Consider the following 71,659-nt stretch of genomic DNA (forward strand, 5'->3'; position numbering starts at 1 on the left):
ATCAAATACTTTTTCAGAGCATCTTTGAATTACTTATTACTATCAAATGTCATAGACACAGTAAATATAGGTACAACACAATTAGGATTATGTCTTGGAAACCTACTTCTCCTCTAGTAAATGATCATCTTCTCGTCCTTCATCATAAGCCAAACTCTCATTTTCATCTATTTCATAGTACTCTATCTCATAACCAGTTTCAGAATCAATTACATTATCCACATCCAATCGTTGCTAATCCCACAAATGGTTCCACTGTAATCAAATCCTTCGTGGCCTCCCTCAAAACTCTGTCATGTTCTTCCTTGCTTCTGAAAGGTCCTTAGTTTCACGATCACCATCATCAATAGTCAAGAATCTTACATCGCCAAGGAAGTTTGTCTCATCGCCGTCGTTGTCATTCATAATATAATCATCTTTATCAACTAAGTTATTAGAATCTAAATCACCCTCATGCTCAAACATTGTCTCATTATCTAAACCAACATCAGCACACTGACCTCTTAACCAGCAGCACCCTCACTCTGACCAGCAACCACACCCACACTACCACCCTAACCATCATTGTCACCTGCCTCATCGACTACAAAATTTTCTTCATATACCTCAATTAACCCATAATACAAATAACTGAAAACTATATCAATAACACTTGTCTCATTCCATATGTATGTAGAGACTTTTTAGGAATCTTAAAATAAGCTTTTCAACCTTACTATTTACCTCATTCTTAGTGGCTTCATTCATAACTCCTTGAATTGATATCAACTTTAAACAAATCAAACTTTCCCCCAACGTATTCAAGCATTAGGCGACAGGAAAAATTTCCACCATGGAAAAGGCAAACCCATGTTGACTTATCGCTCATCTCGACCCTACACAAAAAACGCAAGGTTCATTGTATAATCATGCTCATTCATTGTATAATCGAGGTATATGACAGTGACTATCAATGCTCAAAAAGCTTGCAAGAATATTTCTCTTCTAACCAACAACAGTTTACATGAAAAAATCGAAAAATAAGGACAACACACTCAATTTGGGACCATGACAATATACATTTTGACCGTTCTTCGCTAAATTCAGGGCCACCATGTAGAATTGTCACTCAACACTATAGACAACACAATCAAACCGAGACCACAACACTTGCTTGTGTTCGTTGCGGATTGTGATAGACAAATCATGTCTAAACTAGGTTGTGGACGAATCAAGTCTTCGCCCACAAAGACAGGCGAGTCTGGGATTGCGACGGGCGAAGACGTCAGGTAAAAGGGGGCTCAATTAAGGAAGGAGACTAACGATTTGGGCAAAGATCAAACTAGGGTTTGGGCGAAGATCGATTTGCATCAGCCATTTTGAGTGAAGATTGATTTGGTGGAAGATCAATTTGGGCGAAAGGGAGCGATCGACTTGGGCGCAAAAGGGAGCTGTTTAGGTAAGTTTTTTTTTTACGAAATTTTTTTTAAGGGAAACGACACTATTTTGGGAGAAGGGAGAGAGAAACGGCATCTTTTTCCTCTCCAGCATCCATGTCCGCGCCGACAGCACCGGTTTGCGCTAACTTGGAATCCACATCAGACCTTTCCGATTAAAAATGGTTGGATGAACTAAATTGATATTAGTGTAAAAAGTTTAGGATTAAATTGATCCAATTGAAAGGTTTAGGACTGAATTGATTCAAATGTAATAGGTTTAAGACTTTTTGACACTTTTCCCAGGTGTTATACATGTTATACATTTTACATTCTCAAGGTTATCAACCATAAGCATTTATGCAATACTAAACTTTAATTTCAATTATTCAAGGTATTGAACTTTTCATTTTTTATTTTTTTTCTTTTGCAATCAATACACTCTGCCCAATTTCCAATAAGTTTTTATATGAAAGATTAACTTAGCATCTTCCGCAAAACTGAAAATGACATGGCAATGATACAATTTCAATTATACATCGCCTCAGCCTAGTCAAACAATGAGAAAAAAAGGAGAAGATTTTGACCCCGTGCCGTTTATTCGCCCCAGCTAAGGTTTGCAACCCTATTTCGTCAAGAAATGTCCCAGTCGATGAAATTTCTTTCACCAAAGGTAGATCTTCGGTTTTTACTAATTTTGGGTTCAGTGGCGATTCAGACAGGGTTATGATAAGTAACGAGTGTTTAAACTAACTAATTCTACAAGAAAGATAAGTGCAAATACATGAACTAATAAATTGATAAATTGAGAAGTGCATAATTATGTTCATGATTGTGAATCCTTTTTTACAATGATTCGATTTGGCTTATATAGGTGTAACCGTTCCTAAACGGTTAATATTCAAACTTGAAATTAATCACAATGTCCTTGATTTTCAGCTTCCTGATAATGCTTGGTAACTACATCGTATTATGAATAAGAGGCTATAACCCCGTAATTATCAATGGGCTCCCTTTGGGCTCCATGATCTGCTTTCTACAATTACATGACAGTTTCTTCGATGAACTATAAATGTCTTCTCAATCGACATCTTCTAGTGTTAAATCTTATCCTTGGCACTGAGTTAAATTTTCTTAGTATTAACTATCGACCGCTTGTCATCGTACGCCAGTAACAACATTCAGTCATCAATGTTCATAACCATCCGCAAACTTCTTAGCCTCTAATGTCCTAGCGATAACCCTATTGCTAGACATCCTATATATATTGATGTCATCGATAGTTAACACTTTGCCTCTATAGACAAGTTTTCTCCTCCTGCCTTATTGTCGATATTCGAGATAGCTAACCACAATTATCGTGTCGGCATCATGTCAATTACAAGGACTTGATCATTTTTTTTGGTGTCAACAGACCCTTTATCTACTTTGAGACAGGGTCCGTCCGTCAAGGTTGTGCGGCCCTAAGGTACAATAGTCGAATGTCAAGTAGGCCTCAATTGTGATGGGTGCGGCCCTTAGGTAGATGAATAGCAATGTCTGGCGATAGTGTTTTCGATTTTTCTGTTTTCTTGCTAATGTCGTGCATGCGTGCCACATCAAACATCTTGTATGCACCGTAATGCCCAAATTTATATTTGCTCAAAAATTTAATCGAATTTTGGTAAAAAGTGCATCAATCGCAAAAATCTAAAAACTTTAGCACATTTGATTATTGAAGTTAAATATGGTACTTGATTGCAAAGTTCGCTATAGTCCAATAACCCTACGCGAAATTTCCCATCATTTCCAAGGATAGTGCATGTTAAGGTGTCGAATTTGTGTTCGTCGGATACAACATTTGACACGTACATGTTTACTCCATATATATAATTGACCCCGCTCTACGCACGGGTAGAGTTATCCTAAGAAACAAATCCGTTATTTTACAGATAAGTATCCCCCAATTACTAATGATTGAGAGAACCACTTTCAATTTATGAAATTTGAAAGTTGGCTGAGAACACATATACTCCTCAACAAAGCAAATCCAATATTTATATGGGTACTGGCCTAAAATAATTAAGAACGTAAACCTTAATATTCTATTTTATATATTGACGCTGGACATAAGAATGGAAAAACAAAGGAGAACATTAAATTATCAAACTCAAGAAATTTAGAGCGGTCTAATTAATTAGTCAAAAAGGAATACGAATCTGTGGCAGTACAACAAATTCGGTCCAAGATTGTACTTCTGTACAAGAGTTGAAAAACCTAGGAGACATTTTTTCTTGGTTTCTCCAAATGCACTTGTTCGCCCCGAAGAAAAGGGTTTGTAAAACAATTAACAAAAAGGCAAGGGCTCGAAGAAAACTCTGTGTGGACTGATGTAATTTGGAAGATCTCTGATGGTACGAGACATTATGTCTTCTCTTGAACCCTTGGGGTCTCTTTGGGCCAATCTGTACCTTTCTTGGCCAAATGATCCTGTCAATGCTCCTTGGCTTGTATTAAGTTTTATCTGCAAGAAGAAAATAGAAAGTAAATTGGTCGATGACGGTAGAGATATAAAGGTCGACACCAGATGATGCTTGATTATCTCACAATTTGTCAAAAAGAGCGTGACATTCCCTGTAGTTTATGTGACCCTAATAACATTGCTGCGAGAGCTGCCTTTGCTTAACATGGATGTGTTGTTTATCAGTTATGGACAGAATGAAAATCAAAGTAACTCCCACACACTACCAGAGTCTAAATCCACGGGTCGTAGGTGCAGTGCATTTGTTTCATGCAGATTATTTTGCAGGGTTGAAATGGAGAGCAGTCATTTCTCAAAATTGCTCCAAGTCCAATTTAAGAAGTTCATGATTTGCTCGATCCTTCGATGCTGGGGATCAATGACTTCTGGGGTAACGTGAATGCTTAATCAGCTGACTGGAGGACCTAACAAGATCGAATAAAATCAGTAAACATTGGAATTAGGAGATGTTTCGAAAATCAAACAAAACAGTACTAGGACTACTTGCCTGCTTGTCTAGGATGAGACAATCTTTGTTCTGTGCGTCGTGCCCAGCTACGGCTTATGAGTTGTGTTATTTTTAGCCTACTATATTAGGACGAACTACGAACAACTTATAAATGCTTATAGGGATGTATTTATTTCTCATACATGGTGCAATTAATATATACTTTCACTTCGACAAATCTGTCTGTCGTCCCAGTGGAAATAGATTGTATAGAGACTCTACCACTGATCTGATATGCAGAACAATCACCATGCCAAATATGTCAAATGTGTGTTCAAATGGTATGTAATGCGTGAAACCCAGTGGCGGTCCCAGTAGTTCTTGTATTGTACTTAATCTGGTCTAGTATAACTACTCTAAACAATAATGACTCGCCATTATTCGAAAAAAATGGCTCAATTTCATTTGCACAAGACAGACACCATGGCAAACCCAGAGAGAGAGAGAGAGAGAGAGAGAGAGAGAGAGAGAGAGAGAGAGAGAGAGCAATCCAAGCAGACTTGTATACTACTTGCCAGTGCAGTAGTGTAGAAAGATGTCGAACCAACTCACAACCATGCCTCCCTCGATCTTACTCCATGCATGGTAGTAGGATTATCCGCACATCACGAGATGCTTTGATGACTCGTGACACCATGTACATATACATGGATTTCCTCCCTGTACCAGGCTTATGTCGTCTCAGGTGGTGAAGCAGAAACGAAGCTTCAAGAGACGTGAGCCGTGGATTAAGGTGGAAAGAGAGAACTAGACCTTGTTTGAACTCTCCCCCTCAAGCTCCCCTTTTCTTGTTCACTCTAAAATACGAGAAAATAATCCATAGATAACCTCCCTTTTTCATGAAAAAATATCTACAGAAAATTTACCAATCAAAATACCAAAAGACGCATAGCAATGCAGAAAGAAAAGACAATGCAGAAGAAGACACCGTTTATAGTGCAATTAATAGCAATTTTGGTTTGGCATTGTCTTTTTCAACTAATCAAGCCAACTGAAAAATATCAAGATGAAAAGAAAAAGAAGACAGCAGAGAATGTAATTTGGCTCGGTTTAACGCAGAATACCTCAGGTGGCTTTGGTTGAAAAGAATTTTTCAGTAGTCAGAAAACGCATAAGATGGCATACTTTAAATTTGTATTTTTATGGTAGTTCGCAACAGTATTTTTAGAAAACTGAAGAGCAAAAGGACAACAACATGCGCTTGGTGATTTATAATGTCTCAAACACAATTCGACAAAAGCATAAAACCAATCTTCTCCAAAAACAACTCTGCATTTCAATAACTCATGGATTTGTAAAAATTCAAGTCCTAGGAAGGACTTGCTTGGTTCTTCGAGCTAACATTTTTGAGGTATCAACCTCAGTAAGGAAGTAGAAAGGACGACAGCTAAGAGAACAAGGCAAGGATCCTTGAGGGAGAGAGTTCAGGCAAGGTCGAGTGCCCTTGGATTCTCGCTTCGTTCTTGATATGACGAGCTTTCTTGGCCAATATGGCAAAACTTGAGATGGAGAAGAGAGAAAAGGGGGACACTTGAAGCAATAAAAAGGAGTATATACAGTTGAGGGCTCGCGGCTTTCTACCTAAATAGAAGCCAAATAACATTGGATGCTCCACACATTTATGTGGGGGAAAAGAAAGAGAAACTTCAAGGGCTTTAAGTCAAGGTTATTGGAAAGAACGTAGCATTCCTAATACCTAGGAAATTGTTTGTGTGTGTATGTTTGCATTGTCAAAAGAATTTCCTTGAAGTTGAAGTTGCAATCTAGGTTTGAGTGCCCCTAGGCAGTTGAAGATAACAAAGAATAGCCAGGGTCAGGGGAATGACACTTGCAACCCAATTTACACTACATACCAAAGGTTGGGGAAATTTACACTGGAATCCTAAATCCTGTATGTTCTAAACATTTCCAATGGTTAAGTCATAAGTTTTTCACAAAAAGTGCAATCAAGTTCTTTTAATGAACATCATCTAAAATTGTTAACAGTCACTCAAAAAGTGCTTATGTGGAATCTTTAAATTGCAATTGTCAAGATAATTTGAGGACTATTTGCATTTTTTGACAGAGATTTAACCAAATCAATTGAAATGTTTAGAACTCAATTGCACTTTTGGTAAAGGTTTAGGATTTGATTAAATTAATTGAAAAATTTAGGACACAATTGTATTCCATACATAAGATTTAGGACTTGTGGTGAACTTTCTCCGGCGGGTTGTTATGTAAATAGGACAGCAATAATGTGCTCTCTTTTATCTCTGTGATGCAACTTTTGAGGAAATGTTTGACATCATGTTGACATTTGCGACCATCTCGGTCGGTTGATAAATATTTTTCTTGTTTGATTCCATTGCCTGACTGCCAGTCACATTGAAGTCTCAACCAATGTGCATCTCAGGGACAAAAGGAACCTTTACTACTTTGTTTCTTCCTTCCTTGTTCAGTTTGTCAAAATTAAATCGAAGCTAAGGAAGCTAGCGATTTGTCTAAAGGACAGACCCGGTGGTTTTCATTGCGCCGCACAGAGATTTTTTATCCCATTCAATTGGAACCATAATGCTTACAAGGGTGGCATGTTGCTTTGAGATCTCATTGGTAGCAAGAGCTCTCCTTGGTTAAGCAGAAAGGAGAAGGCTATCCAATGATTTTTCCGCCGAAATGCGCCGTTTTAACTAGACTGAACCATTGTTAAAAACAAGACCTTCAGAGAAAGGAAGAACGGAAGTGCAGAAGAAGAAAAGCTTGAAACTACGAACAATAAATGAGAGAGAGATAATGCAGAGGAAACAGAGATTTTAAATTGATCATGTTTATTGATTTATTCCGTTGATGATTTACAAAGAGATGATGGGTTAAAAATACACTTGTAAAGAATTTGTATAACAAAATTCAGTTTAAGTTTGAATGAAATTGAATGAGTTATAGATAATAATGTGGAGAGGAGTTGGAAATTTCTAGCTGAACCGATTCTGGTGGAGACGACTTTCACTTGTTCAACATCCCCCCCAAATTGACGGGGTGGCACGAATTGTCAACTTGGATCATAGAAGTCGAAAACGTGCAGAGGAGAGTCCTCTAGTGAAAATATCAGCAGGCTGATCTATGGATGAAATGAAGTGAAGATAAAACTACCGACGAGCTAGTCGTTCACGAATAAAATGATAGTCAATCTCCACACGCAGTTTGAGAGCATGGAAGACGAGGTTTGCAGTTAGGTACAATGCTAATAAATTATCACACCAAAGAGGTGGATGTGATGGAAGAGCATTTAGTTCTTTCAAGAGATATTCGATCCACGTAAGTTCTGCAGTCGTGTCAGCTAAACACTTGTATTTAGCTTTTGTATTGGAACGTGACATAGTTCGTTACTTGCGAGAGCTCCAAGAAATATGATTACGATCCAGGAAAATGCAATAACCTCCAACAGAGTGCCGATCATCACAATTACCAGCCCAACTTGCGTCTGAAAAGGCATGGAGAGTTGTAGATGAACCACGAGTAAACAGAATACCAAGTCAAGGAATGTTTGCAAGATAGCGTAGAATGCGCTTTACCGATTGCCAATGAGCTGTGGTAGGGGCATGGAGGAATTGACATGCCATATTGATGGACTAGGCAATAATTGATCGTGAGTGTTAAATATTGTAGAGCACCAGCAATACTTCGATAAAGTAGAGGGTCCAGGAGAGGGTCTTCTTGGTGGAGAGAGAGGAGCTCATCGGTGGTGCATGGTGTAGAAACAGCCCGAGCATCGATCGTCTTGGAGCTAGCTAGAATGTCGTGTAAACTTGGCTTGATGGAGGATGAGGCAATCGGAAGTGGACTGTACTTCAACACCGAGGAAGTAACAAAGAGGACCCAAATCTTTGATGGCAAAATTCGGCTTGGAGAGCAGTAAGGAGGTTTGCAAATAGAGCTTGAGGAGAATCTATGAGGATGATGTCATCCACATACACGAGGAGTGTCATGCTATAGTGGCGTGTATGTAGAACAAATAATGAAGAGTCCGCACTCAACATTCAAAATCCAAGAGCAATCAAATAGGAGCTAAGCCATTGGTACCAGGCTCGAGGAGCTTGTTTCAAGCCATAAAAAGAACGCCGAGACGACGAACATGATGTGGCCTTGTTGTATCTACAAATCCTTGGTGTTGCACTATATATACATCCTCATTGAGATATCCATGGAGGAAAGTGTTGTAAATTTGAATGGCTTTGAATCAAAGAGGAATCAAGTCGGATTTTGAGGCGTGATATCACTTTCCTTAAGGATTTATTTGCCCCGCAATTGTTGCTAATGGTCACCGGCAAAAATCCTCCAGGATACAACAAAGTCTCAAAATGAGAATACTAGATAGCAATTCTAGTATTTCTCCAGGGTCTCTCTATGAAACAAAAGAAATGATGACTGTAGTTTTCGAAAGAAGACTTGAAGAAATTGATCTCTATTTTCTTTCTTGCAAAAAACTGACATATATAGAAATCGGTCTTAAAGAACATTGGCAACTCTTCACGAAAGGTTGCAAAGCTAACAAAGATATTCTTTCGGAAGAAGTTGCAAACTGAATAGATGCAACCCTTCGGAAAAGATTGAAAACTGAATAAGTATAATCTCCAAAAGTTGTCTTGGAAAGACACATGTAAAATTCGGAATAAAATAAATATATATATATAATTCCGAATTTTCATAATTTCGAAAATTACTTAATAAAAAAAAACAACCTTTCAACTAATAAAAATTAATAAAATAACCTTACGAAATAAAATAAAAATATAAAGGGATTAGTGCTAATTAAACCGTGGCCGCGCAAGCGTGCTAAGTGCTAAGTGCTAAGTGCTAAGTGCTAAGTGCGCCTAATAATCGCGCAATTACTCGCGCACCCGCACGCGGGTATTGTGTGGACTAGCACACACCCCATTGTCTTCACTCTAAAGAGCAAGAAGATATTCACAGTTATAAAGTGGCCCACTTTCTCAAAACTTTCCTATGTGGGACAAAGGAAAATGCACTATTTTGTTTGTTTTACAAACAAACAACCAACAATCCCCCACTTTGTTTGTAAAACAAAATACCAACTAAGATTAAAAAAAAAAAATACAGCCATAATTTCCATGAGATTAATATACATACATAAAGGTCTCTTTCGAGTTAAACCTTTACTTAGTACAAGTACCTCAAGACTCTATCAAAGTGACAAGTAGCTCGGCTTTAAACTTGTACTTTTAAATAATAGAATCGGACATACCGCACATATACTAACCTCTTGTTTCAGCGAGAAGTTCTATATTACTCAGCACTATTATGGCCTTATGCTTGATCCTGTTTCATGAGAGCTCTAGAAAGCAACCCTAACTTTCGTAAGAAGCGGCACCACTTCTAAGCTCATATAGGTGAAGTATCTACCATGTGTTTCTGTTACTATTAACACATTACATATTTGTACAATACTTCATTAAGAATTCAATTCACCCTTGAAACCGTAACAGACGATACCGACTTCTCATATCAGGGCTAGCGTCGGTATCAAACAATCACTTTTTAGTAACTTGTTTTTACCCATTAAACCTTATAACTAGTGATGTTCTAGAAAAAGGTCGGATTACCATTACTGGTGATTTTAATTAAAGGGTTTCAGCCCCATTTCTTGTGAGGTCATTTTTACCATATCTCTTGGTAATGCCTTTGTCAAAGGATCAGCCAAATTATTACTTGACCTCACGTAGACAATTGTTATGGTACCATCTTTATTTAATTGTCTCACAAACTCATGCCGTAGGCTAATATGTCTAGACTTCCCATTATAGGTGCTATTATAAGCTCTTGCCAAAGTAGCTTGACTATCACAATGAATAGAGATAGGAGGCATAGGACTAGGCCATAATTTGATATCCAACAACAAATTCCTAATCCATTCAGCCTCTTTCCCAGTTGCCGCTAACGCAACGAATTCGGATTCCATTGTTGAGTGAGTTATACATGTTTGTTTCTTGCTCGCCCAAGAAACAGCACCTCTGCCAAGTGTGAAAATCCATCCAGAAGTGGAATGTTTATCACCCACGCTTGTAATCCAACTAGCGTCGGTGTATCCTTCTAATACAGCCGGATAATTATTAAAGAACAGACCTAAATTTTTAGTTCTCTTAAGATAACCAAAAATTCTGTTAATAGCCCTCCAATGTTCTATACTTGGATTACTAGTATACCTACTCAACTTGCACACAGAATGAGCAATATCAAGTCTAGTACAATGCATCGCATACATTAAAGACCCTATAGCACTCGCATATTCAAGTTGTGCTACCGCTCTACCAGTATTATAGTTTAACTTAATACTGAAATCAAATGGAATACTTATTTCCTTGAAACCAAGATGCTGAAATTTATTTAGCATTTTTTCAACATAATTACATTGGCTCAAAGAATAACCCCCACCATGCTTTTTAACTTTAATACCTAAGATAGTATCTACTTCACCTAAATCCTTCATTTTAAACATGGAGGTTAGATACTTCTTAGTCTCAACTATTCCAGTCATATTTGTTCCAAAGATAAGCATATCATCAACATACAAGCATACTAAGACACCATAGTCTTTAGTGAATTTAGAGTATATACACTTATCAGCACTATTGTAGATGAAACCATTAGACAATATGACCGAATCAAATTTTTCATGCCACTGCTTAGGAGCTTGCTTAAGCCCATAAAGAGACTTCGTCAATTTACATACTTTCCTTTCATTTCCAGGAAGAACGAAACCTTCTGGTTGTTCCATGTAAATTTCCTCATTTAAGTCTCCATTCAAGAAAGCAGTCTTCACATCCATTTGATGAACACAAAGATCATAAATGGAAGCTATAGCAAAAAGAATTCGAATAGAAGTTATACGTGCAACAGGAGCATACGTATCAAAATAATCTATTCCTTCCTTTTGTCTATATCCCTTTGCCACTAGTCTAACCTTAAAAGCTTGGATAGAACCATCAGAATGATATTTTCTTCTAAAAACCCATTTGCAACCAATAGGCTTGGATCCTTTAGGTAAATCTACTAATACCCAAGTATTATTTGACATAATTGAGTCCATTTCATCATTTACAGCTTCTTTCCAAAAAGAAGCATCTCTAGAAGACATAGCATCAACAAAGCTTTTAGGATCGTCTTCTAAATTTAATAATAAAGGGTATTTATTTACCACGTTATTATCTCTGTCTCCTTCAACAAGGAAAACGTGAGTAATATAATCTGGACCTAAATCCTTAGATTTTCTTGCTCTAGAGCTTCTCCTCAATTCAGTCATGTCTCTAGAATTATTTGTTCCTTTCTCTTGAGAATCTACATGAGTTTCTATAGGTCTTGAATTATTTTCAATAATTTCAGAACCTGTAGAACATTTGTTCTCAAAGAATTCAACATCTCTCGATTCTACAATGACATTGGATTCTAAGTCAAGAAGCTTATCAGCTTTACTGTTTTCAGCATATCCAATAAAGACACTTTTGATAGCTCTAGGACCAAGTTTAGTTCTTTTAGGGTCCGGTACTCGATAGTATGCCAAACACCCCCACACTTTAAGATATGACATGTTTGGTTTTCTACCTTTCCATAATTCATAAGGGCTCACGTTATTTCTCTTAGATGGTATTCTATTATGAATATAACATGCAGTAAGCAATGCTTCTCCCCAAATATTAATTGGTAGCTTTGAATTCGAAAGCATACAATTAACCATTTCTCCGAGAGATCGATTTTTCCTTTCAGCCATACCATTTTGTTGTGGAGTGTATGGTGCGGAAACTTGATGAATAATACCATGTTCTTCACAAAATGAAGAAAATTCATTTAAGAAATATTCTCCACCTCTATCTTAACGTAGAACTTTGATTTTCCTTTCCAATTGATTTTCTACTTCAGCTTTATATTTCTTGAACATGGTGAATGCTTCATCCTTCGACCTCATGAGATAAACATATAAATACTTACTGCAATCATCCACAAAGGTAATGAAATACCTTTTACCGCCACGAGTTATCATTCCATTGAATTCACATATATCAGTATGTACTAAATCCAATAAACTCGAATTTCTTTTCACACTTGGAAATGGTTTCTTAATTAATTTAGACTTAGCACATATTTCACATTTATCAAATTCGCCATTGAAATTTATCAAGCCTAACCTTTTCATATTCTTTAAATAACGAATATTGATATGTGCCAACCTACTATGCCATAAAGATAGAGACTCAACGATATAAATAGAAGTAGCGATATTATTATTGATACTCAATTGATACATGCCATCATTGGCATAGCCCTTTCCAACAAATAGCCCATTCTTCGACAGGATAACCTTGTCGGATTCAAACAAAACCCGAAACCCCCTTTTACAAAGTAAATCAATAAAAACTAGGTTTTCCTTAATTTCAGGTACAAACAACACATTAAGAATAGTTATCTTCTTTCCAGAAGTGAAATCTATCTCCACCGTGCCTTTGCCAGCAACCTTTGCAAGAGCATTATTCGCCATCAGGACCTCTTGAGCATTTGTGTCGACAGTCTCTTCAAATTACTTGAACAAATATTTGTCCTTGCACACATGAACTGTCGCTCCAGAATCTAACCACCAACCGGATTGGACAGTGGCAGAATTGATCTCAGAAATCATAGCCATCGAACCATTGATTTCAGCAATATTCATATTTGAAAACTTGGTTGAAATCATGGCCACATAGTTCCCTTCAACCAAATTTGCATCTGCCTTCACCGTTGGAATGTTCTTGTCCTTTGATATGCTCTTCCAATGAATGCAGTCCTTGGCATAGTGTCCCTGTTTACCACAAACAAAACAACAACCCTTCTTCTTCTTGTGTGTCTTCTTAAATGTATGCCCATTCTTTACTTTAAAGTTCTGGCCGAATTTTCTTTTTCTCTCCACAGCATTTACCTTGGAATTATACAAAACAGAATTATCACGTGTACGTGACTCTTCCTCAATACGAAGATGTTTCTGTATTTGCTCCAAGGTGAAGTCCTCCGACTTATGCATCAGCCTTTTTCCGTAGTCTTTCCAAGTTGAAGGCAATTTTGCAATAATTGCTCCAACTTGAAAGGTTTCTGGAATTTCAATTTTGAGGGCACGGATTTTGTTGACGAGCACTTGTAATTCGTGGACTTGTTCAAGGGCTTAGTATCAATAAACTTGAAATCGAAATACTTTGCGATTAAATACTTATTGGTACCTTGCTCCTCCGCTTTGTACTTGAATTCCAGTGCGTTCCAAATTTCTCTGGCCGACTTCATCTCAGTGAACAAGTCATACAATCTATCAGACAGTGTATTCAGAATGTGTCCACGACACAGCAATTCGTCCTCCTCACGTTTCCTCTTATCCTTGTTAACCCTTTTAACGGCTTCCGCACTTGGTTGTTCTCCCTCAACAGTAGGCTTCGGATCTTCAATAGGCGCCAATTTTGGATCCAGAATATAGGATATCTTCAGGGCAGTGAGTAGGAACATCATCTTGTCCCTCCAGCGAGCATAGTTGTTCCCATCGAACCGATCCAGTTTGACCATGTCTTGATTCATGATTTTGATTGTCTCCGACTCCATTGTTGAACAAAATAAATCCTTAAGATTGTTGTAAATTTGAATGGCTTCGAATCAAAGAGCAATCAAGTCGGACTTTGAGGCGTGATATCACTTTCCTTAAGGATTTATTTGCCCCACAATTGTTGCTAATGGTCACCGGCAAAAATCCTCCAGGATACAACAAAGTCTCAAAATGAGAATACTAGATAGCAATTCTAGTATTTCTCCAGGGTCTCTCTAGGAAACAAAAGAAATGATGACTGTAGTTTTCGAAAGAAGACTTGAAGAAATTGATCTCTATTTTCTTTCTTGCAAAAAACTGACATATATAGAAATCGGTCTTAAAGAACATTGGCAACTCTTCACGAAAGGTTGCAAAGCTAACAAAGATATTCCTTCGGAAGAAGTTGCAAACTGAATAGATGCAACCCTTCGGAAAAGATTGAAAACTGAACAAGTATAATCTCCAAAAGTTGTCTTGGAAAGACACATGTAAAATTCGGAATAAAATAAATATATATATAATTCCGAATTTTCATAATTTCGAAAATTACTTAATAAAAAAAACAACCTTTCAACTAATAAAAATTAATAAGATAACCTTACAAAATAAAATAAAAATATAAAGGGATTAGTGCTAATTAAATTGTGGCCGCGCAAGCGTGCAAAGTGCTAAGTGCGCCTAATAATCGCGCACCCGCACGCGGGTATTGTGTGGACTAGCACACACCCCATTGTCTTCACTCTAAAGAGCAAGAAGATATTCACAGTTATAAAGTGGCCCACTTTCTCAAAACTTTCCTATGTGGGACAAAGGAAAATGCACTATTTTGTTTGTTTTACAAACAAACAACCAACAGAAAGCATTTGAGACATCAAGTTGACGAAAGTTCCAACCCCAAGAATACGCAAGAGCAATGATAGTGCGAATTGTTACAGGTTTTGCGACAGGGCTGAAGGTTTCATTGTAGTCTCGTCCTGCCCGTTGATGATATCCCTTACCTACAAGACAAGCTTTATACCATTCAAGAGAACCATCGGCTCGAAGCTTGACTTTGAAGATCCATTTACATCCAATGAGACAAGCATGAGTAACGAGCTCCCAAGTTCTATTTTGTCTTAAGGCAATGTATTCGGCCACCATGGCTGCACACCATTGAGGATCACGAGATGCCTGAGTGAAGCATGTAGGTTCAATGTAAGGATGAGCCGACTGTCATTGCATATGTGTGCTAGTGGTTGATAGTCCTGCGCGAAATAGAACCATCTTTGAGACAGGTAACCATCGAATGAGTAGTTGCAGAAGGGCAGGTTTCTGGCAAAGATGGTGTAGCTATTGAGACAGGTGGTGATGTCAATGATTCAGGCGGAGACGTTGAAGGAGGTGGAGGAGGTGGAGGCGTTGGAGGCACGAGTTGTGGAGAAGTGTTTGAAGTTGGGACTGGAGGTGGAGGTAGTGGTAGCACTATGTCCGGAATGTGAGTTGGCGTTGATGTAGAAGATATGTTGCTAAATGGGAAGCTTGTTTCATCAAAAATAGTATCAGCAGTAATGTAGAACTTGCGGGTAAGTGGACAGTAATAGCGATACCCGTGATAGCCTGGAGGGTAGCCAAGAAAAATGCATGTCTTTGATCATGGGGCGAGCTTGTGAGGAGCATAGGGCTGCCAATAGGGGAATACTGCACACCCAAAGATGCTTAGATAAGAAATGTCAAGAGGTGTCCCAAATAAAGCTTGCCAAGGATTAATATTACCAATGACAGGCGAAGGGAGTCTGTTAATGAGAAAGGTGCAGTCTCAAATGCAAACTCCTAGAATTCATATGAAATACTAGCATATGTCAAGAGAGCAAGGCCTGTTTCAACAAGGTGACAATGCTTCCGCTCAGCAACGCCATTTTGAAAAGGAGAATACGGGCAAGAGACACTTTGGTGAAGGCCATTTTGAAAAAGGTTAGCTCGAAATGTCGATGAGAGAAATTTAAGTGCACCACCACATTGTATTGCTTGCAATCTACACTGAAGTTGAGTCTCCACAAGTTATGAATAGTAATAAATGTAGATAAAATTGTGCACAGGTCGTGAGAGGATAATACCAAGTAAAACAGGAGAAATCATCAATAAAGCAAACATAATATTTATAAGGGTTAATACCATGAAAAACCAAAACTGGCACATCCACGATAAATTTATCTCAAACTAATTTTTTTATCACCAAAAACCCCAAACAGTACATTTGTAACAAATTTATCCTCCGTTAAATTGAATTAATATTTCGAAAAACCACAAACTAGTACACTTGTAAAACCCTAAACCGGTACACCCATCAACTGTTACATGTCATTCAACTCAAAAATTTGACCGTAAAATTTAACGGAAACTAACGGAGGGTAAAATTGTCACAGGCGTACCAGCTTGAGATTTTTTGTGGTCAAAAAATTAGTTTGGAATAAAATTACAGTTTGGGGTTTTTCGTGATATTAACCTTATTTAGGGATAAGGACACTAGAAGTGTCATAACTATCGTACGGCGCTCACTTGAGTGTCATAACTTTTTTTCGCTCACGTAAGTGCAACTTCAGACAAAAAGTGATCACTTGAGTTCCATTTCCGGCAAAAATAGATCATTTGAGTGCCATTTCCGGCAAACCATAATATGTGGATTTTTTTATTAATTTTCCATCCGACGTGGATTTTTTAAATGTTGTTTATTTTATTTATTTGAATTTTTTGAATTTTTATTTTTTTTTCCTTTTTTTCAATGCCTGCGAGGGTCACCGGCGACCCTCGCCGGTTGTGAAGGCCTCACCCAAATTGGGCGACGGCCGCCTTACCCTCGGCCGTTAAGGCCCTAGGCGAGGCCGCAAAGGCCGTCTGCAGATCAGGGCGGCCACGAGCGAGGTGGCCTCGCCAGATCTAGCGAGAGACTTCGCCGCCTTGCTCGCGGCCGCGAAGGCCCTTAGCAAGGCCGTCACAGGCAAGGCGGCGAAGGCTCTCGCCAGATCTAGCGAAGCCACCTCGCTCGTGGCCGCCCAGATCTAGCGACAGCTTTCGCGGCCTCGCCCACCGCTAACAAGGCCGCGATGACCTCGCCGAGGGCCTTCGCGGCCGCGAGCGAGGCGGCGAAGGCTCTCGCCAGATCTGGAGAGGCCACCTCGCTCGCGGCCGCCCAGATCTGGCGACAGCCTTCACGGCCGAGGGCAAGGTGGCCCTCGCCCAATCTGGGCAAGGCCTTCGCATCTGATGAGGGTCGCCGATGACCCTCGTCGGCATTAAAAAAAAATTGCAAAAAAAAGGAAAAATAAATTCAAAAAAATATTAAAATATTGTCCACATCGGATTTTCTGACTGCCAAATGGCCGATGACACTCAAGTGATTACTTTTTGCCGGAAGTGATACTTAAGTAAGCCAAACAAAAGTTATGGTATTCAAGTGAGCGCCGTACGAAAGTTATGGCACTCCTAGTGTCTTTATCCCACCTTAGTTATAACCACTTAAAGACATTACAGGAGAACGCTTCCAATATCAAAATGTACCAGCTGTAAAGGAGAAGGGTGGGAATGGCAATGGCTTTTACTAAGATCACATGGCATACATTTAGTGGAGGGTGAGCTATTAAAACTAGTCCTGGTGGAACGTAGTAATTGAACTAAAGCATCGGAACGTGCATGGCCCAAGCGGTGATGCCACAAATTTATTGAACTAGAATGAGAGGCGGCAAAAACTGACGAACACACCATGGGCAGAAAGAGCAAGACGTGATAGAGGCCATTCATAAGTCTGCCTTGGAGTAGAATATGATTATTGCGATGAGAGATCGCAAGAAAATATGTGCCATAAAACAAGAAAACACAAGAAAATTGAGAGATTGATAATAAGTTTTTGGGTTATTATCACGAAAAACCCCAAACTGATATACTTATAACAAATTTACCGCAAACTAATTTTTTGACCACCAAAAGTCCCAAACTAGTACACCTGTGACAAATCTACCCTCCGTTAGTTTCCGTTAAATTTTACTGTCAAATTGCTTAGTTAAATGACACGTGACAATTGACGAATGTACCATTTTAGGGTTTTACCCTTCGTTTGTCCCATGTGTACTAGTTTGTGATTTTTTTGTATTAATTCAATTTAATGGAGAGTAAATTTGTTACAAATGTACCAGTTTGGGATTTTTTGTGGTAAAAAAATTAATTTTTGATAAATTTGTCATAGGTGTACCAATTTGAAATTTTTTGTGGTCAAAAAATTAGTTTTTGGTAAATTTATCGTAGAAGTATGGTATTAACCCTGAGTTTTTAGTGATAGATGGTACTAGGGGGTGACCAAGACAAACCGACCAAATCAGGAACTGCCCAGACCGGACCGGACCGGACCGGACCGGCCGGTTTGGTTCGATTTTCGGTTCTTAAAAATGGAATTGGTGTCTGGGCGGTTTGGTTTTCCAGACTGATTATTTTACAATAATTTTTTTATTTTTTAAATGTAAACCTCATAATCTAAAATCCATCACGCACGCCTCCTCTTGCTCTCCTCTTTTGATCTTTTCGAATTCGCCCACGATAATCATGCCTCCTCTTCAGTCTTTCCCTCTCCTCGCTTCTCTATTTCAGTTGAAACTAGATGTTCTTTACTTACATTTGTCTCATATCAAACACAGAATCAACTAGGTTTTTTCTATTCGATTTTTTTGAAGAGTTATCAATTTTGAACTTTGAGTTTAGCTCAATTGCCTCAAATGGTGACCATCTCGGTAGAATGGGAGCTTAGTTCGACTGTTTCTATCATCTATTCTAAATTTTGGGCAAAAGAACACTACAAGTGTCATAACTTGTGTACGGCGCTCATTTTAGTGCCATAACTTTTTTTTGGATCACTTTAGTTCTAAATTTTTTGAAAAACGATCACTTAAGTGCTAAAATTTTTGAAAAACGATCACTTAAGTGCCAACTCCGGTGCCGTACACAATTTTTCGCCGGAAATCTGACGTGGCATTTTTTTTATTAATTTCTGAAGCTGACGTGGCTCGCCGGAGTCTCGCCGGAGATTGGCACTTAAGTGATCGTTTTTCAAAAATTTTAGCACTTAAATGTTCGTTTTTCAAAAATTTTAGCACTTAAGTGATCGTTTTTAAAAAATTTTAGCACTAAAGTGATCCAAAAAAAAGTTATGACACTTAAGTGATCGTTTTTCCTCCGACTTGGCACCAAAGTGATCCGAAAAAAAGTTATGGCACCAAAGTGAGCGCCGTACACAAGTTATGGCACTTATAGTGTCCTTTTGCCCTAAATTTTGTAAAACAAAAACAGTAATATAGATATTTCATATTGATTGGTTTTTCCATCCTAATGCATGCTTGCCTTTTTTAATTTTTGTGTAGTGAAGCATTAGAGACCAACTAATATGTATGAAATCTTTCCGCTTGGCAACCGGAATCAAAGGTACTATTTTGATGACTCTGATTAAAATGAAGTGTTTGAAAATGATCAGTTCCACTAGACCACCCGGGAATCGGATCGGACCGGACGGTCCAATCCAGTCTGGTCCTGGTTTCAAAAACTGAGAATTGGTCCCTCTAGTTCGGTTCCTAGGTGGAATCGGACTGGACCGAGAGCCGATCACTCCTAGATGGTACAACTAAAACATTAGATAATCAAAAGAAGTCCAAAATGCGGGCTCGAGTGTACCTATGTAGATGATAGGAAGAGGAACTTCATCACCCATAGTGAGTTTTTTAGGCTACGAATGATAATCATTATGTTTCTATTTTTCTGTTCCAGAAACAGGTTTGGAACAGAAATCCGATTAGTAACGCAATTTCATTTTTCTATTTCTGGAACAAATTTTGATTTCAGAAATATGTTTGGAACAGAAATAAGAAGTTAAAATTTTATACTTTTCTATTTTTAAAACATAAATGAAAAGTTAAAATTCTTCTCATCGCTCGCTTTCGCTACTAGCCAGTCGCCTACACGCCGCCCATCGCCGGCAAGTTCGCCGTCTCCCGCCGCCGCCCGCCGTCCACCGGCCACTGTCTCCCATCACTGGCCGGCCTCCTCCAGCCGACGCCCGCCACCCATCACAGGTCACCTCCCACCGTCCACTGGCCGCCGTCTCCCGCCGCCGCCCACCTCCCCCTGCCGCTCGCCGTCCACCGGCCGTCGTCTCCCGCCGCCGGCCGCCCTCCTCCAGTCGCCTCCCACCATTCGCCGTCTCCCGGCGCCGACCGTCGTGGGCCGCCGCCCGCTGTCCACAGGCCATTGTCTCCTGCCGTCGGCCACCCTCCTCCCACCGCCGGCCATCATCTCTCGCCGCTCGCCTCCAACTGCCTGCCACCGTCTCCCACCGCCCACCTCCCATCGCCGTCCACCGGCCATCCTCCTCCCGCCGCTGCCCACCTCCCCCCACCGGCCGCCGTGGTCCGCGCCACCCGCCGTCCACCGGCCACCATCTCTCGCCACCGGCCGCCCTCCTCCCATCGCCGTCCACCGTCCTCCACACTGGCCGCGTCGCCGTCCGCCGCAACCTACCCCCACCACCCGCCGTTTGCTGCCACCGTCCGCCGCCCGCCGTCCACTCGTCGACCATCTGAGAGGGAGAAATTTTGTACCGTTATTAAACAAATTTTTGTTTCAGGAACAGAAATTTTGTGCCATTATCAAACGTATTTTTTTGCTCATAAACTCATCCAGAAACAGAAATAGAAAAATCAATTTCTAGACATAAATTAATTTCTGAAACAGAATGATTATCATTTACAGCCTTAGTGCCTAAGTACAGAGTAGCATTGGATAGCGCAACAGGACTATAGTAACAAGTTGAGACGCACCAGAATCCGGGCACCATGACTCAGCATCCAGAGTAGAAGGAGGAGAAGCAATAGGAGCATGGGACACGGATGGGGAAAGTGAACTGTAGTACGCGTGTGCTGGGGGTGGGCATGGTTTGGATTGTAAGTGCTTTGAATTTGATGGGCACAATGGATTTGTTGTGTTGGTGGGGGAAGGATAAAATGAGGATTGTATCTTTTTCGACATGTGGCAACTTTGTGACCCGCGTAACGACACAGCTGGCAATAGAACTCATTTCGACGATGGCCGCGGCTAGTCGAAGGTTGAAGGGGCGCTGGTTAGGTGGGTCCTGGATTGTACCCCAAGGAGGAGTTCGGGAAGATTGTAAAAACTGGTTCTGGCAGCTTTGGTTGCCCAAAGAATTGAAACTCTGTGTCGGCACCGGTGTAGGCGGCAAATGCTACGGGCGGTGGTTGGGTAATTTCAAATGCTGAAATTTCAAGACTACCTTCATGAGACAATAGTAGTCCGTGAATGTCTTCTCTACTCAAATGAGAAGCTCGGGTCTACACTGATATTGCTGTCGCCAGCTGATTAAATTCAGCACCAAGCCCACGGAACAAGTGGGTGTGATATTCGTTCTCAAAAATGGTTTCACCAATTATTAATAATTGATCTAAAATCTCTGTAGCCTGCTGAATATATTATGTTAGCGAGCGTGGGCCTTTCTTCATGGTTTAAAATGTGTGCAAAATGTTTAGAACTCAATTGCCCAAACAAAAAAGGTTTAGGATTGAATTGGTATAATAGCAATAGGTTTAGGACTTTTTTGCTAATTTTCCTGAATTAATTCCAATCCATGTGTTTCTCCGAGAAAGTACCCACAGCGAAATATAATACACCGAACGTCATTGTTCGGCTTTTTTATAAGAAAGGATCGGATTCAGTGGCAACTCCAGAGAGGAGATTTCCAGGCGAGAAAGAGGAACTCACTTGATTTTGATCGAACAAAATAAATTCAAGCCGTGACAATATTTGATCAATAGGAAACTTAGGCAACACAACCAGTTCTAACAAATCCAACTAGCCGCTGACTGACATCATCACACTTGAACTTCGTTGATGCCAAGTTACACTGACACTAGACTTAAAACATAAATAGCTACAACTAAGGAAACTTGAAGTACAGAGTAAAAACTTCAAAAATAAAAAGGCAGCAATTTGATTGCGGGTCGAGTGGTGGGGGGGGGGCGCTTTGGCTATCGGGTGGTATCTGTACTGTAAGTGTGATAACCATCCTCTAATGACATCTGTTAGTCCACGTCAAATAACTGACATTGATCTCGTCTTCATCCCTAATTCTTGCGACACTTGTTAATCTACGTCAAGTAACTGCCATCGATCTCATCTTCATCCTTCATTCTCGCGACATATGTCAATCTATGTCAAGTAATTGCTGTCGATCCTGTCCTCATCCTTATTCTTGCAACACCTGTCAATCTATGTCTAGTAACTGCCATCGATCTCATCCTCATCCTCATTCTTGCAACACCTGTTAATCTATGTTAAGTAACTGCCATTGATCGTGTATAATACCATGTGTTCTTGTTCTTATCGATAACTTACGTGACTCGGTCCTCATGCAGTAACGGTTTCGTCGATAATCTTTAGAACAAATCCCCAGGCGGTAATTGTTCCCTCTTTGATTTCAGTCTTTTCAAATTTCAAACACTCAAAACTTCCCGCCGACATATGACTTAGTGGCTGCCAAGTGTCTATCGTTGTACTTTCGACAACTAAACTTATGGCTTACATCATTTATCATCAATGGACCTATGTTTTACCAAATATTACACTCAATGTGCGTTTATCTCCGCTATTCTGAATATTCCCCGATAATAATCTATTTAGACAACCTAAGTAATTATTTGTGTCAACACCAAGAAATTCGAAAGTTGGGTGAGGAACGCAGATAATTCTTCAACAAAACAAATCGAATATTCATATGGATACTGGCCTAAAAAATGTCGATTCCTTAGTCGTTGACTTATTAAAATTCTATTTCTCAAATTGATATCGATCAAATGATTCAGTATGCGGTCTAAAGATGCTAAACTGGCATGGACGTGTTAAGTTAATCAAAAGAAAAGCAAAAAAATGGAAATGGTGAACATTAGAGTTTATTTAGTGATGTGGACATAAGGATGGAAAGACGAAGTGAGAACATGAATTGATTAAACTCAAGAAAATTAATGGGGTCTAATTGATTAGCCAGAAAGGAATAATAATCTACAGCAGTACAACATTCGGACCAAGTTTTTACTTCTCCACAGGGGTGGAAAGACCTAGAAGACATATTTCTTGGTTTCTTCGAGTGCACTTGTTCACACCAAGAAAAGGGTTTGTTAATCAATAAAAGAAAAGACAAAGGCTTGAAGAAAACTGTTTCTGGACTGATGTCGTTTGGAAGATCTCTGATGATCAGCTGTTTTTTGGGGATGGTAACTGGAAAACTCTGTCTCTTTGAGCAAATCTGTACCTTTCTTGACCAAATGATCCCGTCAATACTACTTTGGTTGTACACGTTTATCTGCAAGAAGCAAATGGAAATAATTTGGCCAATGACAACAGCAGATATACCAACGTCAAACACTAGATAATGCTTAAATTATCTTGCAACTAGTGAAAAAAGAATGTGAGATTCCCTGTAGCTTATGTTCAATTTTAATAACATTGCTCTGGCGAGAGAACTTAACATGAATGTGTAATATATGTATAGAATGAATGTTAAAGTAGCTGCCACAAACTACACGAGTCTAGATCCACGGTTCGTAGGTACAATGCAGTTTGTTTCATGCAGGTTATTTTGCAGGGTTGAAATGGAAGCAGATATTTCACCAAATTGCTCCAAGTCCAATGTAAGAGAAGTTCGCGGTTGGCTCAATCCTTCGATGCAGGGGATCGATGAGTTCTGGGGAATGCCCAAAGGCTTAATCAGCTGACTGTGAGGACCTAATGAGATCGAATAAAACCAGTGAACATTGTAATCAGGAGATGTTTCGAAAATCATATGAGATAGTACAATACTACTTCCCCGCTTATCTCGGATGAGGCGATCTTTGTTCTGTGCATCGTCTCCGGCTACAGCTTAGGAGCTGTGTTATCCAAGCCTACTATATTAGGACAAACTCCAAACATCTTGTAAACGCATATAGGGGTGTAATTATTTTTCACACATGGTGCGATTAACATACATTGTCACTTCAACAGTTCTGTCCGTCGGCATATTGAAAATATATCATATAGAGACTCCATGAATGATCCTGTATGAACAAAAATCGCAATGCAGAAGATGTCCTCAAATGTTTCTTTAGCTGGTCTCTAATGTGTGAAACCCAATGGAGGTCTCTTTTAATTGTACTTAGTCTGGTCTAGTAGAATTACTCTAAACAATGATGACTCGACATTGCGCAAAAAAATGGCTCAAATTCATTGGTACAAGACAGGCACAATGGCAAATAAAGACCACAAAGCATTACAAAGGCCGAGTCGAAGGCATATCAGCTTAACTGACAGTTCACTTGACACTGACAGGATTTGGCACCAAAGAGTGATGAGAGAGAGAGAGAGAGAGAGAGAGAGAGCAATCCAACCAGACTCATATACAGCTTGCAAGTATAGTAGTGTCTCGTTGATCTAAAATCCTGGTAGAAAGATGTCGGACCAACTCCTCACAACCGTGCCTCCCTCAATCTTACTCCATGCCTGGTAACAGTATTATCCACATATTGTGAGATGGTTTGACGACTTGCGAAACCATGCATATATATACATGGATTTCTTCCTGGTACGAGGCTAATATGTTGACTCCGATGGAGAAGCAGAAAGGAAGCTTCAAGAGACACGAACCGTGCATTGAGGTGGAAAGAGAGAACTAAATCTTGTATGAATCTCCCCCCCAAGTCTCCCCTTTCTTGTTTCACTCGAGAGTACAAGAAAATAATCCATGGATAGTCTCTCTTTTTCCTCAAAAACTTTACAGAACACTGACCAATCACAAACACCGAAAGACACTTAGCAACGCTTAAAGCAAAGGCAATACAGAAGAAAATCGAGATGAAGCCAGCTGAAAATATCAAGATGAAATGTAAAGGAAGACAGCAGAAAATGTAATTTGCCACAGTTTATCACACAAGACCTTAGGTGCCTTTGGTTGAAGAGAATTTTTCAGCAGTCAGAAAATGCATACAATGGCATCCTTTAAATTGTATTCTTTGGTAGTTGGCAACAGTTTTGTACAAAACTGAAGAGCAAAAGGTCAGCAACATGTGCACGGTGATTTATAATGTCTGGAACCCAATTCGGCAAAAGCATAAAACTAATGGAAAAACCAATCTTCTCCAGTACTGAAGGTGATGGGAAGTTTGAACTGTAAAGTAAATGGAAAAGCGTACATGAATCTTCCCACAATCTAATAAAAATGTTCATCCTATCAAAAGTACGAAAATTCTTCCACAATAGCAGTGGGAAAAGGAAGCTGATGAACATGGTGGAGGTGGAAGGCTTTGTCATGAATAAAAATAAATCCAGTTGCAAACAAAACCAGAAAAACGTCACTGAAAGGACCCTCGAGTTTTCACTAAACTCAGGTTAAACCCGAGGGAAATCCAAAACAACTCTGCATCTCAATAGCTCAAGGATCTGTAAGATTTCAAGTCCCAGGAAGGACTTGTTTGGTTCTTCAGGCAAACATTTCTGAGGCATCGACCTCGATAAGGAATAGAAAGGACAACGGCTGGAAGAACAAAGCGAGGAGCCTTGAGGGAGAGAGTTCAGGCAAGGTCGAGTCCTCTTGGAGTCTCGCTAGTTCTTGATGGATCAACTTTCTTGGCCAATACGGCAAACCTTTAGATGGCGAAGAGAGAGGAGGACACTTGAAGCAATAAAAGGGGGGGTATATAATAAGAGGGCTCGCGGCTTTTCGACCAACTTAGAAGCCAAATGACATTGGAAGCTCCCCAAATTTATGTGGGGAAAAGAAGGAGAAACTTCAAAGGGCTTTACGTCTAGGTTATTGGAAATAAGTTGGCCCCAATACCTAGGAATTTGTTTGTGTGTATGTGTTTGCATTGCCGGATGAATTTCCTAGAAGTTGAAGTTGCAAGGTAGGTTTTAGTCTCCCTAGTCAGTTGAAGATAACAAAGAATAGTGAAGCGAAAAGGATGCTAACGTGTCATAACTTTTGGACTCGATCACTTAAATGTCATAACTTTTAAAAAAGACGTTCGTCGATTTTTATTTAATAATAACATATTCGACGTAACTTTTTTAAAAGAGAGTTAAGTCTAAAGTGGAAAAACGACCAAACCACGTGGCAGACCACTGGGAAACAGCACCGCATCAAAGATATTAATGGAGGTTCAAAATTACTGATTCTCTCTCTCATTTACCACGAAAGATCAACAATCTCCTTCGACACTGCTTTTCGAAAGGCTTGTACCCAAAATTCTTCCTTCGCCAGAAAGACGACGAGACTTTTGTTTTTTATCGTAATGGAATCAAGGATTTAGGCCTTGATATCCTACAAAATATTGTTGATAATGAACTCCTTCAAGCTCGTTCTTTGGAAGGTTCATGCTCAGATTTTATGACTCGATGCAAATTCTGCCTGGATCTGAGTGATCAGAAATGTGAAGTTATTTGTAGAAGTTGCTGCAGCAAGTCCATAAATTTCTACTGCTACAGAGATGAATTACGCACTTGTCATCTGAGCGGGAGATGTGCCTTTCTCCGCACATAAAGAGGAGCGTTGCCATGTCTGCAAGTAGAGTTGTGAGCATGAAAAGGTAGCTTATCAGTGTCCCCTTAGCTCTCCATTGCAAATTTCAGAAGCAACTTCTCATGAACCTGCAACTTTTCGATAGGCAGATGAAAATGGGATCTAGAGTTTTCAATTGGAACCAAATTCAGCCTCGAGTCATCAATTTGGGGCAAGGAATGCACTGAACAACATCTTTCTATATGATCTTAATGTTCTCATTTCCCTAGGAAGTCATGCCAGAAATAAAATTAATACCACATCGGGTTTTTTGACAAGGGAAATCGTCAATGTTACTCAAGCGGACATTTTTTTAAAAAGTAATAGCACTTCGGTGATAGATTGAAAAGTTATAGAGAAAGTGAGCATTACACAAAAATTATGGCACCGCTAGTATTTTTGTTTCCCCAGATAGCAAGGGTAAAAGGAATGTTATGTGCAACCTAATTTACACTTTACATACCACGGGTTGATAAGTAAATAGGACAGGAGTCAATGTGCTCCCTTCTTCTCCTGTGATGCAACTTCGAGGAAATGTTTCCCAGGATAGAAAGTTGACTTTTGCGAGGATCTCGATCCGTTCATAAATTTCTTTTATTTGATTCCAAGGCCCAACCGTGGATCATATTGAAGTCTCAAGCCAATGCACATCTCAAGTACAAAAGGAACCTTAACTACTTTGTTTCTTCCGTCCTCGTTCAGTATGCCACGATTAACTCAAAGCTAAGGAGGCTTGCCATTTCTCTAAAAACCGGTGGGTTTCATTGCACCCCCCACAGAGATTTTTCACCCTGATTCAATAGGAAACCGTAATGCCAACAAAAACTAGCCAACAAGAGTGAACATGTTGCTCTGGCATCTCATTGGCAGCAAGAACTCTCATTGGTTAAGTAGAAAGGAGAAGCTTACACAATGATCTTTCCGCCGAAATGGATATTTGTCGTTGTGCGCCTTTTTAATTAGCCTGGACCATAACAAGGAGCTCTCTCTCCCTCTCGCTCTCTCTCTCACCACAGACACGCACGCACACTACCCTCGAAGGTAAAGTTGTGCTTCTTATTTTTTACGAGATTACGTTTTCCAGGCTGCAAGTTCCAGAGCCCTTGCTTGGGTCTGGAACATAACCAATCATACTTCCACTCTAAGAGAAGAACACGTAATTGACCCCATATAGATCTAGTTAAGGTCTATTGAATGGCTAAATGAAAAGGACTATATGTATTTTCCGTCCAAAGCACACCAATCAGAAGAACAATATCCAATCAGTTATAACAACTATCCAGGAAAAAAGAACAAATAAACGAAAGAGAAACAAGAAAACCCAGCCACAACCGAATGAAAAAACCAAAAGGATCAACAAATAGACAAGCAAAACGATACTGTTCCACGTTTATGCACGCTAAACTCATCTACGATATGGAGACTAGCAAAACTTGTACCAACAGTGAAGAAATAATCAAACAGTATCACTCCTCGATGGCCTAATATACTCACAAAGCTAGAGGATGAGGACAAGGAGGAAGACGATCACAGCCACCACAAAGATTGCCAACAACCACCAACACTGCCAAATCAACAAAGAGAAAACTCAGTAATATACAGAAGATTTAATGAAAACGCTTTACGAAAACTATAGAAGAAAAAGCCCAATCCTTTCACAGAAGATATTACACATCCTACTAAAACAGTCAGCATGTGACATTCTCGGAACTCAACAAAGGATATTAAGAGTCAAAATTTATTCTATGATCACGTGGAACCACTGCATCCCTGAAATATATCTAAGAAAGTAATTGGCTTATTGGTCCTCAAGCCACGTCTTCTACCTTCTGTTTCTATTGGATACTAGTTAAACATGCGGATCCAAAGACTAAGCTGAAGTTGCAAGAGGGGGTGATCAAAAATTGTGATGATAAATATCAGGTTTAGGTTATGTATGACTTCTTCTAGTGTATCATTCTTGTTCATATACAGGTGAGCACACCTAATAAGCCTGATAACCCAATTCTTTCTTCGATAGGCTTCTGGTCAAGAGGTGTTTCTCCGGGGATGTAGAAAGCCTAAGTTGACATCAACAATTAAGTTGAGGTTAAGGGGTAAAGATTAACGGTGCCTGAGAGGACCAAAGACTTGGTTCCCAAGATGCCCAACAAACTTGGGCTTGGGCGGCTTTTGCCATCAATTTCGCAAAGAGCACGAGATCACCTCTTAGATCAAGCAAATTATTTGGTACCCAAGAGTTTTCTCCCAATGTGCTCTCACACGGAATTTTCCAGAACTTGTTCAAGGATAACTAGAAAGTCTCGACTCAAGAGAAGATAATGTAACCAGAGGAACTAGGTGTTTTGAGATACAAAGAACAACTGAACATTCATTATACCAAATTAACCGAACTACTTTATCATTTCTCTGCTATCTGATTCTGATTCTTTTCTAACTATTCTTCTCCAAAGAAAAAGGAAGCAGAAGAATTAGCGTCCTTGTAAATGACCCTCTATGACACAAATGAAATCGTAGAGTGATGCCTTTGCCATCATGGCAAGTCAAGTTACTGGCCTACAGGTAGCAGCGACAGCTGTGGCATCCTCAGCTGCATTCAATGTTAATATTACATATCCTTTCTTAAAGCAAAGGACATGAAAACCACAATGAATTTTAACTTAAACTACAATTGACAATTTCTGGTGGCAATTTATTTTAGATATTTCAAACAATGTTTTCTGATATCTGGCTATCGACGTTGTCAATGGTAAATGAAAGAAAACATGATCTGATAGTCAAGCTAGATACTCACCCATGAGGATCTGGATTTCGTACTTTTAGAAGCTTTAACCAGTTGAACTTTCGCTTGTTTTGTCGCAGCCGCGGAATTCTCAATGTTTGATTGAATATCATCTGTAATGTTGAAATATGTGATCATATGAAAACCAAAGTTAAAAAATCAACAGAACCAGGAGAAATTTAGCACAGGAAATCAGATGGCTTCGTGTTATTTTGGCAACTTACCAATTACCACGCCCTGCTCGTGAACTAAAACAGCAAGGTCCCTGAATATTTCATTTGCTTGTCCAATTTGTTCCTCTACTTCTCTTATACCTTGTTCTCTTTCATCAATCATAGCCTCATTGAAAGCAATTTCATTGTCTAAAAGCACAACCTCCTGCCTGAAATAGAAGAACTGATATTATTTGATTGTAGACATGGCTTTAAAATACTTGACTTTTGTCTTCCATTTCATTAGCATGAAATTTAATCATGTTTAGCCAATAAGATGATGGAAATAAAAGCTGAAAAAAGACTACATTGAGCCTCCAAGGCTCTATTGCATCGAGCGGACAACAGAACAAACACATTTTTGCAAGTAACATAAATTACAAACCCGAGATTGCAATTGATAGCTCCCAGCATGAATACTACTATTCAAAAGATCACCAAAGAATATAATGTGCACCGCATGTAATATCCAACATTGAACAAGCCATCGAAACAAGACTCAATGGAAATGGGTTCCAAGCCTATACCAACCTTGATTAATCAACATCAAAATAATTCGGCAGAGTATTGAAATTCCCTACCTCCTCTGATCCATAAGAAAAGGTTGGTATTCTTGGTCCATTCTAGACGCCACTTGCTCATCAGACCCGGAACTGTCGGAGAACCAGTCGAGACAGACCCATTAGTCAAGAATCAAACAAGCCATTATCTTTTCCCATTAGACACAGACCCATTAGTCAAGAATCAAACAAGCCATCATCTTTTTCCCAAAAATCAAAACACAACAATCCCAATAGACGGACGTACGTTGTCGCAGAGGGAGGAGGACCAGATGGAGCGTAAGTAGACTCGCGCTCGGCCGCGAGCTGCTGAACTTTCTGGAATTCTTGCAATGTAGTTTGGAAATCCCTCGCCAGCTTCGCATCTTCTATCTTCTTGCTCGGCTGAAAAGAAACGCAACGCACGCGGATGCATCAAAATCGGGGCTCAAAATTTCAATCGAACTCCATAATCTCAGCAGAGATGGAAATCAAACCAGATCATGATGTAAAAGCGCAAGGCAAAAGCGAGCAACGAGAGAGATCGTACATTGACCCTGGAGTCGTGATCGGATTCGCTCAACGCCTTGAGCTTCGCCGAAGTGTCCTTCACCAACTGCAGTATCCTCTGCCTCGTGCTGTGCCTGCAATGGACATTGCCTTCATCAGGCACCGCAAAAAGCGAGCAACGAGAGAGAGAGAGAGAGAGGTGAAGCGGAGACCGACAGTTTCTGGCGGTGATCGGGGGTGTCCTTGGCGGTGCCGATGCCGTCGACGAGGCGGCGGAAGCCGGCGACGGCGGTGTTGATCTGGAAGATCCCGGCGGCCACCGCCTGCGAGGGGCTCTGGGACCGGGAAGAGGCCGGCCGGGCGCCGTTCTGGACGTCCTGGAAGCTCATCCTCCGTCCTCCGACCTTCGAGCTTCCGGAATCACCGTCGCGACTCGATGACGATGACCAAGTAGGAGCACGGCGAAAGCTTGCAGTCACGTTCACGAGCAACAGGGGAGAGGGAAAAGGTCGTGCGGCGGTTGTGGATTAGAGGAAACTTTTTGCTGCTTCCAGATGATGGAAAGGTCGACAAAGTGTTTCCCCACCCAGACTGGAAATAGTAAAATTATTTTTCGCTTTTGTGGTACTCCTTCTCTTCTTCCTCCTTTAGCTAACACGAAAATTCACACTTCTTTTATTTTTTTTTTGTTTTCATTTTTTTTGTCGGAAAGATAATAATATCACCTCGTTAAGAGATCGTTCGACCGGCACATAAGTGCACATTCCAAACATAAAAGAGCCGAAAGGGCTTGAGGGGATATAAAATCCGATCGGAAGGAAAGTTTTTCCTATGATGGGCTTTTGGCGACCCGGTCCGCCACTTTATTTACTTTTCTGCTGCAGTGAGCTGCTCTTAAATTTGAAAGGACGCTCGAATGAGTTTGGGCTTCTCTTGATTAGTAGACTTACCTCTCACGAGGGTTGATTCGTGCTAATTATACACCTTATCAGATTAGATTGATCCGAGTGTGGTTCCGAAGAAGTTTCCGACCTTGATCAATAGTATTCTAGGGTTTCCAGCCAAGCGAGCACTTCGGTTTGCACAACAGAGGACGCCTCAACCGTGCACGCGAAACCATCGACCAGAAGACCCTAGCTATCGCGATACGCCCACGCTATGGCACCTTCAATTTTCCCCCAAATAGGCAAAACCTTCATACTTGAAAGAGTTAAATCTCAAGGGTTTTTACAATTTCAAAAGCATGATTGATTATGCTTAATTATCAAGTCGGTAGATAGGGACGGATCTATTGTAAATAATTTCGACGACCAATCGACCCTCGATAGCGTAAAAGTTTCTTTGTGGCATGGTTCAAGCTTACACAAGCTTTGACATATAGATGAGACCTAAGAATGTCGGCACACTTGGGGCGTGTAACGCTCATATGCCAAGTATCCCAAGAGATGAAGCACGTGCGCTGGTCTGTTTGGTAACGTTTCTATTCCCAAGAATAATTTCTGTTCAAAATTTTTTTTTTCTATTTTTATTCCTTGGACGAGTTTCTAAGAAGAAGAACGTGTTTGGGAACTGCACAAAAATTCTATTCCCAGAATAGAAAAAAAAAACATAAATGCGTTTGGTACGACCCTAAAAATTTCTACTCCCAATTTTTCATTTAATTATAAAAATGTCAGTAGAAACTTAGCAGTTCATGTTTGAATAAAACTGGACTAAAAATAGAATCAAAATATATTATGATATAAAATTGAATGACCTTAATTCAAATATAAAGAAAATTACTCCTTATAGACAAAGCATATCAGGTAATGGTCGAGAAAATTGCAGTTTAGGGTTTACGATTTTAGGGTTTGGGGTTAGGGTTTTAGGGTTCTGGGTTTGGAGTTTGGGGGTTTCGGGTTTTGGGTTTTGGGTTTCGGGTTTCGGATTTTGGATTTATGGTTTAGGGTTTTAAAGATTCGGGTTTTGGGGTTTGGGGTGTAGGGTTTAGGTTTCGAGTTTCGGGTTTGGGGTGTTGGGGTTTGGGGTTTAAGTTTTAGGGTTTGGGGTTTATGGTTTATGGTTTTAGGATTTAGGTTTTGGAGTTTAGTATTTAGTGTTTCAGGTTTGGGGTTTTAGGATTTGGGATTTGGGGTTTTGAGGGATTTAGGGTTGGTGTTTTAGGGATTTAGGTTTTGGGGTTTGAGGTTTAGGATTTAGGGTTTTAGGATTTAGAGTTTTGGATTTAGGGTTTTATGTTTAGGGGTTTTAGGCTTTGGGTATTGAGGTTTAGGGTTTTAGGGTTAAGGTTTAGGGTTATAGGGTTTCGGGTTTAGCATGAGAATATCTTGAGAGAGAGCTGATCTTGTTTCTTTATTGTTTCTCTTTTTGTTCTCGGGAATTGAAAAGTAGATTGTTTTTACTTTTTATTTCTGTTCTAAATCTATTCCCTAGCCACTTTTCTATTCTAGTGAATAGAAAAATTAATTAACATTACCAAACGGATTTCTTAACTTTTTCTATTCCGGAGAAAAAAATAGAGTACCTGAATCGTTACTAAACATGCCCTAAAAGGTACGTTTGGAAACTGCTTCGCCAGTGGGCTTTTGGGCTTCAAGTCTCTCGGGTAAATGCAAATACCGTTTGATTTCTTAACTTTTTCTATTCCGACGAAAAAAAAAACAGAATAATAGAATCGTTACCAAACATGCCCTAAAAGGTGCGTTCGGAAACAACTTCGCCAGTGGGCTTTTGGGCTTTAAAGTCTCTCGGGTAAATGTAAATACCGTTTGACAAATTTTCTGGAGAGTTTTGCGAAAATACAGTTGCATTTCCAAAATCCAGAAGTATAAGTGTATTTATGAGTTTGGTCGTAAGATTTTATTGCCTTCTTTTCATGAATTTGAAAAAGCCTACTCCCTTCGAAAAAAAAGCATAATTACCGACTTCGAAAGAATATACTCCTTTTTGTAGTGTTTAGAAAGTTTTGATTTAATGGACTCGGAGTGGGGCTTAATAATGAATACGCGGCCTACCCAAACTATTATTTTAATAGATTTCAAGTTGGTTCATTCTTAATGACACGAGCCCACCCATTATTAGCCAATGTTCTTGGGACATATGAACAAATGTAGTTAGTTAATTCGAGCCCTTGATTTTGCCATATGGCGACATTTCTTTATTGACGATCGTATATTTGCAGGAGCATAAATATCTCGGTATCATTCAACTTAGCTTAAAAATTCATCTTAAATGGCAACAAATTTCTCTCTTAAAAAAGAAAAAAGGTCCGTGTAGAGTCAAATGATTGTGAAATGAGTTCACAATAAATTGAAACCATGTTGCTTACAAGCAATACATTCTTTCGTCTTTCCTATACATGCCTAGGTCTGGAATCAAAATATTGAAAATGGACCGACTTGGGCCCGCTTTCCTTCACCAAATGCCATAACACCCTTGAAAGAAAACCACCACCGTGACGGATATTATTACTTTTATAAGTCTTTGGCGCAACACTAATCTGTACGTGTATGCATATTATCCACGCAGAAGATGCGATACGTCCGAATAGTGTATCAACTATATGATAAAAACTTCAAGAAAAATTGTAAGCCGGCATATTCATTATGGTTTGTGAAAGGCCCAATTATCTCATTTTCATGGGCAGTGTCATTTTCATTCATGAATTGATATTGTCAAATTGTGGATGGAGACGGAATTGGAATGGCAATCAGGGAAGAGAGAACGAGCTGAAGAGGCATCAGCTGAGAGGAGAGAGAATGGGGAGGGAGGGAGAGAGAGGAAGATTAGAAAAAGAAAAGGATCAAGATACGATCATGGATGTAAATACTAGGCTAGAGTCGCCATTAATCAATTTAGGTAAACCTAGGTCGATTAGACACCAAAAAGGCCCGGATAGTGATGAGAAAGGGCTTGATGTTATTATATTTGTTCGATGAAAGGTTTTATGTAATTGATATTTTTGTTAAATCATTATAATTGGTTGAAGATTTCATTGTTTGCATGATTTCACCTATCTTCGAGAAATTTCGTGTTTTTCAATACATTCCAGTCGAAGAGTTACGCAGAATCCAAATAAATTTCGCCAAAAAAAGTCCAATCTTTCTTAATGCTTCTTTGTCATAGCCTCAACCTTCATCCGCCGGCCAGCTGTGCAGCCATGTTGCGGGCCTATTACGAACAGGTGCGGCATTCGGACGCACTAGCAGTTGTTGCGAGTCAAGATCGAGCTGCATTAGCAGTCGTTGCGAGTCAGGATCGAGCTACAACACCTTCCGTGGTCATTTCGTCGTCTTTTCTAGTCTCTCGATTTTCTGAAGATCAAAGATTCAACTTGCAAGTGACGACAAGTCATGCTCGGTCTTGTTCTACTCTAAAGGTGCATTTGTTTGGGAGAAAACTTCGAGAAAAAGGAAAATACTTTCCAAAAATTATCTTTCAGGAAAATGGTTAATTTTCTATTGTTTGGTGATATTTGGATCTCATTTGAAAAATGATTCCAATATCATGACTTTATCTCAAGAAAAAAAAAATCGATTTTTAAATTCTCTTTTCTTTTCTTTTCTCTTTTTTTTTTCTTTCTTCCTCCTCCGCTGGTCGTAGGGCCTTGACGACAGCCGGCAATGGCCGACTTGGCCGGCCTCAAGCGAGCTCGACCTTGCCAGATCCTAGTGAGCTCAAGCCTCGCCCGAGGCTGGTGTGGCCGATCGCCGGCCGTCGCCGAGGCCCAGCAACCGACGGAGGAGGAAGAAGGAAAAGAAAAAGAAAGGAAAGAAAAGAAAATATTAAAAAATTCAATATAAGCAATTTCGGAAAGTGTTTTCGCCTTTTGAGATTTAAGAATTCACTTTCATAATTTTATTCATGAATATTTTTCTTGATCGAAAAGTATTTTTGATTGACTAATCATTTTCGGCGAACCAAATAAGTGAAAGTTCGGAAAACTTATTTCAGAAACAAATCTTCTCTAAAACAAACGCACCCCAAGTTCCAACTGCTTCCTATGGATTGGGCGTTACTCGGGTGGCCCTTACCCAAAATCAATTGGGAATTCAATAAGAGTACTCGTCTCACGGATGATGATGTACTTGAAGAAGTAAGCGTACGACATCCTCCGATCGAACTGGACACGATGGAATAGAGCTTCGATTCGATTGGACCAAATCGAAGAACCACCTACAAATTCGGATGCCCCCATTCTAAGGGCTAAGTCAACTAGCAAAAAGCAATCTAATAACTATAGCCACAGGCATTAGAACTCATTCGAATCGCTTCACTTTCTCATCTCATTTCAAGTAAATAAATAAATAAATAAGAATATTAAACTAGAATATAATTTAAGCAACAGATTGTTATTTTTTTCTTTTTTATTCTCGGAGGTCTCTAGCAGTCTCGAAATTATTTGATATCATCAAGTGCTTATCAAACTGAAAGCAAACCGTCAGGATTGATAAAAGTGCAATAAAAAAGATGTAGTAATCGACTAAAAGATCTGCAATTTATTACTTTTTGAGATATGTTCACGACTTGGTGAATCGTCTGGTGGGTCAATACGATACATTACAGAACGAGAATGGGTCTGCTTGAAATCCACTGAGACTCAAGCATGATTTGGCTTTCCTCTAAATTCATTTCTAACCAAATGAGGAAAGTTTTACTCAATACTCAACTTGGCTCAAAAAGTTCAGATTGAAAAACTGAGTTCTGGACAATGTCGAGCAAGAGTAGGTCATAGCAGCACAGAATCACGAACGGGAGACATTTTGTGCTGAGATGAAATACCATGTTATGCTGCTAAGACAGAGTTCTGCTCGTTTATTACCTGTCTTCTCAGACAAGAAGATCAAATTTGTCTGAAAAGGAGACCACAGCATAACAAGAGTTGCCGTACAACGTAACCACCATAGAACTCCAATCGTTCCCACTATCAAGAATTTCAAAACTCGACTAGGTTTGGAATGCATACTTTTCCTTTTACAAGCACATATTGTTCGTATAATCCGGGATTTGCGAACAGAACAATACAAATGCTTCCAGGATACGACATGTTAATATCAAGTTGCCAGCGTCAAATCAATCTATAAGATATATAAAAACAAGATCAATTAGCCAGATGAAGAAAAGTATTAAACTTTTTGTGTCCAGCTATACAATCTGAAAATACCCCAAGTGTACTCCCCTTGAAAGTCGTGCATCTAGAAACCTAATAACTGAAAACTGAAGATTGATGACCTATAACGAGCAGGAGTCACTCTTCTTTACCAACCACTAGGTGTATCTTTGAGTCACAGTTCACCTCTCCCTCATCTTATGCAAGCAAAAAGAAAGAAAGCTCTAACCTCTAGTCCAATGTATACCACCACCTTCTCCAAAGGCAGTCGACAGCGTCTTATCAGTCTCTTCCCACTAGATAGAGAATCTTGGGTCACAGGAGAGAAAACAAGCATCCCTTGAGGCTCTAGACATAATATATCATGCCAACTTCAATGAGACTGATGTGAGGAATGTTCAGCGCAACAGAAGGGCCTCGGCAATTTTTTCGGAGAAATGAATATCCAATATCAATTACCAGCTTTTTCACGAACGATGATGATCTCCTTGCCTTCACATATGAATGACCCATTATATAAGCAACCCCTGCATCTTTTGCCTCGATCAGGTCCACCAATTCATCCCTAACAGCTGGGTCCATCCCTGGATTTGGTGGTAACTGAAACCTCACTTGACGCCTCCTGACCTGAGGGTTCTCGCTTTCATATGCAGATCGCAAGCTTTGAAGCGTTGATGATTTGCTACTCGGGATGGAGAGATCAAATTCCTCCACCTCAGATACTACTAAGCTTGCAGTTGATTGAACAGTCCTGGTGCTTATAACAGCCATTCTACCGTCCAGAGATGAAGTCTCGGAACTCGAGAATTGGGGTTCTACAGCTTCCATCTGAATGAACTCGGCAATGCTCTGTATGAGCTGATTCTCAAAATCTCCATCATCACGTTGAATGTCTTTATACCCATATCTGACAATGCATCTGTACATACGATAAGGTCTAGGACAAACACGACCGATCAGGAAGCGTTCTTCAGGTGAGACATACGGCACTGGCACTGATTTCACACAAACAAATACAAGCACCTGATGGAACGCAGGGAGATTTGTTACAAAATGGGAAAAGATTGCAGGTACTCCTGTCGCCAGTTCCGAGTATATGAGGCCTATTCCCGGCACACGCACAATACCAAGGCTTGGGCCCAAGCCAAGCAACCATTTTAATGAAACTTTATTATGCAGGTCGTAATTGTACTTCTTGCGGGTTCCATAATGCCACACAAACATGACAATCATAAAAACGCAAGAGAGAACAATAGGGACCCATCCTCCCTGGGGCACTTTCATTAAGGCTGCTGACAAGTAGACACCCTCGATGATCCAGAAGAAGAGAAGAAAAGCTGCAGCCACTAAAACTCTTTTTTGCCAGACAAACACGATGACAAGCGCCATGAGAAAAGTTGTGATGAACATAACCGTCATGCACGCAAGTCCTGAAAACCAAAATTGAAGCGGATAATTAAAACAAACTACAACTGGTCATAATAATTAAGAAGAAAACAAATCATCACAGCTGCAGATATCAGTATACCAAACTCCTTCACCCAACGATGATTAGAGATCTCATACAGATATGAGCATACATTACGTAGGAAGGTCTAACAGACAAAACAGTATTGAAGAATGTGAGGCTCTTGTGCTGCAGAATTTCAAAGGACAACATGCTAGACTATCTTGGTACGGCAGAGAAGTTATCGTCACAACTTGACCCAGTAACTTCCAGGGAACAATGGGAAAGCATACCAGTGCACTAAGTCTCCTTCATGTTAGACAATCTTTAGCAAAATGCATGATAAATAACTTTTCCAAAATTATTGTGTCCTTGTCACTTAGATCAGTTTATGATGCGAGCAAACCCCCACAGCTCATTGTCCTGACGCATCTAGCCATCTACCCAACTCAAAAAGCAAAGGACTCATGTAGAGAGGTGAAAAGGGAAAAAATTTACCATAAGCATTTCCAATTAAAGTGGTGTCTTGAAATCCAATTGTAATAGCAAGGGTAAGAATCATGAGGATCCAATTTATCTCTGGGATGTAGATCTGTCCGTATATATGCTTTGACGTGTGGACTACTTTCACTCTTGGAAAGCAACCGAGGGCATGGCATTGCTTGACAATGGAAAATGTAGCAGTTATAACAGCTTGACTGCCCACGATGGCCGCAAGAGTGGCAATGACAAATACAGGCCAAAACACGGCGTCTGCAAGACAAGTATTAAAAGTAACATCAGACCAAATGCCAAGTGAAATCCAAATAAAGAACTTCGGGGCATTATGGAGAAAACAAGCTAACCAGGTATTGAGTCGTAGAAACTGTGAGGGATGGAGCCAATATTTTTGGATAGGAAGGCAGCCTGACCCATGTATTGAACTACCAAACAAGGGTATATGACAACAGCGAATGCAAGCTGCACAGTTCACCGAGAAAGTACACATGAGATTAATTTACACGTAAAAGAAGGATCAACCAAGTGCTGTGTTGCACCAGCAGAACTTTGGGATAACACAATGCATAACAGGGAAAGTTTCAGCCCTTTTCCACCTAATATCCACTATGAAGAAAAAATAGCATTATTGGACTCCAACCATTTAGGCTATTTGTTTCCAGAAGGCATTAACTTTCTTCATTAGATGAAAATTTCATTTGCCTTTGTTCCCCACAAATCTATCTATTACACGAACTAGAGTCACCGATAATGATTATGTGCGGCATTCCCATCGTACATATATATGAGCATGCGGCAAAGAAATGCATAAGTGCAAGAAGATCTCACCCTTATTGACAAAGCAGTAAAATGACCAAGATCAGCAAACATAGCCTCGGTACCTGCCCAGAACAGAGAGAACTTCAGAAAATGGCAGAAGAAGTAGGGAATCAGAAATGGTAATCAGCACCCAAGCCTTTCAAGATGGACCAACTAACATCTCTCACACCACCTAAACAACATAGGCCCAGAATAAAAGTCAAACGAATAGTACATGCACAATAGCGAATAGATCATGGGGATCTGGCACCAACATACCAGTTATTGAGAGGAGGATACCACCAAGAGAAATCCAGCCATCCTTCCCAGTCTCACTGAAGAACTTGATTATGTAATATGGAGAGATGGCTCGTATGATACTTGGATTCCAGTGTATAGTGTTATAAACACCAATAACAAAAATGGATATCAACCAGATGATAACAATTGGAGCAAACATAAAAGCTACCCTGTGAGTGCCAAAATGCTGTAATGCAAACAGGCCCACCAATATGACACATGCAAGCAAGAGCAGTTCACCTGCATATAGTAAACCAATGAGAATCACATCTCTCGTTCACGTGGAGATGGGAACAGAGATCCATATACCTTTTGTTAGCTTTTGTTCCGTGACTTCTAAGCCTGATACCGCTGAGAGAACTGCAGCAAAATAGATGCCATAAGAAAACAGAAGTGCCACGATCACCTATCGAAGCTTCAATAGTCACCACTAGCCACACACAGTATGTCATTGAGCAAGTGTTCCTCCGATAGCAAAAACAGAACAACTACTAATAAATGCAGTTACGTTCCATTTAAATTTCCCAGTTGGACAGACATCTGGGTGAAAATGATATAACAGACCAATAGTGCTGCATAAGATCAATCATTATCATTATCATTATCATGTATAGTCCTAGAATCATTACTTGAGCCTACTAATTTTATGACTAATGTACTCACTGTGATACTTAATGTAATATATACAGATGTGAGCTAAAAAGCAAAGAAACAACCCCAGAGATAAAGATTAGTTATTGTTATCTGCGCTGCCCGAGCTTTTTCCGTTTGCAATTATTTGGATGTCCTGAAGCTGCTTATGGGTATTATCTGTCATATCGATCGGAAATTTTACAAAAAATCTACTCGGAAAGTAAACAGGTCTAGGTATCCAAGTAATGTTCCACAGCCCCAGGAGACCAAGAACGCATTAGATTGAATATACTCAATCCAACAACCAAATTACCATGAAGGCGAGAGCATCCACTAAATTCTAATATACACCAATTTAATAAGATCATTCCAAGTATCTGACCTGAAATAGCTGGAGTAAGAACACCGTCTCCAATTACCATGCAAGCACCAAATAATACGACGAGAAGGAGAGCTGTCCGTAGCTTTTTGTGCTTCTCCAAGAATCTTTTCAGCGGAGAAGGGGTCGCAACAGCTGCTGAGGGTCCATATTTGTAGGCTGAGAGCTCCTCATCAGCCGCTTGTTGATTGGGAAGTAAACTAAACTTTGCATGCCTACAAAGCAGTGAATAAAGGGCAAATGTCCCACCTGGCACGCATCAGATCCTTTAGTGTTTTGGTCATAGCCATATAACTACTCTATTGAGAAAGAGTAAAATCCTTATACCTTCGCCATTATCATCAGCACTGAGCAGGATGAAAATATACTTAAGCAACGGTAGCAAAGTAAGAGTCCAAAAGATTAGGGAGAAAGCACCAAATATCGCATCTTCATTTTGGTGTTTCTGCAACTTCCCATCAAATGTGCTAGTAAAGGCATAAAGAGGCGAGGTGCTCAGATCTCCATACACAACACCGAAGCTTTGGTACGCTAACATCAAAGTCCTTGATAGGTTGACCCAAGAAAGCTGCAACGCCACATAGACAAAGGTCAAGCTTCAGCCATATATAAGACAAATGAATGACGAGAATTAGCAAAATGTAGATCCCCATAAATTGTACCATGGTTATATCTCTTTGTACTCACGTGAACGAAAATCCTAAGGAACCAGCAAAAGACAAAGCAAACATGTATACCCATATTTGTTCACTTCTTGAGTGAAGTTCCATGACTGAAGCAAACACATGCACACACTTAATCTACGCATTCAAGTAGCCAGTAAACTACGATGGATCCTCAAGTTCCTAAACCTCATATAATGTCAACCTATAGAAATTCAAAGAGAAACATTCGTAAAATCCGGCCCCAAGCTTTTGTGTAACATGTGGAAAGACTACAAACGATGAATTCTATCGGAAAGTCAGAGACAGCTAATAATTAATGACCATGTTTAACTCAAACAGCATCCCAAGAAACTGTAAACCCCATGATTCGAACGAAAAACTTCAATCAGACGACCAATAACCGTGTTTATCTAAAACAAAACGGCAAGAAGCCGAATAATCAATGATCTGCATGAATAACTCCGATCAGACTCCGCAGCCTACTCATCCCAACAACATCCACTGCTACCCATCGGGCATATCACGTCTCTCATCAGAACAACAAACTTCCGCGAAAAAAAAAAAAGAAAAAGGAAAAAAAAAAAACAAACAAACAAACAAACTGTATCCGAACTACAAACGCAACCCACAAAGGCCAATTCGACAAGAAAACCACGTATATAAAATTAGCTCAATACACAAAAAGTTCCGTCATTTGTTGAGGAAACCAGCTACTTTCGCAAGTTCCAGGCGATTCGCGGCACTCGCGGCACTTCATGCGAGCTAAAGCGCAACGAAGAAACATGCAAAACGCCCGAGGGCAGCTCCAACCTCCCCGGAGCACAACCGCGGGTTCGACGAGACGGAGCCCCCCCCCCCCAAAGAATCACGAGACAAATGGAGGGGGGACGGGGGAGGGGGGAGGCCATTTCCAGCGAGGGAACCCATCCCGAAATCTCCACGCGAAAGAAACAAGCCGCCACCCCCGCCGCAAGCGGAAGATCAAAGCGGCAGGCGCGCGACAAGACACCAGCCGCGGCGCGCCGGCGGCGGCGGCGAGATTCGAATTCGTTCGAGACCGAACCACGCGCCGCCGAGGCCCGGCGCGGCGCGGCGCGGCGGGAGAGGGAGGGAGGGGAGAGCCCTTAACCTGAGAGGGGTTGCGGGGCGTCGGAATACCGGATTCTGGCTCCATGACCGCCGTCGCCTGGCCGGAGGAAGCTATCGCTCTCCCTCTCTCTCCTCTCTCTCTCTCTCTCTAGAGCGAGGGCAGTACCGCCAGCCTGCTCGCGTTTCGAGGTCTTATGGGACGAAGAGGCTGCGCCTCACGCGGGGGAGACGCGCGTTGCGGCCCTCTCGCCAGCCCAGCCAGCCAAACCCAGCTTCCGTGTTTATCCGGGGCGGTGCTCCGCGCGCGTCCGGGTCGGGTCGGGTATGGCCCGGTATTGCGCTTGTGGTGGCGGTGGGGGGGGGGGGGGGGGGGGGTGGTTGTGTGGTTTGGGCGGCTCCGGCTGCGCCACGTGCGATCTTCGTGGGTCGGGTGGTCCCGTGCTCGTGTTTGGTACGCCAGTCTTCTCGTCCCGCACGCACACGCTTTGTATCGACAGATGAGCGAAAGCACCCCGAGAGCAAAAACACGAGCGTCTGATTCCGAATCTCTAATGCAGGTCGGGCCCCTGATGGAGAAAAACCAAACCGTATTTACTGCTTGAACGCGCGAAAGCACCCCTTATGTTATTTGAACGCGCCATAACGACGTTCTGGTCGCTTCTTCCTATATTTTTTCCCCTTTATAATCAAAGATCATTTCGTCATATATATCGAAATCATCATGGGTCAACGTTTCCTTCTCGACTAAGTTTGCCCCTTTCGAGTCATCCAGAATAAACAATCCGTGTCATGAGTTCACAATTGGGAAAATCCATAAATGAGCTTGAAAAGGAATGATGGCTTTCATCTCGAGAGGGTCCGAAAAAAAATGCTTCAGAGTGCAATCAATACGAGGGATTGTCCGTTAAGGGCTTTGAATTTCACTTTCCTTTCGGGTCAAGTGTCTTGTCCTTGTTTGGTATGCCAGTCTTCTCGTCCCAGGCATACTCTTACCGTGAATAAGCGTCGGCTAACTCTGTGCGAGCAGCCGTGGTAATACAGAGAATATAAGCATTATCCGAAATGAGGATAAGCCAAAAGACACCGATAGATTCCTTCGAGGGTGCTCCAAGAGCAAAATATGACCGTTCGATTCTGAATTTCTAATGTAGGTAGGCCTTGATCCAGAAAAACAAACCCATTTACTGCTTGAATAATCCATTGACACCATTCTTGCATTACGTTATTTAAACACGTTATAATGGAGTACAAGCTTCTTCCTCTTTTTTCCTTTTCAATCAAAATCATTTTTGTCCGACCAAAACAATAATATCAAAATTATTCCAGGTCGATGTTTCCTTCTTATAGAGCAATCGATATGAACAATTTAAAAACTTGGCCAATTTTTAAAGCAAATTAGAGTATATTTCTTTTTTTTTATAGAGCATGATCGCGAGTTGGATTGTATCATGAAAGCCCGACACCTGCTATCAAATATTCAGTTTTAGTCGTAACTACTAGTTATTGCAACCCTAAACAAAATGTTAGTGGAAGAAGACTCTTTTCAACACCATCTAGTTAACAAAGGCCTCCAATGCAAATAAGTTCAAACTTGCGAGTCATCATCACCATAGAATAAAAGGGAAGAGCGGGCCTCAAATACTTAATATAGCACCAAATTTACTTAATCTTTTTCTCGACCAAAAAAAGAAAGACTTGCAAAAATAACGATAGATAAATTTAAATATTAGAGACATGTCATTTTAACAACTTGAGTAGTCTAGTTCATTGTAAGGTGTGAATTGATGTGAAGTTCAATGAAAATCTATTCACTTGATAAAATTACGTATACTTCAATTATCAAAAGTAATTTTAAATGAATAATTCTAATATCATGAGTTATTAAAAAGAATATATTTCGATATTTTATACTAATTACCCGATAACCTATATTTGGATTATTTGTATATATCATCTATATTAAACTAACAAAATATAGATCACATCCACAATCGACGAGCGAAATGGAATTGTCCATCATTGCCCACCAAGAGAACAAGATCACATCAACGTTTTGCACATTTGTAAAAAAATCTAGTGGGACCATAGAACCACCTTATTCTTCATCATCTTGATTACCGGCAGCTTCTAGTGGCCAATCCACCAGCAAAATAGTGCACATGAACATGCTCATGTCGTTTGATCCATCACCAGTTCATTGCATAAAAAAAAAATCACCATTCTCGATTACTTATGAACGCACCAAGTTCGATTAAGACTTAAAGGTTCCTACCCCTTAACCATAATAACTAGCATTAAGGCCTGGGCTTATTAGGTGGGGAAATTTTGCGTTGACTTTCGAAGTCAACGGCATGGCTTAAGCGAAAAGGGTATATAAGATAACAAGTGGGTTTGTAAGAAAACTACACTAACGTATCTGATCTCGAGAGAGAGAGAGAGGGAGAGGGAGAGGTGCATACGGGGTCGGATGCAATGCCCTCACTTTAGTTTAGAGATGACACCGCCCGATATAAACAAAAGGGACATGATTTAGAGAAGGAATGTACAATGTTTACGTTTTTTTTATGTGATCTCTCTAATGTAAGTCATCGTCGTCATCATTGCCCACTTGATTAGTCAACGTGCTTATCTCGACGTCCTTCGGGTTACATCAAGAGCCTCGACTTGACACGATTCATCCAGTGCGAGGAGAAATTATCCGGAAAGCTCTAGATCATAAACCTTTCAGCTGTGCCAATTTAGCCCCGAGCCTCTTGACCATTCGTCAATTTAGCCCCGACCTTTTTGGCGAATTGCCAATATAGTCTTTCCGGTTGATTTTGGCCGGAAATCACCGAGGCGTCGGTCTGCCCAGCGCCGGCCCTCCTACGTGGGCACGGCCGGTGCCGACTTGGACCGTCGCGTGCCGCACGGGCACGAGAGACCGGATCAGGGCCGTGGGGACAGGCCCCTGCGTATCTCGAATGCCGCCGCCTCGGCGGACGACATAGGAGGCGGGATTTCGGCCTATTTCTAGAGAGAAAGAAGAAAAAAAAACTCTGGAGGAATCAAACCTCGCAATTAATTTTAGAATTCTCAAATGGCCAAATAAAATATTCAACCGCTTTCACTTTTTTTTCGGCATTATTCTTCGATTGATAATGATTCGGAGAGGGCCGTTCGAAGATAACGATGCGATCTGCCGATTTCTCGGCATCGCGACCGCAACGCTGACGTGGACACCACCTCCCCCTCCCCTCACCTCACCAACAGGAGAGCCGATTCCCGCCTCCCACGCTCCGGCCGGCGCGTAAGGCACACGCGACCTTCGGGAGGGCGCGCGCAGGTTTTGCATCCGGAACGAAATGTGGGGGGACAAATAATGCAAAACGTGATTTATTTATTTATTTTTTCTCTCGTTTCATTTGTTTTTCTATTTTATTTAAGATTTAACGGCGAACTCATTTTCTATTTTATTTTATGTTTCGGTCACGCAGCTAAGATAGAGATATCGATAGGCTAGAAAAAACCAAAATCAATACCACGTGTAATCCTCGTGCTCGGTAATAATAAGAAGGGTTAACACCACGAAAAATCCTAAACTGATACATTTATGACAATTTTACCCTCCGCTGGTTTCCGTTAAATTTTACCATCAAATTTCCGAGTTTAATGATACGTGACAGCTGACGAGTATATCAGTTTAGATTTTATCCTCCATCTATCACGGATGTACTAGTTTCTGATTTTTCGTGGTACTAATCCAATTTAACAGATGATATATTTGTTACAAATGTACAAGTTTAGAATTTTTAATAGTCAAAAAAATTAATTTAGGGTAGATTTTTCACAAGTGTACCAGCTTGGGGTCTTTTGTGGTAAAAAAATTAGCTTAGGGTAAACTTGTCACATGTGTACAGGTTTGAGGTTCTTCGTGGTGTTAACTCTAATAAGAAAAACAAGCTGCTACTCATGAATTTTATTCGAGCTTAATTTTTTTTCTTAAGTTTAACATAATCGGAACGTTTCGCTGACTCAAGCTCAAATTTGCACAAGCTACTTGAAAATCGAGTGGTTAGAGTCTTATACTCGCATGGTCATGATTCCGCGGGCACTTCCGAAACCCGAATTCGAGCTCGGCTCGAAGATAGACCTGAAGTCTGCATTCCGAAAAGCTTTCGTCCGATCTCGAGCTTTATATCGAACGAGGCCTCTCGAGACATCGCTCTCGAGGCATCGTAAGGCTTCGCTTGGCCACAAAAAAGGCACATTTGAAAATGTCACGATCAATGATGAATCAACAAAATAAAAAAGAAGTGGCTTGATTGATAGTTAGGTTTGAAACCGGGAGATATCGAAAGGGACAGTTAGCAAATTATTATCCATAAGAGCCACATCATCTAGTGACCTGACGATTAATTTTTGTTTTTTTTTTTTCTCCCATGGATTATTGATCTTTCATTTGATTGAATGTGTGTGGGATGATGGCAACGTTAACTGCTTCGATCATGATGGTGTCAAGTTGAGATTGAGGGGGATAGGAATTTTCTCTAAGAGAGTCTTTAGGTTCTTTCCATTTGGAAATGGATGTGCAATCAATCCTTATAATTTATTTAATTTATTTATTGATTTAGGTGATATTTCGCGTCGTGCGATAGTAAAAAAAAGATCCACAAGCAACGTCGATGGTCATAGCACGCGAGGATTTTATCTTTGTAATTGATTGCATTTTCATTGTTGTTGGCTTAAGATTTGTTTATGCATCAGCAAAAGCCGCCAAAATTTAAAATAGGAATAAGCGCGCTGCAAGTTCTAAAATTTATCGCAAAAAAGTATAATTGAGTCCTAAAACTTACAAAAAGTGCAATCAAGCTCTAAAATTTGTCAAATTAATGCAATCAAGTCCTTCCATTAACTCTGTCATGCTGATGTTGCTTTTTTAAATATTTCTCTCTCCTACGTGGCGATGACGTGACTTAAACGACGTCATTTTGGTCCAAATATGATTTTTTATATAATTTAACTTAAATAAAATTTTAAAAAATAAGCAATTTTTTTTTTAAAAAAAAGGAGAGCTAGAAACCAGGCAGCGAGGGCTCGCCATCGCTATTGGCAGCTGCAGCCGACCCTACTTGTGGCAGCCCCTGGCCAAGGCCCAGCAATCCCCGTCAATCATTCCTCCACCATCGTTGGCAATGGTGGGGCGCGGCGGGGAGAGCTGCAACCGCCTGGTTTCCAACTCTCCCTTTTGAAAAAAAATAATTTTGCTCATTTTTTAGATTTAATTTAGATAAAATTTTGTATTAAAAAATCAGATTTGAATCAAAACGACATTATTTTAGCTTTATATTTCATGTTTTAGCCACGTCATCGCCACGTAAGAGAGAGAATATTTTAAAAGAAGTCACGTCGGCATTTTTTGTTGGCTGAGTTGGACGGAATTAACGGAATGACTTTATTACACATATTGACAAGTTTTAGAATTTCATTGCACTTTTTGCAAATTTTAGGACTCAATTATATTTTCGTGACAAATTTTAGGACTTCCGGTGCACATCTTTTAAAATATTATCAGAATCTTAAAACAGTATGAAATTTTCATATGGGTATTTACATACACGTAAAAATTTGTGTATAGTGGGAATCTCATGTGTTACTTGATAAGAAAAGGTCAAAATGTGGGGGTCGTAAAATTTCGATTAAACGGAAAATAGAAAGTAAAATTCTATCCAAACATGTTTATGTTTGTATCCATGGGACACGTACCCTATGCATAGAGTCTCATAGACACTCATAAACGTGCTTCGATAAACCAAAAAAAAAAAAAATCGCAAATGCTTCAACATAGCAGAAAGAAATTTATAAAATAAATATCAATTTAAATACGTTTTCCATCAACGCGACAAATAGCATCTTCGTTTTTGAGTTTGGGCCCGCAAGCGATGTCTATGGTGGCCCGTCAATTTCAGCAAATAAGACCCGAAGAATAGATGCAGACACCGCTTGTGTGAACTTTTCTTTTTACACTGATTTTGAAATATAGGAACTCTTGATCATGGCTTTGATTGTACGTATATAGTAATAATTTATTCATAAGATACTGTCTGCGTTGAAAAAGTAAATTCCAAATTTAGAAAACTAGTCTTGAAATGTGGCCACGAGACCTTTTTTGATGTGTGGGTTGCCACATTAGTCATCTGCGGGCACTTGACTCCCATCTGTTCGCACCTATTCAAGCATAAAAATTACATAGCACTTTCTAGGGAACTCTATGCTATTCCGGCAATAATTGCACGAGAAAGCATAACCTGTGATTCAGACATAGATTTGATCACAAAAGGGTAATCATCGGGTTGAAACAAGGGGGGCTAACTCCACTACTAAGACTACCTAATCATTTTAATTGCACAAGCTATAGTTAATTTTATCTATCTATATTTCCGTCGCCCAACTTGGGTGAATGATGGAAGAGGGTATTCAAGTAACAATCAATAGTTACACCATCATTATGGGTGGTGATATCTCTATTTATACTGTACTACGTATCAATAATAAGTACGCTCCATCGACTCAATTCTTTGTTTTTTTCATGGCATCAGAGCCACACAAGGGCACATTGATCTTTTCATTTTGAAAAAAATTCGATACTGAAAAAAATTCGATACGATACATTCATGCCGTCTTCTTCTTCAAACCCGAAAATTTTCATTTCTTTCAAACATCAATTTGACAAATTTTGTTACATTGAAGCTCAATGAAAACAACATTTTACTTTGGAGACACAAGTATTTTCTCCGATTGAAAGTCAAAGCCTACTTGATTTCCTTACCGGAGAGATAGTTGCACCACTGCATACTCGGACATCAGAAAATGTAGCCCAAGTCCATAATCCAAAATATATATCACGGTGCGTAGCGACCTCCTCATAAAGTCTTGGATCATGGGCACACTTGTGGTTCTCGGCCATGTCGATGGACTTCAAATAGCAGCAAAACTACGGAAAGCTCTCATCGATCAATTCAAGCAAAGCTCGGTGACTCATGAACTTGACCTCCTTGGACCACTTCAACTCATCAGGAAAGAAAATAAGCCTTTATTTGGGTATCTTCACAACTTTAAGTCTATTTGCGATTAGTTGCATTCCGTTGGTAAATCTATGTGGGATTGTAATAAAGTTTTCAGATTACTTGAATGGCTTGATAGCTATGAGTCGTTCACAATGACTATGTTGAGGCATTCTTTTCTATCTCATACTTAAATGGTTGCACAACTTCAAAGTTATGAGTTACGAAACAACTGCACTTCAACCATGCTCCCGAACAATTCAATGGCATTTGCCTCATAGCGACATATTGGTGACTACAAAAAGGGATAGAGGACCCATATCTAATTCTACATGTCGTGGCTTTACTCAGACAAACTAGAATGGTTGGCATTTTTTAGAAACTACTGTACGACTTAGCAAACCACAACCGTTGAGGCACCACTAAATTCAAAACTTAGGAGTATCATCTCTCATTATGTCAGATTTCTAAGAAGAAAGGGCATGATGCATTAAATTGTTGGCATCATTTCGACAATAGTTATCATAGCAATAATATATCCCACGTCCTGGCTACTCTCCATATCTCGAACTCACAAGATGAAGAATGGCATCCGGACACCGATGCTAATACTCATACGATAGATAATCCAGGTAATCTTGTGAATGTAGTTCCTTACCCTGGCCATGATAATTTGATAGTTGAGAATGATACATCACTACCGATTACTTATGTTGGGACAGGTTAATCTGGCAATGAAACTGGTCGGTTTTCACTTAATAATGTTCTAGTCGTTCCGCAAATTAAGAAAAATCTATTATCTTTTTCTCCATTGACAAGAGATTATCCTTGCTATTTTGAGCTTGATACCTTTGGATATTTTAATAAGGACTCTAGGACGCATCGGGTACTAATCATCAAGAATTATATACTAATAAGGATTTGCATTCCATGGCATTCTTTTATCAGAGAAACAATGTTGCGGATGAACTTACGTGGCATCGCCGGTTAGGCTATCCAAATAGTCGTATTTTACAGAAAGGTCTGATGATTTGATTTCAGTAAATAAGTTCACTGGCACTTTATGTACAAGTTGTCAAACAAGTAACTGAGCTAAAAAAAAGAGTTGTCAAATAAGTAAAAGTTTAAGATCGTCATTATCTTTATCAAATTCTTGATGTTCACATCCATCGGAAAAAATATATTGTGATATTTAGGAACCGAGCCAACTCCCTTCAATTGCAAAAATTTCGATATTATGTAATATTTATTGATAATTTTTTTCATTACTGTTCGTTGTATCTATTGAAACGAAAGTCAGATTTCTTTGAGATATTCTTATCCTTTCGAAAATTAGTTGAACATATGCTTGATTGGAAAATTAAAGCTTTTTAACCTGATGGAGGAGGTGAATTCATGAGCAATAATTTTCTCACACATATTCGTGAATGCGGCATACAATGACAACTCTCTTATCCAGGTATAACAGAGCAAAACAATGTTGCTGAAAGGAAATATCGACAAATTATTGAACTCAGGCTTGCTACATTATTTGAGGGATCTATGCCACTCAACCATTAGGTGGAAGCGTTTACAACAACGAATTATTTGATATATCGGCTTCCTTCAACCACTCTAACAACCGAAGCCCAAACTTGGTCTTATTTAAGGAGGACCTTGATTACTCATTACTCCGATTTTTTGGCTCTCGTTGTTATCCAAATTAACGTAACTACATGATGAACAAATTTGACAAGCACTCTTTGCCGTGGTTTTTTTGAGATACTGTGAAAAGCACAAAAGATATTGTTGTCTTCATCAATCTACATGTCGTGTTTATATATCTTGACATGTTGTTATTAATGAGCATGATTTTCCTTTTGCCTGTTCTTCTCAGGTTACTGCTACGACTGAGAGGGAGCTGTTGAAATGGAATTTAACTTTAAATCTATCACAAACAAAAGCTTCTAGTGATCATTGGACCATGTCACAACCTAGTCCATAAGTGGGTCAAAATGGTTGTTCAACAGATCTTGACTCTACAAGCGAACGTGCAAATTTGTTTGCTGAGATAGAACTAGACCCAAATGCTTCATCTGCTACTCTCTCTAATCATGTGCCACAACCATTAGAGAGTGAATCTTTAGTTCAGTCTCAATCTAAAGCTTTCACATCCTCAATGCATCCCATGGTTACACGTTCAACGGTTGGGATCTCGAAGCCAAATCCTAAGTTTGCCAATATAGCAATATCATCTTTCCCTCCTGAGCTACGCACTGTCCATTCCATTCTTAAAACACCCTGGTTGGACAGCCACTTTGCTTGAAGAGTTGGATGCTCTTGCAATCAACAAAACTTGGGAATTTGTTCCTTGTCATCCCTTAATGAATGTGGTTGGATGTAAATGGGTGTACAAAGCAAAGTTACATGCAAATGGTTCACGTGACCGATTGAAAGCCGACCGTTGTAAAAGGCTTTCATTAAGAGGAGTGTGTTGACTTGCTAGAAACTTTTAGTCCAGTAGTCAAACAGGCCACCATTCGCATTGTCCTATTTGTTACTACTGTTTACAATTGGGAAATTTGCCAATTAGATGTCAATAACGATTTCTTACATGGCGATCTCGTTGATCCTATTTATGTGGAACAACTATCGGGCTTTCGTGATCCATCCCATCCTGACCATGTCTGTTTACTCTGGCATGCGCTATATGGCCTTAAACAAGCTCCAAGGGCATGGTTTGACAAGTTTAGTGACTTTCTTTTCGAGTATGGATTCTTCAGCAGCATTGCTGATCCATCATTATATGTTTATCGTCATCATGGTCATATTATCATCCTATTGCTCTATGTGGATGATATAGTCCTCACTAGTGATTCTCTAGAATTACTAAATAATCTTGTGCATCCATTGGGTTAAGTGTTTTCCATGAAAGACCTTGGCGTTCTTCATTATTTCTTGGGCATTGAAGTTAATCACTCCACCGATGGACTCTTTCTCTTACAACAAAAATATACCTTAGATCTTTTTAGTCGAGCATCAATAGCGAACTGTAAGCCAATTGCTACTTCAATAGCTACCAAGCAACCACCACTCAAACATGGTGATAAGTCCTATGCTGATCCATGTGATTTTCAAAGCATTGTAGGCGCTTTTCACATACCTTACTTGTACTCGTCCGGATCTCTCGCTTACGATCAACATATTTTGCCAACATATGCATGCCCCAACTATTGCTCATTATTAGATGGTAAAACGTAGTCTCTGATATGTTCACGGTACTTTACACTTTGGGCTTCGCATTTTGTCTCGTAATTTTCTCCATTTATTTGGCTTTGCACATGTAAAATGGGCTAGGTGCAAACTCACCTGACATTCTACCACTAGTTTTTTGTACTTTTCTCGGCTCAATTGTATTTCATGGTGTGCCAAGAAATAACTTACTGAGGCCCGCTCCACAGTTGAAGCTAAATATCAGGCTCTTGCTTCCACAGCTTCTGAACTCACGCGGATTTCATATATAGTGCGTGACATTTGGATCTACCAACTAAACCTTCGTTACTTTTCTCAGACAACATGTTAGCATTATATCTCACAACTAATCCAATTTTTCTTGCTCAGACAAAGCACAATGAAATGGATTACATTTTGTTCGGGAAAAAGGTTGCTCTTGGTTCTATTGTGACTCGCTATATTCCATCTTCCTCATAAGTTCTTAATATTTTCACCAAACCATTGACTCGAGATAGTTTTGTCGGCTTACAAACCAAAATCAGTCTCCGGTCCTCCCCATTGACCGATTTGAAGGGGAGTATTGAAGTAACAAATCAAAAAGCTTAAAAATCATAATGGTAACAGTGTTGAATCTTCAACAAATCAATGTGTAGATAACACATCAAGCAGAGCATCCCCAAGTTGATCAATTGGAGATTTGTTCTGATTTGTCCTATACTCAATTTCCATGTAGATCAAATTATTATCTTTTATCTTTAACTTCCACCATAATCATAAGTGATAATATCTCTATTTATACTGGACAACGTATCAACGAAATGTACGTTTCATCGACGCAATTCTTTGTTTTCTTCAAAGGGTTTGGACGGGATTGAGACCCTACCTCATCCTCCACTTGAATGCTTGGTTTAAGTTGATAATGAAGCACCAGTTGCCCATTGGGCAAGCGTGTCACCGTAGCTCCACCAAATTCAAGTGGGGAAGCTCAAAACTGGCGATACGGCTAAGCCTACTAACCAAGTTTCCAGAATTTGTAAAGTGCAATGCGAATCAAACATGTAACTTTCGACTTGCAAATCAGCGAGAGCTTGCATGATGTTGTCTTGCCTTTGAGTTTTCTTTGGTTTCGTTGAAAATCCCCGCTTTGTTGTACAGACAGCTCTACGACCACGGTCGAACTCGTTTTTGCAGGGATCAAATATAAGACACTACAAGTTGTTGCATAAAGAGCAAAAGGGAGGCGTTTGTGCATCTGTTGTGGACAGATGACTTTCGAGTCTCTTTGACTTTTAATTTATGAGCTAGTCCTACGAATTACGCATGTTGTGTCAAAACTGACCACTGGGTCAATGAGGAATAGAAATTACATCACCGAGCTCTTACGTTTAAGAAGTTAATATTCTAGCATGATTGTCGAAATGCGGCTATTAAAATTATAAGAGCTGTCAATAAGTTTGGTATATTCGTTGAAATCTAGAGGGTCACACTAAATAATGCCAGCGTGAATGCCTCTTGGTATCTTCGTTAAAATCTAGAGCGTCACACTAAATAATGCTAGCGTGAATACCTCCTGACTTACCCTCTTGCCCAATAGCTATATCTCGTCTGCACGAGAATTTTTTGCAATGTGTAGTGCATGTGCCACTACACTCACTTGTAAGGATGATCAATTTTAGGGTGAATAGTTCCATCTGGAACCTGAAACTTACCTGTCAGGTTGACTCCTAATTTGTGGAATCGAAAGTCAACCCTATTGTCTTAGGAACTGCTTAGAAACGAACCAGCCAATTCCATGTTAGTTACAAGGTTAACCTGTGAGTCGATTGGGGCCTTTTTCTTTCTTTTTTTTTTGTTTCATTAAATTATATATACAATAATATGCATGTATCAAAAATAAATATAATTCTTTCTACTTCTGAATAATCTGTTAAACAGTAAAAAAAACTTACTAAGGGTTAGGAGTAACCAGTTCAAAATCGGTTCGGTTCCAAGTTCTTCCCTAAAATCGGCCTTACAGATTTCATGTTCCAAGTTCCCGAGTAGAACTGGCCGGTTAACGGTAAAGAATTGAGAACTATTAGGGTGATCTATACACAAATTAACAAATACAAGTCCATAATATAACATTATAATAAGAAATGATTTCTCTAGAAAATTGATTGCGGGAAGTGTGAGGAAGTAAAAATAGATTTTTGGATCAATGTGCTTGGATTATTACTTCCCTTTAATGATCTATACACAGGTTAATGAATAAGACCGATTCAGGTCGGTTCACAAGGGGAGCAGTTCGGTTCCCAGTTTCAAAAATTGGGAACCTACCTTGACCGATTCAGTTGCTCATCGCTACTCACTTGTGCGTGTAAGACGGCCTCCACCAGTTATAAAATTTTGTGGCCAATATACGCGGGTTGGCTCAATACATTGAATCCACTTCAATATAGCATCAAGATTGGAGGTCTTATACATGATGCAATGAAGGCAAGCTGAAATTTTCTCTCTCACATAAGAACGAGGTGGAATTCAACATACAAAATGTTGAAGAAGACCTGCAAGGAGATGGGTGTATGGACGCTCTACTAAGATTGGAGAGTTGCCGAAGTGTTTAGGGACTTTTTGCCGGTTTTCATCAATGCAACAGATGCTTTGAGGCCCAGCCAACCATCCGTCAAACAACCAAAGCCATTTCGTTTATTTCCATGATAACAGTTCAATCGGCGAACAACGAGGGTGATCCCTTATCCAACGAAACAATATTAGCCATGAACGAGAAATTCCTCAAATATTATAACAATATTTGTTTTCTTTGTTTTGCTTCCACTGTTTTGGATGCCTAGTTCAAGTTGGAAGGTATCGAACATTTCATTGTTGCACATTGCGAATATTTGGGACTAGGTGAGGAGATCTAAGTGGAACAGATATTGACAATGGCAATGAGCGGGCTTCGCAAAAAGTATGCCACATATGCCAGTCGATTCAATACGACGAGTTCCTCCCCACCGATTGAGATGACACCATCACGACTAGTGCCCAAGAAAGCGTACGGTCTCTAGTTCATAAGAAGAAGAACACCCCATAGCCTTTCGCTTGGATACGTATTTGGAAACAAACTACTCCAAATGCATTGATAAAGTTGGCAAAGACAACGCGAACATTACAGCACGAACATTTTGAAATGGTAAAAGAGGCAAGCTATCAGTGGAGGAATCTCCCCGATCCGTTTTTTTACTTTGCAATCAAGCCCCCTAACGTATCCATCAAAATTCCCTCCTGACATTAGCTTTACAATCAAAACTAGTCCCAATTAGTTTCACAAGGCCAGTCGATGCATCGTAATTAAGGAGCAGTTCATGTGGCCAAGAGTAACCGAGAATGCCTCCCGCTCGAGCCGAGCTAAATAAACGAAAACCGAACGTCTCCTCATCGAAATGAAGCTGTGCTTCACTCTTATTGCCATGCATGTCAAACTCCGACTAAGTTTTAAAATAATTTTGTTCACAAAGGAGATATTAAGTGTGAAAACACTTGACTAAATAGATCAAGCGGTAGATATGGTTGACCCTACAGGTGAACTTAAACTGGGTTTGCTTATCATTCAACCGAAGATTAAAGTACATTCTTATCTATTTAAACTGGTGGCGAGGTGGTCCGTTGCAGGGACGATTGCGACTTACCGTGTATCGAGTAAAAAAGAAAACAAGCAAAACAAATCGATCAGTACCGCGACCAAACATCAAATATGAGACTAGAAAAAGAAAGTCAGTTCAAGCTTCAGCATGCCCGAAAATATGAGTTCCTTCGGCATCAGAAAATAGATAAGAACATCACCATCACGGGTCTAAGCCAGTAAGACTAAGGGCATGTTTGGTAAGTTGCCAATTAGTGAAATTTTTTGTTCTTTTATTGCCAAAATCAGTTTGAAAACGGAAATCCGTTTGTTAAATTTTTTGTGCCCGGACACAAATTTGCAAAAAATTGTTCTCAGAATCAGTTTTGGAACAGAATCAAAAAGCAAAAAAAAGTAGCTTCTTGATTCTTGAACAATTTTTCCATTTATGATTCTTCTTGGTTTTCTTCTTCTTTCTTGGTTTGTTCTTTTTCTTCTTCCTGGCCACCAGTGACCGGCCACAGGCCAGGGCTGGCAAGGGCATCGCGGCCGCGACGCCGAGGCCTCACCCAGCCATGGTGAGGCCGACCTCGCCGTTGCCACCCAAGCGACGGACCTAGGTCACAACGGTGAGGGCCGCGACGCCCTTTACTGCGACAAACCAAGAGAACAGAAGGGAAGGGAAAGAAAGAATAAAAAAAAAAGAAAAAAAAAAGAAATAATATTAAAAAATTCAAAAATTATTAAAATATTATTAATTAAAAGAAATTTTACCAAACCCATTTATGTTCTTTTTCTATTCTAAGAATAGAAATTTTGAGCAGTTACCAAACGCCTTCAAATGCTTAGAAATTGTTCCCGGACACGGAATAAAAAAGAATCATTTCTGAGCAGAATCAGTTCCCGAGTACAGAATCGTTGCCATGCACACCCTAAGTTTCTTCTTTGCAAATTCAAGAACAGGTTTGGACATTGAAGGTCAAATTCCTTGAAAGCTGGGGAATTGAAGAAATGTACACTTAACTTGATTAATCTAGAAAAAGATGTGCCAACAGTCTATTCCTTCCCAAACTCTTTAATCCTTTTCACATTTGGAAGGACTATAACTCGGCACACTATGATCTAGAAAACACACGAGAACCTAATACACAAATAAAACCCGAACCCGAGCAGGTTAGCTAATAATTTAGAACCCACAAATTAATAAATACAAGTCCAGAGACGTGGCAGCATCATTCAGGACAACGGTAGGCCCTTTACTGCGACAAACCAAGAGAACGGCATACCGTGGCGTTGGGCACTATTAGGGTGATCTATACACAAGTTGGGCGTGATGATTTGGCAATCCGAGACGGTCGGGGAAGGGGACTCAATCAGCTCTTCGATCGCCTCAAATTTCTGTTTCCAGTTTTCTTCGAGCATGTTCAGGAAATTCTCCAGTGCTCTGCGCATCCACTCGTAGCGGCAGAGTTCAAATGCTTCTTTTACACATAGCTGTGGATTACCATTAATAACTGAGTCAAAGGCTCCAGCAAAGAAGCAATGTGAATATGGAGCTTAATTTTAGTGATTGCATAATATCGGTCAAGTGATCACAAGCTTTAAGGGGATTGCAGTCAACAAGAAAGAATTATTTGGCTCGGTCAACAAGTTTTGAGACGAGTGCAGAAGGCAATTTCCACTAGAACCTTTAATCAACTATGTCCCCAACTCGAACCAAGATATTCAAACATCCTAAGTATGATACTCTGCTTTGGGTATGAAAATTTGAGTTTCCAAGAAACGCTCACCCATCTCCTATCACGATTTTCGCGCTCTGGCCACGTCTCTAGCTCCTCAGTGACCTCCAACGCAAACATATAACCTTTGCAGCCTCCTTCTAGACCGCACATGTCCTGGCTGCTCTTACTTCGGAATTCCCAAACCCCCAATGGTGTGTCCTGAACGATGAGAAATATTAGTGATGTGTCAGATAGTACAAGGTGGAAACACGCCCCAAGAACTACCGAGTACTCATCATGTGCTCTTACAATTACAGTTAAAGCAACCATACGTCTGATAAGGTAGAATTGCCCGCAAATGAAGATTTCATATCAGATAATTTTTGTGGCACATTGGATGAAAAGCCTAGTTTAGGTAATTCTTCCCAGCTTTTGGCTTCTTTTACGATAAGCATGTCTCGGGTGACTGCCAGGCTTCTCAGACTTTTCCATACAAAGAAGAAGGTCCAAAAGATGAAAATAACTTACACTGAGCTTTCCTTTTACTCCCGCTTCCTCCAAAGCTTCACGACATGCAGCTTCTTCAAGAGTTTCATCATCCTCCCATCCACCCTGAAAATAAAAAGCAAATATCTCTCTTAACAAAAACAGAACACAAGAAAACGATGAGTACCGATGTCTTGAGACAAATTATACCTTTGGAAAGACTAGATCGTCACGATTTGGTGACGAGATCATAAGGACTTCGATTTTGCTTTCCGAGCTATCGGTCTGACAGTCATTTCCTTTCGTGAGGCGGTAGGGAATGCATCTGTTACACATATTTATCTATAAGTAACACTCCCCAATGGACGCTGAGTTTTAAAGCATTAAATTGCAAGGATTATGCACCGTGTCAATAAAAGTGCATACAAGAACTTTCCAATCACAAGATCTCTCGCAACCAATGATAAACGATGATCTACTAATGAAAGAAATATGGGATTCAAACAGATCAGGCAACTTGCTCCAGTTGATCAGAACTTATATTATCTTTCAGAATTAAAAGTCGAGCAGCTAATTCAAATTGCCATCATAAAACAGGATTGAGTCTAACTACAGATCCCGAGGCTCTTCTGCTTAAGGAGAAAGGGAAAACAAACATGTCATGGTGCGGCACGCTACGAACCCTGACGTCTTAGCTTACAAGACAGGATGGATCCACGTCCTTAAAACTTTAGATAATTGAGTTTGCGAACTCAATTATCTAAAGTTTTAACTTTTGTCTGCAGCAAATTGCTTCACAAGCCGGTCTTTATATCCCGAGTGACTCAATTTCCATTTCTGGTTTACTTTACTTTCGTAACTACTTAGGAAATACCATCGTTTTTAGTCTTTGCAAAGCGTGAACGCACGTAATCCAATGGAAACTTGCACAAATTGCTTCAATAATGTTCTATGCTTTATCTGTTTTTTCTTGCCTTCCCAAAAAGAAACCACACAAGTGAAAGTACTAGCTCAATAGAGCCTCCCCCAGATGGGAACGCACTGCACGTCCTTGTCCATATAATGTAAAAGTCATCGCACAGCATATTGTCATAAAAAGTCAGTGTCAGTGCATGTGGAGTGCCTAGATATCGGTTATTTCTAAAAGCCCTAAGTGAGGATGACTAGACCTTTGAAAGCGACAACCAAGATAAACAAATTGAGGAAACAATTATTGACGCGGTAAATTTCCCCTTAAAAAATGAACTGAAACACTAAAGTCAAGTTCACGTCACCGTCTGCCCCCATATATCATGTCTATAGATAAAGAAAGACATTAAAGATCTGCATTTCCCGTTTGCCCTTTTTCTTAAACAATGTCTGTGCCGAGCACGATTAATTTGATCCTCGTATTCCACGCGTAAGACAAAAACTGTCAGGCGTAGTTTTTTGCAGGAAGTGGTCTAACTTACAAAACCTACAGATACGATACACGCACAACGAGTTTGCGAGCGTGCGTGCGTTAAGTCAATGATAATACCCATTCTTGATCAAATTACAATAGTAGATAAGGAGCAGGTGCGTCATCCTTCCTTTTTGTCTCTCTCTTTTTGGCCAGTTGAATGTAGGAATCCAAGTTTTATACGTCGTATGACTGACCATCATACCATACGAAGTTCTGTAGATGCTTTTCATGCGGACACGCTCTGAATTTTCTCAGAAATATCAAGGAAAATTCAATTCGAAACTTCCCATCACACAAAACAAAAAGATATTCGACCAAAATGGTGAGCTGGGCATCACGATTTCATCAAATTTCAGCAGCAATTACTCAGTGCCACCAAAAAAAACGATCGCACATAAGCATATCAGGCAAACTGTTCATGTCGATAGAACAGAGGAGAGGTTGCACCAGCAAATAGGAAACGTTGGCATACCCAGAAACAAGCCGCAAGTTGTTCTCGTAACGCTGTCGGTGTCGGCCTATTCGAGCCAGCATTGTTGACATGTTCGCCCGGCACAAAAATCTTCAAGAAAAAACAAGAGTCAATAATTCACTAAAACTCACCGAACAAGCAGCCGCAAGAATCTCTGAAGCGTGAAAAGCCAAAACAAACGGTACCCAATCGAACCCCAACAAGACCCATCAACCCAAATAACAGAAAACGCAAAGCAATCGACGAAAGCAGCACGAAGGAAATACCGAGTTCTCGTCTTTCTTCCTGGGGTTCGCCCCTGTCCGAGCCCAATGCGGAAGAACGACGAGAGCTCTCGAAGCCGCGCGCTCTCCGAATCACAGACCCCAACAGAACAAAAAGAAGGAAAAAAAAAAAAAACAAGAAAGAACGGGAGGAGGAGGAGGAGGGAAGACGACAAATATCCTCGAATCCTTTCGGAACCACGACGCGCTCGCTGCTTAACTCAGTCCACGTCGCGATCTAAGAATTCCGTTCCCCATCCACGACCGGGTCACGGCAAACGAGGCGAAGAGGCTTGAACGGACGGGACAAAGTTCGCGCGTCCTCTGTCCTTCTCGGACCAGTTCAAGCCCCCCGGCGGAACCACAAGCGGACAAAAAGAAAGGAGGAAAGAAGAAAGGCAATGAAGAACAAGACACGACAAAGACGACGACGACGACGACAACAAAAGAAGGAGGAGGAGGAGGAGGAGGAGGAGAAAGATGGAAGCCTTTCGCCTTCTTGGGGGGCGAAAACGATGAGCAAGAAACGAAACGAAAGAGGGAGGAAACGAGGAAGAAGGAGGAGGAGGAGGAGTGGCGACGGAGAGGGCGAGGGATTTGCGCAGGGCGACGGTTGCAATTTATAACGATTGGCCCGCTTGCTGGAGAGCGCAGGGGGGGGGCTCCGGGACCCGAACGTGCGAAGCGGTCGTTATTTTTGTTATCCCTCTATTTCATTTTTTAGTTTTATTTTTTTTTTAGTTTTTTGGTGTTTCTTTTTTTGGTCTTTCCTGTTCTGTTTTGTTCTGACCAGATGATGCTTTTGACTTTAACCGGCGCGGGTGAGTTTTTTTGCAAATTTTCTTCTTCTTTTTTTTTTTATAAAATTAAAATAAAATTACATGGCTTTCTTGGATTTTTCAACTCTTTTATTATTGTTATTATTATTGTTATTATTATTATTATTATTTTGATGTGTACTTTTGTAGAAGCGTTCTGGCGGGGAAGCGAAGAGCGGTCGGCGACCGGCGCCGAAATCAATCCCTTGGGGCAATCGCTATCCCACAACCAATCTTGTCCGCCAACGAAATCCAAACCCATTGGACGAGTTCAATGCTCCGTGTCTCGGAAAATAATTACAAAGCCGGGATGAAAAGTCACCAGAAACTCCAAACTATCCCCGCCGTTACGCATTTATGCTGAACTTTTTTCAGTGAAGCCAAAAAATCGTAAATCTGTACCCGTGCGACATATTTACCCTCTGCCGAGCACCGTTAAAAATCTGCCTAGATGGACATTCAAAAGCAAGTGGTGCTGACATGGCGCCCACGTGGCTTAGGTGATATAAAAACGACGTTCTGGCCGAAAAATCATCCGACAGAATCTTGACAAAGGGTAATCGTGTCGTATTGTTACAAATTTGGAGATTTTTTATGTCACACGAAAAAGTTTAGAATACACAATTGACATAATTTGTGGTTTTTTTATATCACAAATAAAATTCAGGGTAAATGTGTCATAGTATGCATAATTTGGAGTTTTTTGTGGCTTTTTTCCTTACAAAAATAATATGAGTGAGTGACATGGCAAATTGAAGTGAATATATAAAACGGCCATGTTCATTATTCTGTAGAAGCGCGTCGCCTCCTCCTCACTTTGATAACAATTCCTACTGAATCGGTCAAGTTCAGTCCGAGCTGTTCGAGCACAATTCGAGAAGTTATTCTGAGCTCGGCACCGTGATGTTAAAGGTGAATGGGGTAAGTTTATTTTCCGTTCGAACGCCTATTTTAGTTTGTATGTTTTAGCCACTTCCCAAGGTCGATACCTTAACTCCTCACGGTCTCGACCAATTTGATTCTTCATTTCAAACTTTATATGCCTTCGTGAGGTTTTTAACATACGACCATATATTTCCTAATATTAATTTCTACAATTTCAAATATCATATGTTGTTATTGATGAAATTATTTTCAGGCCAGATTTGCCCGGCCTTGTCCAAAGATAATGTGGCCTAGTTAAATCTATGGCCATAAAATTGTGCTTCGAGCCAAAATAAATCTCCCTAGGTAGTAATAGCCCCATCATTAATCCTACTAACGTGTGCCTTCAGGGCACTTGTTAAGTATGCTTGATGTGAAATTATTCAATCGTGACAGCACTGATTATGTAAAATACGAGGACAGTCATCAATGCATTGAAAACTACAGAATTTGCCTGATCGATTACTTAACGAGTGTTTGTAGAGCACTCTTTAATCAAATCTAATAGTTTATCATTCGAAAGTTTAGCTAAGGGTAATAATGTCAACACAACACGTACAATAGGCGATGGATACCCTTCAAATACATTAATACGATATACCAAGAAAGAAATCCATGACCCTTCATCACAAACTATCACGTGTCAATTGTTGAATGGTCGGCCGCCCCACAAACTCGCGAATGCTCCTACGTTTGATACGCTGCTTAAATAGATGTATGGCCTTCTTAGTCGATAGGTTGTGGGTTCGAGTCCCAGCTCTAGTGCCTCCAATGTCTTTATTTTATTTTTTTTGGTTTTTGTCATTTGTTTTTCAAAAATGTCTCTTTCCTTCTCTTCCCAAACAAATAAAAAACAAATGACATTATTGGTAGAAGTGTACTTTTAATTCTTTTTTTAATATTTCAAGTCAATTCCTTATTGTATTATTTATGAGTTTATATTCTATGTGTCTTGCAAATTTATTTTATTCATGATCCATTGAAAATATTATGAATGAAAATCAAAATCATGAGAAATTGGAATGCTGTGATATCATTGGTAGATGATACTATTAATCCTAGTTTTAATCATTAGAAAGTCTAACCCAAAAGCTTAAACTTTTAGGCCGAGGGAGACCACGTTAATATAAATAAAGAGCATATATAACCCATCGGAAAATGATATTGGACAATATTTCAATGTTAATTATATACAATTAATTTCAAGTAAAACACTCATTTAAAGAAAGGAAATAATGTTGAAGTGACATGTTGGCCCAAAAATGTGTCAAGCACAAAACTTTTATCTTTTTTTTCGTGGCATCAATGAGTCAGATTATAGTATATTAAAAAATGAGTGACAAAGTTCTACATGTACTAGAAATTCACCAATAAGGTGTTGGCTTAGATTATAAGGACTTTACTCTTCTCATTGTGATCTTAGGTTCAAGCCTTACTGGAAGAACTTTGAGACTAAAGTCCCGATTGCACCAGGCCAATGTGGGCGAGTGCTCCCTTAAAATCGTTCGGGAGGTGGACTAAACAAGGGATTTAAAAGCTAGCTCCGACACCACCTAATCGCTAACAAATTGTACTCCTCCATTATCCTTCATAAACCCACAAAAATATGATTACTTTGAATTTTGCTTGCCCTATCATTGACATGTTCCATTACTCAAATAATGCAACGAGTGTATTATTTAAGTACACTTGCACAAGCTTAATCCATGTGAACCAAAGTCTTTGGGTGACCACATTGTATGAAAATGTCGCCTTCTGTTGCAGCTACATACACACCAACAGAAGCTCGATTCACATAGATAATTGTCCTAAAAAATTATATGCATCTCTAACATCCTCTATTGCTCTCTGGCATGATTAAGTTCAGCGCACTTTATCCGCCTCAGGATTGACTCCATAATAAGGGCATTCTCATACTTTTAGCTCGGTATCTGATAGTTGTAGGTTCGATTTCTGCCTGGAAAACTCAAATTTAAGTAGGAATTATGGCGGTGGATTATTGTGCTAGTCCTCCTCCAAGTAGTCGGTTCATGTAATGTTGTCCCTGGGTAAAAAAAAAAAAAGCTCAATGCACTTTTCATAACATAATGGACAAAATCGAACCCATGTTGGGAGAATCCTAGTTGCAAGAGGTTGCGTAAGATTTTTTTTAATTGCTCCTTTTTTTTGGTCCCATGACTTTATTATATGAATTGGATTCCTCTATAATTAAGAGGATAAATATACCTAATAAATATATCTCTAAAGACTAAAATATTCTCACCTTTTGAGAAATTTACACGAAGGACCGCACACCTAAACAAAAAGAGAGAAGAACAAAATAGCGACGACTGATCTGGGTATCCATCTACTCAGCAGCTGATGTGTCTAGATTTTAGGGGGGTCAATTTATCTAAAATCAAAAAAATGTTAAATTTAGAGGATCTCAATCCTTATTATGTAATTATCGATGTCTTCCAAGAACTTAATGCCATTTCCTTGTTAATAGTATTTTTTTTTCCTAATATTTCCAACGAAAGTTAGTAATTAGGTCGCATAACCTTATGTGAACAAACCAATCTCTTTCTTCAATTATGTACTTAGTTTATAAAGGAAGATGGCCTGAGGAATTGGGGATTTGCCACGTGTATAGGGAAACCACGTCTGAATGCGAACTCCATTTGGTCAAAATGAACACGAAAAGATGTATGTTCTTAGGCTTGTCTAAGTTTTGCTTTCTCCTCTCCACCTCCCAATAACCTATCAAACACGATAGGCAAGGTGAATGCGATGGGCGATGGATGTGTAAATAGACCGATTGGCTATCTTGTGTGCTAGCACACAAGATAAGTCAAGAGCTTATAGAGTCAAATTCCGAAAGGACCGACCTTAGATCTATTTGAATTAACCTGCACATGTATCACGAATTTAAGGTCAACTTGACCCAACCATCACAAGAGAGACACGCATAGGTGCTTTTGTTATCCAGTCTACTTCATCATATCCGATCTTTTAAAAAAGAACAGAGCATCAACAGTGGGCCAAAAAGAAAAAAAAAACACACAATGTGAACATTTAAAAAGGCCGACTATCATACCACTAAAAGGCGAACTTTTTCCCATATAACTCGAGGACGTGAGAGCAGAGACTGACTATCTGGAGGTTCGTGGAAAGCCAAACAAGCTTCACAAACCGATTAAATCTGAAGCTTTAGTCTTTGTAGGTGGCATTGACCTAGAGCAATTTGCATAAAGTCGGTGAGATTTGTCCTTCCCCTAGAATGGTAAACTCTCTTTCATGTATGGAAGAAAAGTGAGAAAGTAATGCATGAATTACACTTAACCGAATTTGGACAACTTCATCTCATTTGGGTCTCGATCAGATCCAACCGTCCAAAGAGTTTACCGAATATACATACTAGTTTCACCGGATAATCGCCTTAGAAAAAAACAATTTGGCCATCGCACACAGACTTCTAGGGTTATATAATAATCTCACATTCGGAAAGATCAAACTTTAAGTACCCCACTTGTACAAGAAGAAGTAAATTTTGCTGCTTCCTAGGGTTCTCTCTTTCTCTATCTCTCAAAAGGACCGTCCCGCACGTTCTCTCGCCATTCGTGACGTGAATTGGAGGTGGTCTGGTCTCATGGGTGACATTATGCCCCACTAATTCATCAAAACCCACTACTTTTTTAATACTCTTGTGTCCCAAGTAAACCAAAGTTGAAGAAAGAAAACACGAGTTCAAATGAACAAGTTAAAACACATGCAGATACACAACGAAATGCTGAAGACGACTCGAGCTTACTTACGTAGATCAGCTATGGAGTCCAAAGCGATGTCCAAAGTTGCATGACGAGAGGTATTTTGATTTTACAAGCTTGTGAAACCAAGGTCGGGGAAAAAAAGGGAAAAGAAAAGGAGTTAGAGCACCCGCAACCATTACATGTGCAATAATGCACCATGATTGAAACAAATTATTTCGTCTTCTTAATTAAGTTGACCAATCAAGTTTCGAGAGATGCTTTCATCCCAAAATAAACAAATTGAACAAATGAATGAACGCAATTACAGTCATCAAAGAGATTCTGGAGGTGTCCTCTCTCCTCCCCAAAAGTTGACTAACACGAGATTTAATCAAAGAAAACAATTGGACGAACGATCCAAAGAAATCACTTCATCGAAATTTCATCAAAAGCAATGCCAAAAATGCATTTCTCTTTCGTTGAAAAATCTCCCGCCGTGATGATCTCTGGGTGCTATTTGTATATTTTATACTCGCGAGTCCGTGGGGATGGCTTAGAATATTCGGTCTCTAAGAGCATGATCTCGTATCTTTTTGTTTTGGAGTCCAAGAATGACCCGTCGCACGAGGTATGTGCATGCATCTTGCAAAACTTAGAACTAGAATTTTATTAGGGTTTGTTGACTGTTTTCGTGGGTGTGTGTCTACATGCACTAAGGGGTTCTGCGAAATTTCGTAGATTAATGTTGGAATGGGATCCTCTAATTTTTAGGGAGCAAATTAACCTTAAAAAAGTTGACTTCTCGCGATAAGGGCGGCTAGGATCTATCCCCCCTTTTTCTCTCTTATTCTTCTTCTCTTACCGTTCTTTTCTTCCTTTCTAACTTTTCTTGTCCGCCCTCCCCTCTCTCTTGCCATGAATCATGTCGACGCAACGGCTGCGCGAATGAGCCCCTTGCCATCATCCATTGTAGAGGGTAGACGTTGGTGGGAAATGGGGGGACGGCGGCAAGGTGAGACGGTGGGGGCAACGCGATGTAACTTCGAGTTTGGCGCGAGCTGGTGGCTAAGGCGGAGGAGAGGGGGAGACGGAGAGAGGGAAGAGTATGTAGGGTTTCTAGTGAGAGAATGGTCAATTGAGTTACCCCTTACATTAGAACATCCCAGCACAAGTTGTTGGATCATTTCAGAGAATTGCATGCACTTGAAGGTGCATCACAACCAGACAACGAGGAACTAGCGTAACACCTGAGAAATACAGCTCTCAGATGTATACTGTAGATCAATACTAGAATATTGTCGTGTACCAGAGATTATTCAAAGGTTTTTTTTGCTTCATGACAAGGTCTTTCATTCGTAGAGACTAAACAAAATTCTTTTCTTACGATGGGGAAGCCCATTTTAGATAAATTAGTCCCGGGTTCATACTTAACTAATCTCTTTATGAATCCCGTAAGATATAAATGAAATCTAAGCGAGTGCTCAAAATTACAAAAGTTGGAGAATTCGATCATGTCACGTCATTTGCCTAATCCATACACACACTTATTCCTTAACCATTAAACCAATCTCGTAAGACTAACCGATATATATCATCATGCATTTGTGGGGTCGTATAATTATATTTATGATAAAGATCAAAGAAAACCTAACACCAAACCCTAGGATTCGCCAGGCAATGCTTGACGATTTCACCCACCATATCATTCACTCCTCATGGCGGTACATACCGATAGTTGTTTATACTTGTATACATACATACATATATATATTTCCTTCCCTATGGAAAATGGTGAGAAGAAAGTTTCAGACAAACGAAGCGCACGCAGCATAAACTTTATCTGCTGAGCAGATTATATAAACTCAACGTAGGTGATGACAAATCAGAAGATGAGGTGGGAAAGACATCCCGCAGGAGAACATGGAATCCACAACAAAAGTAAATAAAGGCAGCTCGAAAATGATTAGTGAAGCTTCTCAGCAATTTCTCATGAACATCCTTAGGACATAAAGAAATCTCTCTTTCTCCACTTTTTTATAGCCTTTTCTTTCCCCATTATCCAACAACACCAACGATGTTTCTTCTTTTCCTCTAATAATTAACTAAAAGTCAGTGATAAAAGGTATAATGCCAGAACCCCACCGGTTTGGTTCTATTCTTTTTTTACTCCAGTCATCACTTCACTCGTGTCTTATTCAGAATCTACAGCTTTTTATATCGTTTTTTACTTCAATTTTTGTCCCTTTCTTTGCTCCAACAGTCAAAAGAGAAAGATCCTCCTGAGCTATAGAATCGATGTATTAAATTTCACCCCCACTTTCCAATGCATTGCAGGCCTGCTCTCTGCATCGGATGCGATGGACACATCCCGTTGGAAGTATGAGTGCCAAGTCAACGTGTGATTAATATTTTGGGGGACAAATGTTATAAATTAAGAGAAGATGATGATAATTGATGAAGGGAAGAAGCTGGTAGAAATTAAATGAAGGCCCGTGCAATATGGCAATGAATGAGACGGTGACATGATATAATAATTATCCCAATTTGCAGACCGACATCCATGTCTTCATCACATGCTCTTACCCCTTCAACTTTGAGACCGGATTTGTAAACAGCATTTACCTCGTTCATACCTTGTCTTTTCATAAATTTGCACTTGCTAAAGTAATGTCCCTACACATATATTTTAACCTCACCATTTACGGTCCTTATTTTCTTTTTTAGGAAAATAGAGAATCTTACGGGGGGAAACGTGAGGAAAATTGCCTGTGATTTTAGACAAAAATTGGCCAGAAGTGCTGCATTGGAATTTCGCGTGAAGTTTTGGGATGAAATTGACAAAATTGAAAAGTTTAGGACTGAATTAGTATTCATACGATAGGTTTATGAATTAACTGGGTAATTTTCCCGAAAAACGTGGATCCTAAATTTTGGGATTTGCGAGCTTGAAAATTCTTATGTTTATCAAATTTTAGGATTGCTAATAACCTTTCTACCGACCAAAAATACTCACGAGCACAAATCCATGATATATACTACCACCCGATTTATCCCATATTTTTGTCTAATTAATCAACTTTAGTCTAATTATTTGACTCCACTTTTTTTTTTGAAGAAAAATAGTTAGGTGGTCGAGCACTTTTTATGAACATGTCATGAAAAATTTTATTAGATCAAAAGATGCTCAAGAGATAGAAATGAATGCATATGGAACACCCTAATTTTTCCATCTTCAAGGTCAAACATTAGACACCTATAAACTATGATTGAACCAGATGCGCCTGTTTTATAACATTTTTTTCACGAATCTTTCGTATAAGATTTTATACATTAAGAAATAGTTTTACCCAAAGAGCTCGCTCGGTACCCCATTTAATCATAGAAAAAGCACAAGAAAGAATAATACCATGATAAAAATCAAGAATCCATCTTTAAAAAAAAAGTCATCGAAAATCACACAATAGGCGGAGCTCGGGCTAATTATATATCGGATAATCATCTTGCCGCCCCCACGACAAAAAAATTATCACCATGACCAAATGATGTGACGGACTCATGCTGTGCATAATATATGAATTTTCATCCTAAACTTCGTAAATGCGGGGTCATTGCCAATCCGATGCCGCCAAGGCAAATGATTCTTTTCAACTGAGCATACTCATCTCATATGTTCATGCATGTTTATATAATATATGTAGTCAGAAAGATAGGCTTGGGCGGCAGAATTTCCAGGAAATGCATGTGTGTCCGGGGGGGGCTAGAAACCTCAACTAACCAATAGTACAATGTTATTGACCAAAACCATCTGAGTGAAGCTTCTTTCCATCAGCAGACAGATTCTGACCAGAGCATCTGCAGATTTGGCCTTCACTTGGGAGCGGCTGGAGAGGAAAAAGAATGGATCTTAGGATTTTGAATTTGAAATTGAAATTAATGATAGGGTTGGTGGCTTGTTGCCTCAGCCATGTGGGAAGCATTCATGGGTCTGTGTGTTCTTGATGATGATCTTCTATTCAATTCGAGTGTTGTCGTGGGGGGCCTTAAACGCGGGCACCTGCTGGTTGGCGGGTTGCAGTTGAAGCCTCAAGATTGATACTCTGCACACCAACTTATATTTCTTTGTGGAATATTAGATAAAGATCATGTTCTTGCACTTCTTGCCCTAGAAAAATACATTAGATATTAGCAAGATACCGATGTTCACGCACGACGAGACCGACGAACCAACTTAGGCCAAAAGGAAAATTGTCAAGGATTAGATGCCTAATATTACGAGAATAGTCTCATATATGATATCACAAAGAACCACATTGTAAAGTCCATACATGAGGCAAAAATTCAAAAACCGCCTTGTCTATGGTATGTCGATGATGTTAGAGAGAGAGAGAGAGAGTAAAATGAATGCACCGACGTCATTGCTCTTGAGATTCATATTGGACTCACTTTGGTTTGATTTTCATACATGCATTTGTAGAAACGAGAGAGAGAGAGAGAGAGAGGCATAACAAAACCTAATCGTCCCTTGGGCAGTTGCAAATTATCCATCCACCAACCATGACCGTAATAGCTTTATCCACCATGTCATCTTTAGAGCATTCGCGACAGACTGTGTACCAATAACACGTTAACAAACGGCGAGCCCAACTCAAAAATAATTTCTATACAATTTATGTACCGTGATTAATTCTGTCCACCGCGTCATCTGTAAGTTAAGTCAATCCAATATTTTATGCGAGCTGCCCATTACCTTCGATTCTTGCCATGTCAATCTGTTTGTCCCTAAAGTGTCTCTACTAACTACCACTAAAATGAGGAAATATAAGGTTAAAGTTCGCGTGAGCCATTCATACTCGCTAAATTGTATCTCTGTTCCTAAGAGTCCACAGTTTTGCGCCACGCAACAGAATAAAGTACGTCCTTTCAAGGGTCGATTGTGACTTAGTGACGAAAGGATAAGAAAGAAGAGCTATGATTGCATGGAAAAAAGGGTTTCCATTGCGTTTGATCTCGAGAATAAAATATGTCATTTTCCAAAGTTGTGTTCGTTCCATGCGTTTCCAAAGAAAATCACTAATTTTATTTGTTTTCTCAAAAAAAAAAATTCCCCTTCAGGAAAGGCCAAAAGGAAAGAGGAAAGAAAGAAAGAAAAAATGTGGAATTTGGTGCAAATGATAAGAAAAGAAGAAGATGATAACTCATCTAAACTATTCCTCTCTTTTCACCTACCCAAGAAGAACAATCTCTCGTACATATTCATGGAACTGATGATGGAACGATGCTTACTAATTTTCGGGAAAATTTACGTAATTAATATTAAATCTATTATAATGATATCAATTCAGTCCTAATATTTTTAA

General features: G+C 39.8%; 4 protein-coding genes and 2 long non-coding RNA genes across 6 annotated transcripts; 1 reads left to right on the plus strand and 5 right to left on the minus strand.

The window, feature by feature from the left end:
* The first annotated feature begins 15,362 nt into the window (after positions 1–15,362).
* LOC130137310 (extensin-like) lies at positions 15,363–21,323 on the plus strand. The gene is made up of 3 exons (XM_056308094.1): positions 15,363–15,464; positions 19,977–20,435; positions 21,258–21,323. The coding sequence occupies exons 1-3, from the start codon at positions 15,363–15,365 to the stop codon at positions 21,321–21,323; spliced, it is 627 nt and encodes a 208-aa protein (XP_056164069.1).
* A 1,691-nt stretch (positions 21,324–23,014) lies between these two features.
* Positions 23,015–25,140, minus strand: LOC130137474 (uncharacterized). Its single transcript, XR_008815901.1, has 2 exons — positions 23,706–25,140; positions 23,015–23,397 (listed from the first exon to the last, which is right to left on the minus strand). It is a non-coding gene; the product is annotated as an uncharacterized LOC130137474 (long non-coding RNA).
* Positions 25,141–26,171: 1,031 nt separating this feature from the next.
* LOC130137473 (uncharacterized) lies at positions 26,172–26,902 on the minus strand. The gene is made up of 2 exons (XR_008815900.1): positions 26,568–26,902; positions 26,172–26,481 (listed from the first exon to the last, which is right to left on the minus strand). It is a non-coding gene; the product is annotated as an uncharacterized LOC130137473 (long non-coding RNA).
* A 920-nt stretch (positions 26,903–27,822) lies between these two features.
* Positions 27,823–31,175, minus strand: LOC115681808 (syntaxin-22-like). Its single transcript, XM_030605884.2, has 7 exons — positions 30,885–31,175; positions 30,709–30,802; positions 30,427–30,563; positions 30,201–30,272; positions 29,632–29,789; positions 29,420–29,520; positions 27,823–28,189 (listed from the first exon to the last, which is right to left on the minus strand). Exons 1-7 carry the CDS (start codon positions 31,055–31,057, stop codon positions 28,124–28,126), a joined length of 801 nt encoding a protein of 266 aa, XP_030461744.1. The 5' UTR covers positions 31,058–31,175; the 3' UTR covers positions 27,823–28,123.
* Positions 31,176–36,753: 5,578 nt separating this feature from the next.
* Positions 36,754–42,779, minus strand: LOC115681807 (potassium transporter 4). The gene is made up of 9 exons (XM_030605883.2): positions 42,627–42,779; positions 41,160–41,400; positions 40,836–41,081; positions 40,130–40,180; positions 39,800–40,060; positions 39,551–39,603; positions 39,070–39,184; positions 38,723–38,977; positions 36,754–38,207 (listed from the first exon to the last, which is right to left on the minus strand). The coding sequence occupies exons 1-9, from the start codon at positions 42,669–42,671 to the stop codon at positions 37,126–37,128; spliced, it is 2,349 nt and encodes a 782-aa protein (XP_030461743.1). The 5' UTR covers positions 42,672–42,779; the 3' UTR covers positions 36,754–37,125.
* A 14,670-nt stretch (positions 42,780–57,449) lies between these two features.
* On the minus strand, positions 57,450–61,364 carry LOC115681901 (nudix hydrolase 12, mitochondrial-like). The gene is made up of 6 exons (XM_056308916.1): positions 60,836–61,364; positions 60,570–60,659; positions 58,864–58,978; positions 58,696–58,779; positions 58,237–58,386; positions 57,450–57,940 (listed from the first exon to the last, which is right to left on the minus strand). Exons 2-6 carry the CDS (start codon positions 60,638–60,640, stop codon positions 57,683–57,685), a joined length of 678 nt encoding a protein of 225 aa, XP_056164891.1. The 5' UTR covers positions 60,641–60,659; positions 60,836–61,364; the 3' UTR covers positions 57,450–57,682.
* Between the last annotated feature and the right edge of the window lie 10,295 nt (positions 61,365–71,659).

The sequence above is a fragment of the Syzygium oleosum genome, unplaced genomic scaffold (genome assembly GCF_021117445.2).
Source record: "Syzygium oleosum isolate NSW1041296 unplaced genomic scaffold, Sole_v2.1 Sole_v2.02, whole genome shotgun sequence".
In the NCBI taxonomy this organism is placed as follows: domain Eukaryota; kingdom Viridiplantae; phylum Streptophyta; class Magnoliopsida; order Myrtales; family Myrtaceae; genus Syzygium; species Syzygium oleosum.

What these genes read in the sequence shown, in the direction of transcription:
- LOC130137310 (XM_056308094.1), top strand. Translation starts at nt 15,363, where the DNA reads ATGTCAATGATTCAGGCGGAGACGTTGAAGGAGGTGGAGGAGGTGGAG. An exon ending in AGTTGGGACTGGAGGTGGAG is followed by an intron (nt 15,465 to 19,976) that starts GTAGTGGTAGCA and finishes TTTCGCTACTAG; the next exon opens with CCAGTCGCCTACACGCCGCC. An exon ending in TCCCCCCACCGGCCGCCGTG is followed by an intron (nt 20,436 to 21,257) that starts GTCCGCGCCACC and finishes GCACCGGTGTAG; the next exon opens with GCGGCAAATGCTACGGGCGG.
- LOC115681808 (XM_030605884.2), bottom strand. Translation starts at nt 31,057, where the DNA reads ATGAGCTTCCAGGACGTCCAGAACGGCGCCCGGCCGGCCTCTTCCCGG. An exon ending in CCTCCTCCCTCTGCGACAAC is followed by an intron (nt 30,273 to 30,426) that starts GTACGTCCGTCT and finishes GTTCTCCGACAG; the next exon opens with TTCCGGGTCTGATGAGCAAG. An exon ending in CGAAATCCAGATCCTCATGG is followed by an intron (nt 28,190 to 29,419) that starts GTGAGTATCTAG and finishes TTGATTTGGCAG; the next exon opens with TGTTGGTGGTTGTTGGCAAT.
- LOC115681807 (XM_030605883.2), bottom strand. Translation starts at nt 42,671, where the DNA reads ATGGAGCCAGAATCCGGTATTCCGACGCCCCGCAACCCCTCTCAG. An exon ending in TCTTACTCCAGCTATTTCAG is followed by an intron (nt 40,181 to 40,835) that starts GTCAGATACTTG and finishes ATTTTGCTGCAG; the next exon opens with TTCTCTCAGCGGTATCAGGC. An exon ending in TTTCTACGACTCAATACCTG is followed by an intron (nt 38,978 to 39,069) that starts GTTAGCTTGTTT and finishes CTTGTCTTGCAG; the next exon opens with ACGCCGTGTTTTGGCCTGTA.
- LOC115681901 (XM_056308916.1), bottom strand. Translation starts at nt 60,640, where the DNA reads ATGTCAACAATGCTGGCTCGAATAGGCCGACACCGACAGCGTTACGAG. An exon ending in ACGATCTAGTCTTTCCAAAG is followed by an intron (nt 58,780 to 58,863) that starts GTATAATTTGTC and finishes TTTTATTTTCAG; the next exon opens with GGTGGATGGGAGGATGATGA. An exon ending in AAAATCGTGATAGGAGATGG is followed by an intron (nt 57,941 to 58,236) that starts GTGAGCGTTTCT and finishes GGTAATCCACAG; the next exon opens with CTATGTGTAAAAGAAGCATT.